Source organism: Schistocerca gregaria, chromosome 6, assembly GCF_023897955.1.
Source record: "Schistocerca gregaria isolate iqSchGreg1 chromosome 6, iqSchGreg1.2, whole genome shotgun sequence".
NCBI classification, from domain to species: domain Eukaryota; kingdom Metazoa; phylum Arthropoda; class Insecta; order Orthoptera; family Acrididae; genus Schistocerca; species Schistocerca gregaria.
This window is the reverse complement of record NC_064925.1, coordinates 591,471,842-591,543,930: the sequence shown is the minus strand read 5'-3', so window position 1 is coordinate 591,543,930 and position 72,089 is coordinate 591,471,842.

Below are 72,089 nucleotides of genomic sequence, written 5' to 3'. Positions count from 1 at the left end.
AATGTATTAGAATTGTGACATGAGGTTACGTATTTGTTGTTTACAGCAGGGTCATCTGGTTGTATGGCCACAAAGCAGATTCTCCATTAAATGTGTTTTTGGTGCAGATTGGATACCACATGCACCTTACTGAATAACGGCTGTTCAGAATTTGATAAATCTTCTTGTTTAGGTGTCCCCTTCATTTGCTTTATATTTTTAAAAATCTTATTCCAATGTTCACTAAAAATAATCAATGTGCTGCACAAATTGTGGTACATGTTTGTTCCCTCTCAACAGGGAGATTCCTTTTCATGACTGCTATGTTTGTTCAACCATCGAGTGTGATTTTTTTGGATGGGAACCACCACTCCGAGCATCTTGAGTGTTGGAATTATTAGGAATGACTTCATTGTTTTGCTAGGTGCTTCTTTTGATTGCTACCCTTATCACATATATTCATCAATTGCACAGTGGGTTAATATATTTGAATCATTAAATGTGGTTATGTGTTTGTTGTTTACAGCAGGGTCATCTGGTTGTATGGCCATAAAGCAGATTCTGCATTCAATGCATTTTTGGTGCACATTGGACAACACATGCACCTTACTGAACACCGAATGTTCAGAATTTGATAAATCTTCTTGTTTTGGTGCAGAGTGAGTACCACATGCACATTACTGACCACCGAATGTTAGGAATTTGATAAATCGCCTTATTTTGGTATCTCTTTCATGTGTGTTATGTTTTTAAAAATGTTACTCCATGGTCACGAAAAATAATCAATGTGCTGCACAAATTGTGGTACATGATTCTTCCCTCTCAGCAGGGAGATTCTGTTTCATGAGTGCTATGTTTGTTTAACCATTGAGTGTGATTTTGTTGGATGGGATCACCACTCCGATGATTTTGACTATTGGAGTTATAGGGAATTACTTAATTGTTATGCTAGTGCTTCTTTTGATTGTTACTTTATATTCATCAATTTCACAGTGGAGTAATGAATTTGAATAGTGAAATGTGGTTAAGAGTTTGTTGTTTACAGCATGGTCATCTGGTTGTATGGCCAGAAAGCAGTTTCTCCATTCAATGGGTTATTGCTGCATATTGGACACGACATACTCTTTACTGAATAACGATTGTTCAGAATATCACAATTGAGGTGGCTCCTTCGTTTGCTTTATATTTTTAAAAATGTTATTCGATGGTCACAAAAAATAATCAAGGTGCTGCACAAATTGTGGTACATGTTCCTTCCCTCTCAACAGGGAGATTCCGTTTAATGACTGCTATGTTTGTTCCACCATCGAGTGTGATTGTGTAGGATGGGAACCACAACTCCGAGCATTCTGACTATTGGAGTCATTAGAAAGACTTTTTTCTTTTGCTAGGTGCTTCCTTTGATACCTTTATCACTTATATTCATCAATTTCACAGTGGAGTGATGTATTTGGTTCTTTAAATGTTTGTTGTTTACAGCAGGGTCATCTGATTGTATGGCCAGAAAGCTGATTCTCTATTCAATGGTCTTTTGGTGCAGATTGGACACCACATGCACTTTACTGAAAAACGAATGTTCGGATTTTGATATATCTTCGTTTTTAGGTATCTCCTTCAATTGCTTTAAATTTTTAAAAATCTTATTTCAATGGTCACTAAAAATAGACAATGTGCTGCACAAATTGTAGTACATGTTTCGTACTTCTCATCAGGGAGATTCCATTTCATGACTGCTATGTTTGTTAGAACATCAAGTGTGATTTTGTTGGATGGGAATCACCACTCGTAGCGTTCTGACGATTGGAGTTATTAGAAAGACTTTTTTCTTTTGCTAGGTGCTTCCATAGATACCTTTATCACTTATATTCATCAGTTTCACAGTGGAGTAATGTATTTCTTTCGTGAAATGTTCGTAAATGTTTGTTGTTTACAGCAGGGTCATCTGGTTGTATGGCCAGAAAGCAGATTCTCTATTCAATGGTCTGTTGGTGCAGATTGGACACCACATGTACTTTACTGAATAACGAATGTTCGGATTTTGATATATCTTCGTTTTTAGGTATCTGCTTCATTTGCTTTATATTTTTAAAAATCTTGTTGCAATGGTCACTAAAAATTATCAATGTGCTGCACACATTGTGGTACATGTTTCTTCCCTCTCAACAGGGACATTCTGTTTCAGGACTGCTATGTTTGTTCAAACATCGAGTGTGATTTTGTTGGATTTGAGCCACCACTCCGAGCATCCTGAGTATTGGAGTTATTAAGAAAGATTTCATTGTTTTGCTAGGTGCTTGTTTTGATTGTTACCCTTATGACATATATTCATAAATTTCACAGTGGGTTAATATATTTGAATCTTGAAATGTGGTTATGTGTTTGTTGTTTACAGCAGCATCATCTGGTTGTATGGCCAGAAAGCAGATTTACCACTCAGTGGGTTTTTGTTGCAGATTGGAGACCACTTACACCTTACTGAATAATGGCTGTACGGAATTTGATAAATCTTCTTGTTTAGGTATCTCCTTCATTTGCTTTATATGTGTAAAAATGTTATTCCAATGGTCCCAAAAAGTAATCAATGTGCTGCACAAATTGTGGGACATGTTTATTCCCTCTCAGCAAGGAGATTCGTTTCGTGACTGCTATGCTTGTTCTTCCATCGAGTGTGATTTTGTTCGATGGGAAGTATCCCTCCAAGCATCCTGAGTATTAGTTTTTAGTAAGGCTTCATTGTTTTGCTAGGTGCTTATTTTTATTCTTCAACTTATCACATATATTCATCAATTTCACAGTGGAATAATATATTTGAATCGTGAAATGTGGGTAAATATTTGTCGATTACAGCAGGGTCATCTGGTCGTATGGCCAGAAAGCAGATTCTCCATTCAATGGGTTTTTGGTTCAGGTTGGACACCACATGCACTTTACTGAATATCTATTGTTAAGAATTTGATAAATCTTCTTGTTTAGGTATCTCCTTCATTTGCTTTATATTTTAAAAAATCTTATTCCAATGTTCACTAAAAATAATCAATGTGCTGCACAAATTGTGGTACATGTTTGTTCCCTCTCTACAGGGAGATTCCGTTTCATGACTGCTATGTTTGTTCAAACATCGAGTGTGATTTTGTTGAATGGGAACCTCCACTCCGAGCATCTTGAGTGTTGGAGTTATTACGAAAAACTTCATTGTTTTGCTGGGTGCTTCTTTTGATTGTTACCCTTATCACATACATTCATCAATTTCACAGTGGGTTAATATACTTGAATCATTAAATGTGGTTATGTGTTTGTTGTTTACCGCAGGGTCATCTGGTTGTATGGCCAGAAAGCAGATTCTACATTCAATGGATTTTTGGTGCAGATTGGACACCACATGCACCTTACTGAACACCGAATGTTCGGAATTTGATAAATGTTTTTGTTTAGCTAGCTCCTTCGTTTGCTTTATATTTTGAAATAACTTATTTCAATGGTGTTTAAAAATAATCAATGTGGTGCAGAAATTGTGGTACATGTTTCATACCACTCATCAGGGAGATTCTGTTTTAGTTAGTTATATTACGTGTTCCATGGGTCATGAACACGATTCTTTCGTAATGATGTGGAACGTGTCAAGGTACACAAGATTCATTTATCCCAAGTAATCATTGTTAGTCTTATATACGGTACAATTGTTAAAGCTTACTGTATTTCTTTGGCCTATGTCAAAAAATTCATCTATGGAGGAGAAGGAGTTGTCATTCAGGAATTCTCTTAACTTACTTTTGAATGCCGATTGTTTGTCTGTCAGACTTTTGATATTGTTTAGCAATTGACCAAAAATCTTTGTGGCAGTAGAATTGACCCCCTTTTGTGCCAATGTCAAATTCAATGAACGGTAGTGAAGGTCACCCTGTCTCCTAGTATTGTAGCTGTGGAGTGTGCTATTAATTCTGAAGTGATCTGGGTTACTAACAACAAATTTCATTAGGCTGTATATATATTGTGAAGCTACTGGCAATATCCCTAATTCTTTAAATAATTGTCTACGAGATGATCTTGGATGAGCCCCAGACATTATTCTGATAACACGTGTTTTTGTGCAATAAATACCTTCTTTCTTAGTGATGAATTGCCCCAAAAGATGATTCTGTAAGAAAGCAACGAATGAAAATATGCGTGGTAAGCTAACTTACTGATGTGCTTGTCTCCAAAATTTGCAATGATACTAATAGCATAGGTAGCTGAGCTCAATCGTTTCAGTAGATTGTCAATGTGTGTCTTCCACTTTAAATTCTGATCAATACAGACACCCAGAAATTTTGAACGATCTGCTTTAGCTAAAGATTTTCCCCCACACTCTATATTTATTTCCGGTGGTATGCCTTTCCCTGTACTGAACTGTATGTACAGTGTTTTTCCAAAGTTCAATGAAAGTCCATTTGCGGAAAACCACCTAATAACTCTTTGAAAAACATTATTTGAATTTTCCTCAGCTGATTCTTGCTTTTTAGGCTTGATTACAATACTTGTGTCATCTGCAAAGAGGACCAAGTTTGCATCTTCATGAATATAATTAGGCAAGTCATTAACATATATTAAAAACAATAAATTCCCCAAGACAGAACCCTGTGGTACCCCATTCTTGATACATCCCCAGTCTGAATAATCTGCTGCCCTTTGTGTACTATGTGGGTTTACTGTTTCAACCTTCTGCATTCTACCAGTTAAATATGAAGTGAACCGTCTGTGTACTGAACCATTCATTCCATAGTACTTCAGCTTATCTAAGAGGATTTCATGACCCACACAATCAAAAGCCTTAGAGAGATCACAGAAAATCCCAATTGGTGATGTTCTACTATCCAGAGCATTTAAAATTTGATCAGTGAAAGTGTGTATAGCACTATCTGTTGAAACACCTTTCTGAAAACCGAACTGACATTTTGTTGAAACGTTATTCCCACTAATGTGTAAAGTTACTCTTGAGTACATTACTTTTCCAAACACTTTTGAGAAGGATGTCAGAAGCGAAATAGGACGATAATTGTTGACGTCTGTCTTGTCACCTTTTTTATACAAGGGTTTAACTATGGCCTATTTCAATCTGTCAGGAAATATTCCCTGATTCAATGAGCTATTACATATGTGGCTAAGAACTCGACTTATCAGGTGTGGACAAGATTTTAGTATTCTATTGGAGATACCATCAGTTCTATGTGAGTTTTTATTCTTAAGTGAATTTATTTTTTTCTTAATTTCAGACGGTGAGGTGGGTAGGATTTCAATTTCATTTGTTTGCACCGGGAATGCCTCTTTCATATGGAGTTCTGCCCTATCTGGTGAGCAGCTGGTGCCCATATTTTCCACTACATTTATAAAATGATTATTAAAAATATTTTCAACCAGTGATTTTTCATTTATAAGCTTTTCATTGTGCTTAACAGTAATACTGTTGTCCTGTGACCTTGGTTGCTCTGTTTCCCTTTTAACTATAATCCATATTGTTTTGTCATCAGAGGTGCTAATCTCAGACTTGATACACATACTTCTGGATTTTTTTATAACTTTCCTTAATATATTACAATATTTCTTATAATGGTTGAGCTTTTCTTCATCTCGACTTATTCTAGTGTCTTGGTATAGTTCCCATTTCCGGCTACAAGAAATTTTAATCCCTTTAGTCAGCCATGGTTTTTTATCAAGTTTATTTGAATTATGATTCACTAATTTCTTAGGAAAACTGTTTTCAAATATGCCCACAAGTTTATCATGGAATAAGTTAAATTTAACATTTGCATCAGGTTCCCGATAAACATCCTCCCAGTCTACCCTTTTCAAGCTTTCCTTAAATTGTTGAATTGTTATATGGTTAATTGGGCATATTATTTTGTTTGTTTGTTTTCACATTACTGTATGGAGCAAAGTCATGAATTGAAAGTAGCTGTGCATCGTGATCAGAAAGCCCGTTCTTAATAGGATAGGTGCTTACTTCTTTTAATTTATCTTGGTCTATGAAAATGTTATCTATCAGGGTGCTACTGTCTTGTACAATACGAGTAGGAAGATCAATGACTGATGTCAGATTGTAAGAGCAAAGTAATAGTTCAAGGTCGTTCTTCTTGCTTGAGTGTTTAAGAAAATCTACGTTAAAATCTCCACAAATGATAATGTGTTTTCCCTTTTCTGACAGATAACACAGCAAGAGATCTAGGTTTTTAAGAAACATTTGAAAATTTCCAAGTGGGGACCTATACACAGTCACAATTATGAATTTACCACTGTCCAATTTAAGCTCACAAGCGCATACTTCAATGTGCTGTTCTACACAGAATTTTGCGGTTTCTCTGTTTTTAAAACTATGTTCCCCCTTAACATAAATGGCAGCTCCTCCTTTCTCCATATTGTCTCTACAAAAATAAGTTGCTAGTTTATACCCATTAATATTTCCATTTTCCATTTGTGTAGTTATATGATGTTCAGACAGGCACAGTACATCAACTTCTGTTGTATTTTTAATATTCTCAAAACAAATTATTAGTTCGTCTGTTTTGTTCCTTAATCCCCTGATATTTTGGTGAAATATATTAACATAACTGTTTCCTCTACCTTTATTCGAACCATTTATTTTTTTTACCTTTAAGAGCTGCCCGTCTGGACATTTTGTTCAACCTAAAAAAAGGTGCTCCTATGCCCTTTTGGGTCACAGGGGTTTTGCCTTGAGTGCTAGTGGCCCCCTTTAGACGACCTACAATTAAATCAGCTAATCTATCCTTCCCTAGACTATTTAGGTGCAGGCCATGTCGAGTGTATCCCCATCTCCCAATGCTACCAACAGGCACTGTATAAATGTGTGTTTTTGCACCGTCCAGCAGCTGCTCGCACAACTCTCTGTTAACTCGCCACACAGAAGGGTTAACCGAGTGCTGATCGTAACGCTGCAATACCTCAACAAAACCCACATTCGCACATCCTGTTGCAGCTCATATTTTATCCAGGTCACTCTTAATATCATAATTCCTATCCTTAGCCAGGCTGTTTCCTGCCCCACCTATTACTATCACCTCATCATTCTTGTCAAAGTCCCTACAGAGTGGTCCTATTTCTGCTATCACCTGGCTAAGCCTAGCACTTGGCTTAAACAAACTCGTGACCTGGTAATCTGCTCCTAATTTCTCCTGCACTAGTTGGCCTACACCCCTCCCATGACTGCTCCATGGCAGCAAGACTTTTCTTTTCCTATTACTAGATTTTCCCGACCTAATGCTGTTACCAATTTTAGTAGTCTGCTGCACCCTACTTTCAACTACTCCTGTTTTTGGCTCCTCCCTTCCTACTCCAGGTAACAAGGAGAATTTATTCATAACTGGAACTTCGACAACATCTACATGGCTGGTCCCTTTTTGCGATTTCCTTGTTACCAATTCCCATTTCCCGCAGGCTTTTTCCCCCTTTAACTTAGTTAATTCAGTTTTTACCGAATCTAGTTCAGCCTGAAGGGCACACATCTTTTCCTCCTGTTGTACGAATCTTTTTTCTATACTACAGAACCTACAGTTCCATGGAAGAGCCAAAAGCATAATCTCGTCAAATTTCCCGCTACATGAGCCCCAATGAAAAACACCCCCACATCCTCCACATACCACACCCGATTCCATCTCCTTACGGCAGCTTCCACACTTAGTACTCATGGCAATGTACAGTAATAAAATTTAAACAATGATCTCTTAATACAACAAACTATATTCTTAAATCAGTAAGATAATGAACCTACAATGGATGTAATCTAACGAGCTACGTGAATTTAAACAATCGTTACCTGAAAGTAAACAAATGCCAAATGGAAAGTCTATGAACAAATAAGTTTGAATAATCTACAATCCGACGATATGCTAATTGCTTCTTTTGATTGTTACCCTTCTCACTTACATTCATCAATTTCACAGTGGAGTAATGTATTTGAATCATGAAATGTGGTTAAGAGTTTGTTGTTTACAGCAGGGTCATCTGGTTGTATGGCCAGAATGCAGATTCTCCATTCAATGGGTTTTTGGTGCAAATTGGACACCACATGCTCTTTACTGAATAACTAATGTCTAGAATTTGATAAATCTTCTTGTTTAGGTATCTCCTTCATTTGCTTTATATTTTAAAAAATCTTATTCCAATGTTCACTAAAAATAATCAATGTGCTGCACAAATTGTGGTACATGTTTGTTCCCTCTCTACAGGGAGATTCCGTTTCATGACTGCTATGTTTGTTCAAACATCGAGTGTGATTTTGTTGAATGGGAACCTCCACTCCGAGCATCTTGAGTGTTGGAGTTATTACGAAAAACTTCATTGTTTTGCTAGGTGCTTCTTATGATTGTTACCCTTATCACATACATTCATCAATTTCACAGTGGGTTAATATACTTGAATCATTAAATGTGGTTATGTGTTTGTTGTTTACCGCAGGGTCATCTGGTTGTATGGCCAGAAAGCAGAGTCTACATTTAATTGATTTTTGCTGCAGATTGGACACCACATGCACCTTACTGAACATCGAATGTTCGGAATTTGATAAATGTTTTTGTTTTGGTATCTCCTTCATTTGCTGTATATTTAAAAAAAAAAATTATTCCATGGTCACTAAAAGTAATCGGAGTGCTGCACAACTTGTGGTACATGGTTCTTCCTTCTCTGCAGGGAGATTCCGTTTCAAGACTGCTATGTTTGTTCTAGCATCGAGTGTGATTTTGTTGGATGGGAACCACCACTCTGAGCATCCTGAGTATTGGAGTTATTAGGAATGACTTCATTGTTTTGCTAGGTGCTTCTTTGATTGTTACCCATATCACTTATATTCACCAATTCCACTATGGATTAATGTATTAGAATTGTGACATGAGGTTACGTATTTGTTGTTTACAGCAGGGTCATCTGGTTGTATGGCCACAAAGCAGATTCTCCATTAAATGTGTTTTTGGTGCAGATTGGATACCACATGCACCTTACTGAATAACGGCTGTTCAGAATTTGATAAATCTTCTTGTTTAGGTGTCCCCTTCATTTGCTTTATATTTTTAAAAATCTTATTCCAATGTTCACTAAAAATAATCAATGTGCTGCACAAATTGTGGTACATGTTTGTTCCCTCTCAACAGGGAGATTCCTTTTCATGACTGCTATGTTTGTTCAACCATCGAGTGTGATTTTTTTGGATGGGAACCACCACTCCGAGCATCTTGAGTGTTGGAATTATTAGGAATGACTTCATTGTTTTGCTAGGTGCTTCTTTTGATTGCTACCCTTATCACATATATTCATCAATTGCACAGTGGGTTAATATATTTGAATCATTAAATGTGGTTATGTGTTTGTTGTTTACAGCAGGGTCATCTGGTTGTATGGCCATAAAGCAGATTCTGCATTCAATGCATTTTTGGTGCACATTGGACAACACATGCACCTTACTGAACACCGAATGTTCAGAATTTGATAAATCTTCTTGTTTTGGTGCAGAGTGAGTACCACATGCACATTACTGACCACCGAATGTTAGGAATTTGATAAATCTTCTTATTTTGGTATCTCTTTCATGTGTGTTATGTTTTTAAAAATGTTACTCCATGGTCACGAAAAATAATCAATGTGCTGCACAAATTGTGGTACATGATTCTTCCCTCTCAGCAGGGAGATTCTGTTTCATGAGTGCTATGTTTGTTTAACCATTGAGTGTGATTTTGTTGGATGGGATCACCACTCCGATGATTTTGACTATTGGAGTTATAGGGAATTACTTAATTGTTATGCTAGTGCTTCTTTTGATTGTTACTTTATATTCATCAATTTCACAGTGGAGTAATGAATTTGAATAGTGAAATGTGGTTAAGAGTTTGTTGTTTACAGCATGGTCATCTGGTTGTATGGCCAGAAAGCAGTTTCTCCATTCAATGGGTTATTGCTGCATATTGGACACGACATACTCTTTACTGAATAACGATTGTTCAGAATATCACAATTGAGGTAGCTCCTTCGTTTGCTTTATATTTTTAAAAATGTTATTCGATGGTCACAAAAAATAATCAAGGTGCTGCACAAATTGTGGTACATGTTCCTTCCCTCTCAACAGGGAGATTCCGTTTAATGACTGCTATGTTTGTTCCACCATCGAGTGTGATTGTGTAGGATGGGAACCACAACTCCGAGCATTCTGACTATTGGAGTCATTAGAAAGACTTTTTTCTTTTGCTAGGTGCTTCCTTTGATACCTTTATCACTTATATTCATCAATTTCACAGTGGAGTGATGTATTTGGTTCTTTAAATGTTTGTTGTTTACAGCAGGGTCATCTGATTGTATGGCCAGAAAGCTGATTCTCTATTCAATGGTCTTTTGGTGCAGATTGGACACCACATGCACTTTACTGAAAAACGAATGTTCGGATTTTGATATATCTTCGTTTTTAGGTATCTCCTTCATTTGCTTTAAATTTTTAAAAATCTTATTTCAATGGTCACTAAAAATAGACAATGTGCTGCAGAAATTGTAGTACATGTTTCGTACTTCTCATCAGGGAGATTCCATTTCATGACTGCTAAGTTTGTTAGAACATCAAGTGTGATTTTGTTGGATGGGAATCACCACTCGTAGCGTTCTGACGATTGGAGTTATTAGAAAGACTGTTTTCTTTTGCTAGGTGCTTCCATAGATACCTTTATCACTTATATTCATCAGTTTCACAGTGGAGTAATGTATTTCTTTCGTGAAATGTTCTTAAATGTTTGTTGTTTACAGCAGGGTCATCTGGTTGTATGGCCAGAAAGCAGATTCTCTATTCAATGGTCTGTTGGTGCAGATTGGACACCACATGTACTTTACTGAATAACGAATGTTCGGATTTTGATATATCTTCATTTTTAGGTATCTGCTTCATTTGCTTTATATTTTTAAAAATCTTGTTGCAATGGTCACTAAAAATTATCAATGTGCTGCACACATTGTGGTACATGTTTCTTCCCTCTCAACAGGGACATTCTGTTTCAGGACTGCTATGTTTGTTCAAACATCGAGTGTGATTTTGTTGGATTTGAGCCACCACTCCGAGCATCCTGAGTATTGGAGTTATTAAGAAAGATTTCATTGTTTTGCTAGGTGCTTGTTTTGATTGTTACCCTTATGACATATATTCATAAATTTCACAGTGGGTTAATATATTTGAATCTTGAAATGTGGTTATGTGTTTGTTGTTTACAGCAGCATCATCTGGTTGTATGGCCAGAAAGCAGATTTACCACTCAGTGGGTTTTTGTTGCAGATTGGAGACCACTTACACCTTACTGAATAATGGCTGTACGGAATTTGATAAATCTTCTTGTTTAGGTATCTCCTTCATTTGCTTTATATGTGTAAAAATGTTATTCCAATGGTCCCAAAAAGTAATCAATGTGCTGCACAAATTGTGGGACATGTTTATTCCCTCTCAGCAAGGAGATTCGTTTCGTGACTGCTATGCTTGTTCTTCCATCGAGTGTGATTTTGTTCGATGGGAAGTATCCCTCCAAGCATCCTGAGTATTAGTTTTTAGTAAGGCTTCATTGTTTTGCTAGGTGCTTATTTTTATTCTTCAACTTATCACATATATTCATCAATTTCACAGTGGAATAATATATTTGAATCGTGAAATGTGGGTAAATATTTGTCGATTACAGCAGGGTCATCTGGTCGTATGGCCAGAAAGCAGATTCTCCATTCAATGGGTTTTTGGTTCAGGTTGGACACCACATGCACTTTACTGAATATCTATTGTTAAGAATTTGATAAATCTTCTTGTTTAGGTATCTCCTTCATTTGCTTTATATTTTAAAAAATCTTATTCCAATGTTCACTAAAAATAATCAATGTGCTGCACAAATTGTGGTACATGTTTGTTCCCTCTCTACAGGGAGATTCCGTTTCATGACTGCTATGTTTGTTCAAACATCGAGTGTGATTTTGTTGAATGGGAACCTCCACTCCGAGCATCTTGAGTGTTGGAGTTATTACGAAAAACTTCATTGTTTTGCTGGGTGCTTCTTTTGATTGTTACCCTTATCACATACATTCATCAATTTCACAGTGGGTTAATATACTTGAATCATTAAATGTGGTTATGTGTTTGTTGTTTACCGCAGGGTCATCTGGTTGTATGGCCAGAAAGCAGATTCTACATTCAATGGATTTTTGGTGCAGATTGGACACCACATGCACCTTACTGAACACCGAATGTTCGGAATTTGATAAATGTTTTTGTTTAGCTAGCTCCTTCGTTTGCTTTATATTTTGAAATAACTTATTTCAATGGTGTTTAAAAATAATCAATGTGGTGCAGAAATTGTGGTACATGTTTCATACCACTCATCAGGGAGATTCTGTTTTAGTTAGTTATATTACGTGTTCCATGGGTCATGAACACGATTCTTTCGTAATGATGTGGAACGTGTCAAGGTACACAAGATTCATTTATCCCAAGTAATCATTGTTAGTCTTATATACGGTACAATTGTTAAAGCTTACTGTATTTCTTTGGCCTATGTCAAAAAATTCATCTATGGAGGAGAAGGAGTTGTCATTCAGGAATTCTCTTAACTTACTTTTGAATGCCGATTGTTTGTCTGTCAGACTTTTGATATTGTTTAGCAATTGACCAAAAATCTTTGTGGCAGTAGAATTGACCCCCTTTTGTGCCAATGTCAAATTCAATGAACGGTAGTGAAGGTCACCCTGTCTCCTAGTATTGTAGCTGTGGAGTGTGCTATTAATTCTGAAGTGATCTGGGTTACTAACAACAAATTTCATTAGGCTGTATATATATTGTGAAGCTACTGGCAATATCCCTAATTCTTTAAATAATTGTCTACGAGATGATCTTGGATGAGCCCCAGACATTATTCTGATAACACGTGTTTTTGTGCAATAAATACCTTCTTTCTTAGTGATGAATTGCCCCAAAAGATGATTCTGTAAGAAAGCAACGAATGAAAATATGCGTGGTAAGCTAACTTACTGATGTGCTTGTCTCCAAAATTTGCAATGACACTAATAGCATAGGTAGCTGAGCTCAATCGTTTCAGTAGATTGTCAATGTGTGTCTTCCACTTTAAATTCTGATCAATACAGACACCCAGAAATTTTGAACGATCTGCTTTAGCTAAAGATTTTCCCCCACACTCTATATTTATTTCCGGTGGTATGCCTTTCCCTGTACTGAACTGTATGTACAGTGTTTTTCCAAAGTTCAATGAAAGTCCATTTGCGGAAAACCACCTAATAACTCTTTGAAAAACATTATTTGAATTTTCCTCAGCTGATTCTTGCTTTTTAGGCTTGATTACAATACTTGTGTCATCTGCAAAGAGGACCAAGTTTGCATCTTCATGAATATAATTAGGCAAGTCATTAACATATATTAAAAACAATAAATTCCCCAAGACAGAACCCTGTGGTACCCCATTCTTGATACATCCCCAGTCTGAATAATCTGCTGCCCTTTGTGTACTATGTGGGTTTACTGTTTCAACCTTCTGCATTCTACCAGTTAAATATGAAGTGAACCGTCTGTGTACTGAACCATTCATTCCATAGTACTTCAGCTTATCTAAGAGGATTTCATGACCCACACAATCAAAAGCCTTAGAGAGATCACAGAAAATCCCAATTGGTGATGTTCTACTATCCAGAGCATTTAAAATTTGATCAGTGAAAGCGTGTATAGCACTATCTGTTGAAACACCTTTCTGAAAACCGAACTGACATTTTGTTGAAACGTTATTCCCACTAATGTGTAAAGTTACTCTTGAGTACATTACTTTTCCGAACACTTTTGAGAAGGATGTCAGAAGCGAAATAGGACGATAATTGTTGACGTCTGTCTTGTCACCTTTTTTATACAAGGGTTTAACTATGGCCTATTTCAATCTGTCAGGAAATATTCCCTGATTCAATGAGCTATTACATATGTGGCTAAGAACTCGACTTATCAGGTGTGGACAAGATTTTAGTATTCTATTGGAGATACCATCAGTTCTATGTGAGTTTTTATTCTTAAGTGAATTTATTTTTTTCTTAATTTCAGACGGTGAGGTTGGTAGGATTTCAATTTCATTTGTTTGCACCGGGAATGCCTCTTTCATATGGAGTTCTGCCCTATCTGGTGAGCAGCTGGTGCCTATATTTTCCACTACATTTATAAAATGATTATTAAAAATATTTTCAACCAGTGATTTTTCATTTATAAGCTTTTCATTGTCCTTAACAGTAATACTGTTGTCCTGTGACCTTGGTTGCTCTGTTTCCCTTTTAACTATATTCCATATTGTTTTGTCATCAGAGGTGCTAATCTCAGACTTGATACACATACTTCTGGATTTTTTATAACTTTCCTTAATATATTACAATATTTCTTATAATGGTTGAGCTTTTCTTCATCTCGACTTATTCTAGTGTCTTGGTATAGTTCCCATTTCCGGCTACAAGAAATTTTAATCCCTTTAGTCAGCCATGGTTTTTTATCAAGTTTATTTGAATTATGATTCACTAATTTCTTAGGAAAACTGTTTTCAAATATGCCCACAAGTTTATCATGGAATAAGTTAAATTTAACATTTGCATCAGGTTCCCGATAAACATCCTCCCAGTCTACCCTTTTCAAGCTTTCCTTAAATTGTTGAATTGTTATATGGTTAATTGGGCATATTATTTTGTTTGTTTGTTTTCACATTACTGTATGGAGCAAAGTCATGAATTGAAAGTAGCTGTGCATCGTGATCAGAAAGCCCGTTCTTAATAGGATAGGTGCTTACTTCTTTTAATTTATCTTGGTCTATGAAAATGTTATCTATCAGGGTGCTACTGTCTTGTACAATACGAGTAGGAAGATCAATGACTGATGTCAGATTGTAAGAGCAAAGTAATAGTTCAAGGTCGTTCTTCTTGCTTGAGTGTTTAAGAAAATCTACGTTAAAATCTCCACAAATGATAATGTGTTTTCCCTTTTCTGACAGATAACACAGCAAGAGATCTAGGTTTTTAAGAAACATTTGAAAATTTCCAAGTGGGGACCTATACACAGTCACAATTATGAATTTACCACTGTCCAATTTAAGCTCACAAGCGCATACTTCAATGTGCTGTTCTACACAGAATTTTGCGGTTTCTCTGTTTTTAAAACTATGTTCCCCCTTAACATAAATGGCAGCTCCTCCTTTCTCCATATTGTCTCTACAAAAATAAGTTGCTAGTTTATACCCATTAATATTTCCATTTTCCATTTGTGTAGTTATATGATGTTCAGACAGGCACAGTACATCAACTTCTGTTGTATTTTTAATATTCTCAAAACAAATTATTAGTTCGTCTGTTTTGTTCCTTAATCCCCTGATATTTTGGTGAAATATATTAACATAACTGTTTCCTCTACCTTTATTCGAACCATTTATTTTTTTTACCTTTAAGAGCTGCCCGTCTGGACATTTTGTTCAACCTAAAAAAAGGTGCTCCTATGCCCTTTTGGGTCACAGGGGTTTTGCCTTGAGTGCTAGTGGCCCCCTTTAGACGACCTACAATTAAATCAGCTAATCTATCCTTCCCTAGACTATTTAGGTGCAGGCCATGTCGAGTGTATCCCCATCTCCCAATGCTACCAACAGGCACTGTATAAATGTGTGTTTTTGCACCGTCCAGCAGCTGCTCGCACAACTCTCTGTTAACTCGCCACACAGAAGGGTTAACCGAGTGCTGATCGTAACGCTGCAATACCTCAACAAAACCCACATTCGCACATCCTGTTGCAGCTCATATTTTATCCAGGTCACTCTTAATATCATAATTCCTATCCTTAGCCAGGCTGTTTCCTGCCCCACCTATTACTATCACCTCATCATTCTTGTCAAAGTCCCTACAGAGTGGTCCTATTTCTGCTATCACCTGGCTAAGCCTAGCACTTGGCTTAAACAAACTCGTGACCTGGTAATCTGCTCCTAATTTCTCCTGCACTAGTTGGCCTACACCCCTCCCTGGCAGCAAGACTTTTCTTTTCCTATTACTAGATTTTCCCGACCTAATGCTGTTACCAATTTTAGTAGTCTGCTGCACCCTACTTTCAACTACTCCTGTTTTTGGCTCCTCCCTTCCTACTCCAGGTAACAAGGAGAATTTATTCATAACTGGAACTTCGACAACATCTACATGGCTGGTCCCTTTTTGCGATTTCCTTGTTACCAATTCCCATTTCCCGCAGGCTTTTTCCCCCTTTAACTTAGTTAATTCAGTTTTTACCGAATCTAGTTCAGCCTGAAGGGCACACATCTTTTCCTCCTGTTGTACGAATCTTTTTTCTATACTACAGAACCTACAGTTCCATGGAAGAGCCAAAAGCATAATCTCGTCAAATTTCCCGCTACATGAGCCCCAATGAAAAACACCCCCACATCCTCCACATACCACACCCGATTCCATCTCCTTACGGCAGCTTCCACACTTAGTACTCATGGCAATGTACAGTAATAAAATTTAAACAATGATCTCTTAATACAACAAACTATATTCTTAAATCAGTAAGATAATGAACCTACAATGGATGTAATCTAACGAGCTACGTGAATTTAAACAATCGTTACCTGAAAGTAAACAAATGCCAAATGGAAAGTCTATGAACAAATAAGTTTGAATAATCTACAATCCGACGATATGCTAATTGCTTCTTTTGATTGTTACCCTTCTCACTTACATTCATCAATTTCACAGTGGAGTAATGTATTTGAATCATGAAATGTGGTTAAGAGTTTGTTGTTTACAGCAGGGTCATCTGGTTGTATGGCCAGAATGCAGATTCTCCATTCAATGGGTTTTTGGTGCAAATTGGACACCACATGCACTTTACTGAATAACTAATGTCTAGAATTTGATAAATCTTCTTGTTTAGGTATCTCCTTCATTTGCTTTATATTTTAAAAAATCTTATTCCAATGTTCACTAAAAATAATCAATGTGCTGCACAAATTGTGGTACATGTTTGTTCCCTCTCTACAGGGAGATTCCGTTTCATGACTGCTATGTTTGTTCAAACATCGAGTGTGATTTTGTTGAATGGGAACCTCCACTCCGAGCATCTTGAGTGTTGGAGTTATTACGAAAAACTTCATTGTTTTGCTAGGTGCTTCTTATGATTGTTACCCTTATCACATACATTCATCAATTTCACAGTGGGTTAATATACTTGAATCATTAAATGTGGTTATGTGTTTGTTGTTTACCGCAGGGTCATCTGGTTGTATGGCCAGAAAGCAGAGTCTACATTTAATTGATTTTTGCTGCAGATTGGACACCACATGCACCTTACTGAACATCGAATGTTCGGAATTTGATAAATGTTTTTGTTTTGGTATCTCCTTCATTTGCTGTATATTTAAAAAAAAAATTATTCCATGGTCACTAAAAGTAATCGGAGTGCTGCACAACTTGTGGTACATGGTTCTTCCTTCTCTGCAGGGAGATTCCGTTTCAAGACTGCTATGTTTGTTCTAGCATCGAGTGTGATTTTGTTGGATGGGAACCACCACTCTGAGCATCCTGAGTATTGGAGTTATTAGGAATGACTTCATTGTTTTGCTAGGTGCTTCTTTGATTGTTACCCATATCACTTATATTCACCAATTCCACTATGGATTAATGTATTAGAATTGTGACATGAGGTTACGTATTTGTTGTTTACAGCAGGGTCATCTGGTTGTATGGCCACAAAGCAGATTCTCCATTAAATGTGTTTTTGGTGCAGATTGGATACCACATGCACCTTACTGAATAACGGCTGTTCAGAATTTGATAAATCTTCTTGTTTAGGTGTCCCCTTCATTTGCTTTATATTTTTAAAAATCTTATTCCAATGATCACTAAAAATAATCAATGTGCTGCACAAATTGTGGTACATGTTTGTTCCCTCTCAACAGGGAGATTCCTTTTCATGACTGCTATGTTTGTTCAACCATCGAGTGTGATTTTTTTGGATGGGAACCACCACTCCGAGCATCTTGAGTGTTGGAATTATTAGGAATGACTTCATTGTTTTGCTAGGTGCTTCTTTTGATTGCTACCCTTATCACATATATTCATCAATTGCACAGTGGGTTAATATATTTGAATCATTAAATGTGGTTATGTGTTTGTTGTTTACAGCAGGGTCATCTGGTTGTATGGCCATAAAGCAGATTCTGCATTCAATGCAATTTTGGTGCACATTGGACAACACATGCACCTTACTGAACACCGAATGTTCAGAATTTGATAAATCTTCTTGTTTTGGTGCAGAGTGAGTACCACATGCACATTACTGACCACCGAATGTTAGGAATTTGATAAATCTTCTTATTTTGGTATCTCTTTCATGTGTGTTATGTTTTTAAAAATGTTACTCCATGGTCACGAAAAATAATCAATGTGCTGCACAAATTGTGGTACATGATTCTTCCCTCTCAGCAGGGAGATTCTGTTTCATGAGTGCTATGTTTGTTTAACCATTGAGTGTGATTTTGTTGGATGGGATCACCACTCCGATGATTTTGACTATTGGAGTTATAGGGAATTACTCAATTGTTATGCTAGTGCTTCTTTTGATTGTTACTTTATATTCATCAATTTCACAGTGGAGTAATGAATTTGAATTGTGAAATGTGGTTAAGAGTTTGTTGTTTACAGCATGGTCATCTGGTTGTATGGCCAGAAAGCAGTTTCTCCATTCAATGGGTTATTGCTGCATATTGGACACGACATACTCTTTACTGAATAACGATTGTTCAGAATATCACAATTGAGGTAGCTCCTTCGTTTGCTTTATATTTTTAAAAATGTTATTCGATGGTCACAAAAAATAATCAAGGTGCTGCACAAATTGTGGTACATGTTCCTTCCCTCTCAACAGGGAGATTCCGTTTAATGACTGCTATGTTTGTTCCACCATCGAGTGTGATTGTGTAGGATGGGAACCACAACTCCGAGCATTCTGACTATTGGAGTCATTAGAAGGACTTTTTTCTTTTGCTAGGTGCTTCCTTTGATACCTTTATCACTTATATTCATCAATTTCACAGTGGAGTGATGTATTTGGTTCTTTAAATGTTTGTTGTTTACAGCAGGGTCATCTGGTTGTATGGCCAGAAAGCAGATTCTCTATTCAATGGTCTGTTGGTGCAGATTGGACACCACATGCACTTTACTGAAAAACGAATGTTCGGATTTTGATATATCTTCGTTTTTAGGTATCTGCTTCATTTGCTTTATATTTTTAAAAATCTTGTTGCAATGGTCACTAAAAATTATCAATGTGCTGCACACATTGTGGTACATGTTTCTTCCCTCTCAACAGGGACATTCTGTTTCAGGACTGCTATGTTTGTTCAAACATCGAGTGTGATTTTGTTGGATTTGAACCACCACTCCGAGCTTTTTGAGTATTGGAGTTATTAAGAAAGATTTCAATGTTTTGCTAGGTGCTTGTTTTGATTGTTACCCTTATGACATATATTCATAAATTTCACAGTGGGTTAATATATTTGAATCTTGAAATGTGGTTATGTGTTTGTTGTTTACAGCAGCATCATCTGGTTGTATGGCCAGAAAGCAGATTTACCACTCAGTGGGTTTTTGTTGCAGATTGGAGACCACTTACGCCTTACTGAATAATGGCTGTACGGAATTTGATAAATCTTCTTGTTTAGGTATCTCCTTCATTTGCTTTATATTTGTAAAAATGTTATTCCAATGGTCCCAAAAAGTAATCAATGTGCTGCACAAATTGTGGGACATGTTTATTCCCTCTCAGCAAGGAGATTCGTTTCGTGACTGCTATGCTTGTTCTTCCATCGAGTGTGATTTTGTTCGATGGGAAGTATCACTCCAAGCATCCTGAGTATTAGTTTTTAGTAAGGCTTCATTGTTTTGCTAGGTGCTTATTTTTATTCTTCAACTTATCACATATATTCATCAATTTCACAGTGGAATAATATATTTGAATCGTGAAATGTGGGTAAATATTTGTCGATTACAGCAAGATCATCTGGTCGTATGGCCAGAAAGCAGATTCTCCATTCAATGGGTTTTTGGTTCAGGTTGGACACCACATGCACTTTACTGAATATCTATTGTTAAGAATTTGATAAATCTTCTTGTTTAGGTATCTCCTTCATTTGCTTTATATTTTAAAAAATCTTATTCCAATGTTCACTAAAAATAATCAGTGTGCTGCACAAATTGTGGTACATGTTTGTTCCCTCTCTACAGGGAGATTCCGTTTCATGACTGCTATGTTTGTTCAAACATCGAGTGTGATTTTGTTGAATGGGAACCTCCACTCCGAGCATCTTGAGTGTTGGAGTTATTACGAAAAACTTCATTGTTTTGCTGGGTGCTTCTTTTGATTGTTACCCTTATCACATACATTCATCAATTTCACAGTGGGTTAATATACTTGAATCATTAAATGTGGTTATGTGTTTGTTGTTTACCGCAGGGTCATCTGGTTGTATGGCCAGAAAGCAGATTCTACATTCAATGGATTTTTGGTGTAGATGGACACCACATGCACCTTACTGAACACCGAATGTTCGGAATTTGATAAATGTTTTTGTTTAGCTAGCTCCTTCGTTTGCTTTATGTTTTGAAATACCTTATTTCAATGGTGTTTAAAAATAATCAATGTGGTGCAGAAATTGTGGTACATGTTTCATACCACTCATCAGGGAGATACTATTTTAGTTAGTTATATTACGTGTTCCATGGGTCATGAACACGATTCTTTCGTAATGATGTGGAACGTGTCAAGGTACACAAGATTCATTTATCCCAAGTAATCATTGTTAGTCTTATATACGGTACAATTGTTAAAGCTTACTGTATTTCTTGGGCCTATGTCAAAAAATTCATCTATGGAGGAGAAGGAGTTGTCATTCAGGAATTCTCTTAACTTACTTTTGAATGCCGATTGTTTGTCTGTCAGACTTTTGATATTGTTTAGCAATTGACCAAAAATCTTTGTGGCAGTAGAATTGACCCCCTTTTGTGCCAATGTCAAATTCAATGAACGGTAGTGAAGGTCACCCTGTCTCCTAGTATTGTAGCTGTGGAGTGTGCTATTAATTCTGAAGTGATCTGGGTTACTAACAACAAATTTCATTAGGCTGTATATATATTGTGAAGCTACTGGCAATATCCCTAATTCTTTAAATAATTGTCTACGAGATGATCTTGGATGAGCCCCAGACATTATTCTGATAACACGTGTTTTTGTGCAATAAATACCTTCTTTCTTAGTGATGAATTGCCCCAAAAGATGATTCTGTAAGAAAGCAACGAATGAAAATATGCGTGGTAAGCTAACTTACTGATGTGCTTGTCTCCAAAATTTGCAATGACACTAATAGCATAGGTAGCTGAGCTCAATCGTTTCAGTAGATTGTCAATGTGTGTCTTCCACTTTAAATTCTGATCAATACAGACACCCAGAAATTTTGAACGATCTGCTTTAGCTAAAGATTTTCCCCCACACTCTATATTTATTTCCGGTGGTATGCCTTTCCCTGTACTGAACTGTATGTGCAGTGTTTTTCCAAAGTTCAATGAAAGTCCATTTGCGGAAAACCACCTAATAACTCTTTGAAAAACATTATTTGCATTTTCCTCAGCTGATTCTTGCTTTTTAGGCTTGATTACAATACTTGTGTCATCTGCAAAGAGGACCAAGTTTGCATCTTCATGAATATAATTAGGCAAGTCATTAACATATATTAAAAACAATAAATTCCCCAAGACAGAACCCTGTGGTACCCCATTCTTGATACATCCCCAGTCTGAATAATCTGCTGCCCTTTGTGTACTATGTGGGTTTACTGTTTCAACCTTCTGCATTCTACCAGTTAAATATGAAGTGAACCGTCTGTGTACTGAACCATTCATTCCATAGTACTTCAGCTTATCTAAGAGGATTTCATGACCCACACAATCAAAAGCCTTAGAGAGATCACAGAAAATCCCAATTGGTGATGTTCTACTATCCAGAGCATTTAAAATTTGATCAGTGAAAGTGTGTATAGCACTATCTGTTGAAACACCTTTCTGAAAACCGAACTGACATTTTGTTGAAACGTTATTCCCACTAATGTGTAAAGTTACTCTTGAGTACATTACTTTTCCAAACACTTTTGAGAAGGATGTCAGAAGCGAAATAGGACGATAATTGTTGACGTCTGTCTTGTCACCTTTTTTATACAAGGGTTTAACTATGGCCTATTTCAATCTGTCAGGAAATATTCCCTGATTCAATGAGCTATTACATATGTGGCTAAGAACTCGACTTATCAGGTGTGGACAAGATTTTAGTATTCTATTGGAGATACCATCAGTTCTATGTGAGTTTTTATTCTTAAGTGAATTTATTTTTTTCTTAATTTCAGACGGTGAGGTGGGTAGGATATCAATTTCATTTGTTTGCACCGGGAATGCCTCTTTCATATGGAGTTCTGCCCTATCTGGTGAGCAGCTGGTGCCTATATTTTCCACTACATTTATAAAATGATTATTAAAAATATTTTCAACCAGTGATTTTTCATTTATAAGCTTTTCATTGTGCTTAACAGTAATACTGTTGTCCTGTGACCTTGGTTGCTCTGTTTCCCTTTTAACTATATTCCATATTGTTTTGTCATCAGAGGTGCTAATCTCAGACTTGATACACATACTTCTGGATTTTTTTTATAACTTTCCTTAATATATTACAATATTTCTTATAATGGTTGAGCTTTTCTTCATCTCGACTTATTCTAGTGTCTTGGTATAGTTCCCATTTCCGGCTACAAGAAATTTTAATCCCTTTAGTCAGCCATGGTTTTTTATCAAGTTTATTTGAATTATGATTCACTAATTTCTTAGGAAAACTGTTTTCAAATATGCCCACAAGTTTATCATGGAATAAGTTAAATTTAACATTTGCATCAGGTTCCCGATAAACGTCCTCCCAGTCTACCCTTTTCAAGCTTTCCTTAAATTGTTGAATTGTTATATGGTTAATTGGGCGTATTATTTTGTTTGTTTGTTTTCACATTACTGTATGGAGCAAAGTCATGAATTGAAAGTAGCTGTGCATCGTGATCAGAAAGCCCGTTCTTAATAGGATAGGTGCTTACTTCTTTTAATTTATCTTGGTCTATGAAAATGTTATCTATCAGGGTGCTACTGTCTTGTACAATACGAGTAGGAAGATCAATGACTGATGTCAGATTGTAAGAGCAAAGTAATAGTTCAAGGTCGTTCTTCTTGCTTGAGTGTTTAAGAAAATCTACGTTAAAATCTCCACAAATGATAATGTGTTTTCCCTTTTCTGACAGATAACACAGCAAGAGATCTAGGTTTTTAAGAAACATTTGAAAATTTCCAAGTGGGGACCTATACACAGTCACAATTATGAATTTACCACTGTCCAATTTAAGCTCACAAGCGCATACTTCAATGTGCTGTTCTACACAGAATTTTGCGGTTTCTCTGTTTTTAAAACTATGTTCCCCCTTAACATAAATGGCAGCTCCTCCTTTCTCCATATTGTCTCTACAAAAATAAGTTGCTAGTTTATACCCATTAATATTTCCATTTTCCATTTGTGTAGTTATATGATGTTCAGACAGGCACAGTACATCAACTTCTGTTGTATTTTTAATATTCTCAAAACAAATTATTAGTTCGTCTGTTTTGTTCCTTAATCCCCTGATATTTTGGTGAAATATATTAACATAACTGTTTCCTCTACCTTTATTCGAACCATTTATTTTTTTTACCTTTAAGAGCTGCCCGTCTGGACATTTTGTTCAACCTAAAAAAAGGTGCTCCTATGCCCTTTTGGGTCACAGGGGTTTTGCCTTGAGTGCTAGTGGCCCCCTTTAGACGACCTACAATTAAATCAGCTAATCTATCCTTCCCTAGACTATTTAGGTGCAGGCCATGTCGAGTGCATCCCCATCTCCCAATGCTACCAACAGGCACTGTATAAATGTGTGTTTTTGCACCGTCCAGCAGCTGCTCGCACAACTCTCTGTTAACTCGCCACACAGAAGGGTTAACCGAGTGCTGATCGTAACGCTGCAATACCTCAACAAAACCCACATTCGCACATCCTGTTGCAGCTCATATTTTATCCAGGTCACTCTTAATATCATAATTCCTATCCTTAGCCAGGCTGTTTCCTGCCCCACCTATTACTATCACCTCATCATTCTTGTCAAAGTCCCTACAGAGTGGTCCTATTTCTGCTATCACCTGGCTAAGCCTAGCACTTGGCTTAAACAAACTCGTGACCTGGTAATCTGCTCCTAATTTCTCCTGCACTAGTTGGCCTACACCCCTCCCATGACTGCTCCATGGCAGCAAGACTTTTCTTTTCCTATTACTAGATTTTCCCGACCTAATGCTGTTACCAATTTTAGTAGTCTGCTGCACCCTACTTTCAACTACTCCTGTTTTTGGCTCCTCCCTTCCTACTCCAGGTAACAAGGAGAATTTATTCATAACTGGAACTTCGACAACATCTACATGGCTGGTCCCTTTTTGCGATTTCCTTGTTACCAATTCCCATTTCCCGCAGGCTTTTTCCCCCTTTAACTTAGTTAATTCAGTTTTTACCGAATCTAGTTCAGCCTGAAGGGCACACATCTTTTCCTCCTGTTGTACGAATCTTTTTTCTATACTACAGAACCTACAGTTCCATGGAAGAGCCAAAAGCATAATCTCGTCAAATTTCCCGCTACATGAGCCCCAATGAAAAACACCCCCACATCCTCCACATACCACACCCGATTCCATCTCCTTACGGCAGCTTCCACACTTAGTACTCATGGCAATGTACAGTAATAAAATTTAAACAATGATCTCTTAATACAACAAACTATATTCTTAAATCAGTAAGATAATGAACCTACAATGGATGTAATCTAACGAGCTACGTGAATTTAAACAATCGTTACCTGAAAGTAAACAAACGCCAAATGGAAAGTCTATGAACAAATAAGTTTGAATAATCTACAATCCGACGATATGCTAATTGCTTCTTTTGATTGTTACCCTTCTCACTTACATTCATCAATTTCACAGTGGAGTAATGTATTTGAATCGTGAAATGTGGTTAAGAGTTTGTTGTTTACAGCAGGGTCATCTGGTTGTATGGCCAGAATGCAGATTCTCCATTCAATGGGTTTTTGGTGCAAATTGGACACCACATGCTCTTTACTGAATAACTAATGTCTAGAATTTGATAAATCTTCTTGTTTAGGTATCTCCTTCATTTGCTTTATATTTTAAAAAATCTTATTCCAATGTTCACTAAAAATAATCAATGTGCTGCACAAATTGTGGTACATGTTTGTTCCCTCTCTACAGGGAGATTCCGTTTCATGACTGCTATGTTTGTTCAAACATCGAGTGTGATTTTGTTGAATGGGAACCTCCACTCCGAGCATCTTGAGTGTTGGAGTTATTACGAAAAACTTCATTGTTTTGCTAGGTGCTTCTTATGATTGTTACCCTTATCACATACATTCATCAATTTCACAGTGGGTTAATATACTTGAATCATTAAATGTGGTTATGTGTTTGTTGTTTACCGCAGGGTCATCTGGTTGTATGGCCAGAAAGCAGAGTCTACATTTAATTGATTTTTGCTGCAGATTGGACACCACATGCACCTTACTGAACATCGAATGTTCGGAATTTGATAAATGTTTTTGTTTTGGTATCTCCTTCATTTGCTGTATATTTAAAAAAAAAAAATTATTCCATGGTCACTAAAAGTAATCGGAGTGCTGCACAACTTGTGGTACATGGTTCTTCCTTCTCTGCAGGGAGATTCCGTTTCAAGACTGCTATGTTTGTTCTAGCATCGAGTGTGATTTTGTTGGATGGGAACCACCACTCTGAGCATCCTGAGTATTGGAGTTATTAGGAATGACTTCATTGTTTTGCTAGGTGCTTCTTTGATTGTTACCCATATCACTTATATTCACCAATTCCACTATGGATTAATGTATTAGAATTGTGACATGAGGTTACGTATTTGTTGTTTACAGCAGGGTCATCTGGTTGTATGGCCACAAAGCAGATTCTCCATTAAATGTGTTTTTGGTGCAGATTGGATACCACATGCACCTTACTGAATAACGGCTGTTCAGAATTTGATAAATCTTCTTGTTTAGGTGTCCCCTTCATTTGCTTTATATTTTTAAAAATCTTATTCCAATGTTCACTAAAAATAATCAATGTGCTGCACAAATTGTGGTACATGTTTGTTCCCTCTCAACAGGGAGATTCCTTTTCATGACTGCTATGTTTGTTCAACCATCGAGTGTGATTTTTTTGGATGGGAACCACCACTCCGAGCATCTTGAGTGTTGGAATTATTAGGAATGACTTCATTGTTTTGCTAGGTGCTTCTTTTGATTGCTACCCTTATCACATATATTCATCAATTGCACAGTGGGTTAATATATTTGAATCATTAAATGTGGTTATGTGTTTGTTGTTTACAGCAGGGTCATCTGGTTGTATGGCCATAAAGCAGATTCTGCATTCAATGCATTTTTGGTGCACATTGGACAACACATGCACCTTACTGAACACCGAATGTTCAGAATTTGATAAATCTTCTTGTTTTGGTGCAGAGTGAGTACCACATGCACATTACTGACCACCGAATGTTAGGAATTTGATAAATCGCCTTATTTTGGTATCTCTTTCATGTGTGTTATGTTTTTAAAAATGTTACTCCATGGTCACGAAAAATAATCAATGTGCTGCACAAATTGTGGTACATGATTCTTCCCTCTCAGCAGGGAGATTCTGTTTCATGAGTGCTATGTTTGTTTAACCATTGAGTGTGATTTTGTTGGATGGGATCACCACTCCGATGATTTTGACTATTGGAGTTATAGGGAATTACTTAATTGTTATGCTAGTGCTTCTTTTGATTGTTACTTTATATTCATCAATTTCACAGTGGAGTAATGAATTTGAATAGTGAAATGTGGTTAAGAGTTTGTTGTTTACAGCATGGTCATCTGGTTGTATGGCCAGAAAGCAGTTTCTCCATTCAATGGGTTATTGCTGCATATTGGACACGACATACTCTTTACTGAATAACGATTGTTCAGAATATCACAATTGAGGTGGCTCCTTCGTTTGCTTTATATTTTTAAAAATGTTATTCGATGGTCACAAAAAATAATCAAGGTGCTGCACAAATTGTGGTACATGTTCCTTCCCTCTCAACAGGGAGATTCCGTTTAATGACTGCTATGTTTGTTCCACCATCGAGTGTGATTGTGTAGGATGGGAACCACAACTCCGAGCATTCTGACTATTGGAGTCATTAGAAAGACTTTTTTCTTTTGCTAGGTGCTTCCTTTGATACCTTTATCACTTATATTCATCAATTTCACAGTGGAGTGATGTATTTGGTTCTTTAAATGTTTGTTGTTTACAGCAGGGTCATCTGATTGTATGGCCAGAAAGCTGATTCTCTATTCAATGGTCTTTTGGTGCAGATTGGACACCACATGCACTTTACTGAAAAACGAATGTTCGGATTTTGATATATCTTCGTTTTTAGGTATCTCCTTCATTTGCTTTAAATTTTTAAAAATCTTATTTCAATGGTCACTAAAAATAGACAATGTGCTGCACAAATTGTAGTACATGTTTCGTACTTCTCATCAGGGAGATTCCATTTCATGACTGCTAAGTTTGTTAGAACATCAAGTGTGATTTTGTTGGATGGGAATCACCACTCGTAGCGTTCTGACGATTGGAGTTATTAGAAAGACTGTTTTCTTTTGCTAGGTGCTTCCATAGATACCTTTATCACTTATATTCATCAGTTTCACAGTGGAGTAATGTATTTCTTTCGTGAAATGTTCTTAAATGTTTGTTGTTTACAGCAGGGTCATCTGGTTGTATGGCCAGAAAGCAGATTCTCTATTCAATGGTCTGTTGGTGCAGATTGGACACCACATGTACTTTACTGAATAACGAATGTTCGGATTTTGATATATCTTCGTTTTTAGGTATCTGCTTCATTTGCTTTATATTTTTAAAAATCTTGTTGCAGTGGTCACTAAAAATTATCAATGTGCTGCACACATTGTGGTACATGTTTCTTCCCTCTCAACAGGGACATTCTGTTTCAGGACTGCTATGTTTGTTCAAACATCGAGTGTGATTTTGTTGGATTTGAGCCACCACTCCGAGCATCCTGAGTATTGGAGTTATTAAGAAAGATTTCAATGTTTTGCTAGGTGCTTGTTTTGATTGTTACCCTTATGACATATATTCATAAATTTCACAGTGGGTTAATATATTTGAATCTTGAAATGTGGTTATGTGTTTGTTGTTTACAGCAGCATCATCTGGTTGTATGGCCAGAAAGCAGATTTACCACTCAGTGGGTTTTTGTTGCAGATTGGAGACCACTTACGCCTTACTGAATAATGGCTGTACGGAATTTGATAAATCTTCTTGTTTAGGTATCTCCTTCATTTGCTTTATATTTTAAAAAATCTTATTCCAATGTTCACTAAAAATAATCAATGTGCTGCACAAATTGTGGTACATGTTTGTTCCCTCTCTACAGGGAGATTCCGTTTCGTGACTGCTATGTTTGTTCAAACATCGAGTGTGATTTTGTTGAATGGGAACCTCCACTCCGAGCATCTTGAGTGTTGGAGTTATTACGAAAAACTTCATTGTTTTGCTGGGTGCTTCTTTTGATTGTTACCCTTATCACATACATTCATCAATTTCACAGTGGGTTAATATACTTGAATCATTAAATGTGGTTATGTGTTTGTTGTTTACCGCAGGGTCATCTGGTTGTATGGCCAGAAAGCAGATTCTACATTCAATGGATTTTTGGTGTAGATGGACACCACATGCACCTTACTGAACACCGAATGTTCGGAATTTGATAAATGTTTTTGTTTAGCTAGCTCCTTCGTTTGCTTTATGTTTTGAAATACCTTATTTCAATGGTGTTTAAAAATAATCAATGTGGTGCAGAAATTGTGGTACATGTTTCATACCACTCATCAGGGAGATACTATTTTATTTAGTTATATTACGTGTTCCATGGGTCATGAACACGATTCTTTCGTAATGATGTGGAACGTGTCAAGGTACACAAGATCATTTATCCCAAGTAGTCATTGTTAGTCTTATATACGGTACAATTGTTAAAGCTTACTGTATTTCTTGGGCCTATGTCAAAAAATTCATCTATGGAGGAGAAGGAGTTGTCATTCAGGAATTCTCTTAACTTACTTTTGAATGCTGATTGTTTGTCTGTCAGACTTTTGATATTGTTTAGCAATTGACCAAAAATCTTTGTGGCAGTAGAATTGACCCCCTTTTGTGCCAATGTCAAATTCAATGAACGGTAGTGAAGGTCACCCTGTCTCCTAGTATTGTAGCTGTGGAGTGTGCTATTAATTCTGAAGTGATCTGGGTTACTAACAACAAATTTCATTAGGCTGTATATATATTGTGAAGCTACTGGCAATATCCCTAATTCTTTAAATAATTGTCTACGAGATGATCTTGGATGAGCCCCAGACATTATTCTGATAACACGTGTTTTTGTGCAATAAATACCTTCTTTCTTAGTGATGAATTGCCCCAAAAGATGATTCTGTAAGAAAGCAACGAATGAAAATATGCGTGGTAAGCTAACTTACTGATGTGCTTGTCTCCAAAATTTGCAATGACACTAATAGCATAGGTAGCTGAGCTCAATCGTTTCAGTAGATTGTCAATGTGTGTCTTCCACTTTAAATTCTGATCAATACAGACACCCAGAAATTTTGAACGATCTGCTTTAGCTAAAGATTTTCCCCCACACTCTATATTTATTTCCGGTGGTATGCCTTTCCCTGTACTGAACTGTATGTACAGTGTTTTTCCAAAGTTCAATGAAAGTCCATTTGCGGAAAACCACCTAATGACTCTTTGAAAAACATTATTTGAATTTTCCTCAGCTGATTCTTGCTTTTTAGGCTTGATTACAATCCTTGTGTCATCTGCAAAGAGGACCAAGTTTGCATCTTCATGAATATAATTAGGCAAGTCATTAACATATATTAAAAACAATAAATTCCCCAAGACAGAACCCTGTGGTACCCCATTCTTGATACATCCCCAGTCTGAATAATCTGCTGCCCTTTGTGTACTATGTGGGTTTACTGTTTCAACCTTCTGCATTCTACCAGTTAAATATGAAGTGAACCGTCTGTGTACTGAACCATTCATTCCATAGTACTTCAGCTTATCTAAGAGGATTTCATGACCCACACAATCAAAAGCCTTAGAGAGATCACAGAAAATCCCAATTGGTGATGTTCTACTATCCAGAGCATTTAAAATTTGATCAGTGAAAGCGTGTATAGCACTATCTGTTGAAACACCTTTCTGAAAACCGAACTGACATTTTGTTGAAACGTTATTCCCACTAATGTGTAAAGTTACTCTTGAGTACATTACTTTTCCGAACACTTTTGAGAAGGATGTCAGAAGCGAAATAGGACGATAATTGTTGACGTCTGTCTTGTCACCTTTTTTATACAAGGGTTTAACTATGGCCTATTTCAATCTGTCAGGAAATATTCCCTGATTCAATGAGCTATTACATATGTGGCTAAGAACTCGACTTATCAGGTGTGGACAAGATTTTAGTATTCTATTGGAGATACCATCAGTTCTATGTGAGTTTTTATTCTTAAGTGAATTTATTTTTTTCTTAATTTCAGACGGTGAGGTGGGTAGGATTTCAATTTCATTTGTTTGCACCGGGAATGCCTCTTTCATATGGAGTTCTGCCCTATCTGGTGAGCAGCTGGTGCCTATATTTTCCACTACATTTATAAAATGATTATTAAAAATATTTTCAACCAGTGATTTTTCATTTATAAGCTTTTCATTGTGCTTAACAGTAATACTGTTGTCCTGTGACCTTGGTTGCTCTGTTTCCCTTTTAACTATATTCCATATTGTTTTGTCATCAGAGGTGCTAATCTCAGACTTGATACACATACTTCTGGATTTTTTTATAACTTTCCTTAATATATTACAATATTTCTTATAATGGTTGAGCTTTTCTTCATCTCGACTTATTCTAGTGTCTTGGTATAGTTCCCATTTCCGGCTACAAGAAATTTTAATCCCTTTAGTCAGCCATGGTTTTTTATCAAGTTTATTTGAATTATGATTCACTAATTTCTTAGGAAAACTGTTTTCAAATATGCCCACAAGTTTATCATGGAATAAGTTAAATTTAACATTTGCATCAGGTTCCCGATAAACATCCTCCCAGTCTACCCTTTTCAAGCTTTCCTTAAATTGTTGAATTGTTATATGGTTAATTGGGCGTATTATTTTGTTTGTTTGTTTTCACATTACTGTATGGAGCAAAGTCATGAATTGAAAGTAGCTGTGCATCGTGATCAGAAAGCCCGTTCTTAATAGGATAGGTGCTTACTTCTTTTAATTTATCTTGGTCTATGAAAATGTTATCTATCAGGGTGCTACTGTCTTGTACAATACGAGTAGGAAGATCAATGACTGATGTCAGATTGTAAGAGCAAAGTAATAGTTCAAGGTCGTTCTTCTTGCTTGAGTGTTTAAGAAAATCTACGTTAAAATCTCCACAAATGATAATGTGTTTTCCCTTTTCTGACAGATAACACAGCAAGAGATCTAGGTTTTTAAGAAACATTTGAAAATTTCCAAGTGGGGACCTATACACAGTCACAATTATGAATTTACCACTGTCCAATTTAAGCTCACAAGCGCATACTTCAATGTGCTGTTCTACACAGAATTTTGCGGTTTCTCTGTTTTTAAAACTATGTTCCCCCTTAACATAAATGGCAGCTCCTCCTTTCTCCATATTGTCTCTACAAAAATAAGTTGCTAGTTTATACCCATTAATATTTCCATTTTCCATTTGTGTAGTTATATGATGTTCAGACAGGCACAGTACATCAACTTCTGTTGTATTTTTAATATTCTCAAAACAAATTATTAGTTCGTCTGTTTTGTTCCTTAATCCCCTGATATTTTGGTGAAATATATTAACATAACTGTTTCCTCTACCTTTATTCGAACCATTTATTTTTTTTACCTTTAAGAGCTGCCCGTCTGGACATTTTGTTCAACCTAAAAAAAGGTGCTCCTATGCCCTTTTGGGTCACAGGGGTTTTGCCTTGAGTGCTAGTGGCCCCCTTTAGACGACCTACAATTAAATCAGCTAATCTATCCTTCCCTAGACTATTTAGGTGCAGGCCATGTCGAGTGTATCCCCATCTCCCAATGCTACCAACAGGCACTGTATAAATGTGTGTTTTTGCACCGTCCAGCAGCTGCTCGCACAACTCTCTGTTAACTCGCCACACAGAAGGGTTAACCGAGTGCTGATCGTAACGCTGCAATACCTCAACAAAACCCACATTCGCACATCCTGTTGCAGCTCATATTTTATCCAGGTCACTCTTAATATCATAATTCCTATCCTTAGCCAGGCTGTTTCCTGCCCCACCTATTACTATCACCTCATCATTCTTGTCAAAGTCCCTACAGAGTGGTCCTATTTCTGCTATCACCTGGCTAAGCCTAGCACTTGGCTTAAACAAACTCGTGACCTGGTAATCTGCTCCTAATTTCTCCTGCACTAGTTGGCCTACACCCCTCCCATGACTGCTCCATGGCAGCAAGACTTTTCTTTTCCTATTACTAGATTTTCCCGACCTAATGCTGTTACCAATTTTAGTAGTCTGCTGCACCCTACTTTCAACTACTCCTGTTTTTGGCTCCTCCCTTCCTACTCCAGGTAACAAGGAGAATTTATTCATAACTGGAACTTCGACAACATCTACATGGCTGGTCCCTTTTTGCGATTTCCTTGTTACCAATTCCCATTTCCCGCAGGCTTTTTCCCCCTTTAACTTAGTTAATTCAGTTTTTACCGAATCTAGTTCAGCCTGAAGGGCACACATCTTTTCCTCCTGTTGTACGAATCTTTTTTCTATACTACAGAACCTACAGTTCCATGGAAGAGCCAAAAGCATAATCTCGTCAAATTTCCCGCTACATGAGCCCCAATGAAAAACACCCCCACATCCTCCACATACCACACCCGATTCTATCTCCTTACGGCAGCTTCCACACTTAGTACTCATGGCAATGTACAGTAATAAAATTTAAACAATGATCTCTTAATACAACAAACTATATTCTTAAATCAGTAAGATAATGAACCTACAATGGATGTAATCTAACTAGCTACGTGAATTTAAACAATCGTTACCTGAAAGTAAACAAATGCCAAATGGAAAGTCTATGAACAAATAAGTTTGAATAATCTACAATCCGACGATATGCTAATTGCTTCTTTTGATTGTTACCCTTCTCACTTACATTCATCAATTTCACAGTGGAGTAATGTATTTGAATCATGAAATGTGGTTGAGAGTTTGTTGTTTACAGCAGGGTCATCTGGTTGTATGGCCAGAATGCAGATTCTCCATTCAATGGGTTTTTGGTGCAAATTGGACACCACATGCTCTTTACTGAATAACTAATGTCTAGAATTTGATAAATCTTCTTGTTTAGGTATCTCCTTCATTTGCTTTATATTTTAAAAAATCTTATTCTAATGTTCACTAAAAATAATCAATGTGCTGCACAAATTGTGGTACATGTTTGTTCCCTCTCTACAGGGAGATTCCGTTTCATGACTGCTATGTTTGTTCAAACATCGAGTGTGATTTTGTTGAATGGGAACCTCCACTCCGAGCATCTTGAGTGTTGGAGTTATTACGAAAAACTTCATTGTTTTGATAGGTGCTTCTTTTGATTGTTACCCTTATCACATACATTCATCAATTTCACAGTGGGTTAATATACTTGAATCATTAAATGTGGTTATGTGTTTGTTGTTTACCGCAGGGTCATCTGGTTGTATGGCCAGAAAGCAGATTCTACATTCAATGGATTTTTGGTGCAGATTGGACACCACATGCACCTTACTGAACACCGAATGTTCGGAATTTGATAAATGTTTTTGTTTAGCTAGCTCCTTCGTTTGCTTTATATTTTGAAATACCTTATTTCAATGGTGTTTAAAAATAATCAATGTGGTGCAGAAATTGTGGTACATGTTTCGTACCTCTCATCAGGGAGATTCTGTTTTAGTTAGTTATATTACTTGTTCCATGGGTCATGAACACGATTCTTTCGTAATGATGTGGAACGTGTCAAGGTACACAAGATTCATTTATCCCAAGTAATCATTGTTAGTCTTATATACGGTACAATTGTTAAAGCTTACTGTATTTCTTGGGCCTATGTCAAAAAATTCATCTATGGAGGAGAAGGAGTTGTCATTCAGGAATTCTCTTAACTTACTTTTGAATGCCGATTGTTTGTCTGTCAGACTTTTGATATTGTTTAGCAATTGACCAAAAATCTTTGTGGCAGTAGAATTGACCCCCTTTTGTGCCAATGTCAAATTCAATGAACTGTAGTGAAGGTCACCCTGTCTCCTAGTATTGTAGCTGTGGAGTGTGCTATTAATTCTGAAGTGATCTGGGTTACTAACAACAAATTTCATTAGGCTGTATATATATTGTGAAGCTACTGGCAATATCCCTAATTCTTTAAATAATTGTCTACGAGATGATCTTGGATGAGCCCCAGACATTATTCTGATAACACGTGTTTTTGTGCAATAAATACCTTCATTCTTAGTGATGAATTGCCCCAAAAGATGATTCTGTAAGAAAGCAACGAATGAAAATATGCGTGGTAAGCTAACTTACTGATGTGCTTGTCTCCAAAATTTGCAATGACACTAATAGCATAGGTAGCTGAGCTCAATCGTTTCAGTAGATTGTCAATGTGTGTCTTCCACTTTAAATTCTGATCAATACAGACACCCAGAAATTTTGAACGATCTGCTTTAGCTAAAGATTTTCCCCCACACTCTATATTTATTTCCGGTGGTATGCCTTTCCCTGTACTGAACTGTATGTACAGTGTTTTTCCAAAGTTCAATGAAAGTCCATTTGCGGAAAACCACCTAATAACTCTTTGAAAAACATTATTTGCATTTTCCTCAGCTGATTCTTGCTTTTTAGGCTTGATTACAATACTTGTGTCATCTGCAAAGAGGACCAAGTTTGCATCTTCATGAATATAATTAGGCAAGTCATTAACATATATTAAAAACAATAAATTCCCCAAGACAGAACCCTGTGGTACCCCGTTCTTGATACATCCCCAGTCTGAATAATCTGCTGCCCTTTGTGTACTATGTGGGTTTACTGTTTCAACCTTCTGCATTCTACCAGTTAAATATGAAGTGAACCGTCTGTGTACTGAACCATTCATTCCATAGTACTTCAGCTTATCTAAGAGGATTTCATGACCCACACAATCAAAAGCCTTAGAGAGATCACAGAAAATCCCAATTGGTGATGTTCTACTATCCAGAGCATTTAAAATTTGATCAGTGAAAGTGTGTATAGCACTATCTGTTGAAACACCTTTCTGAAAACCGAACTGACATTTTGTTGAAACGTTATTCCCACTAATGTGTAAAGTTACTCTTGAGTACATTACTTTTCCGAACACTTTTGAGAAGGATGTCAGAAGCGAAATAGGACGATAATTGTTGACGTCTGTCTTGTCACCTTTTTTATACAAGGGTTTAACTATGGCCTATTTCAATCTGTCAGGAAATATTCCCTGATTCAATGAGCTATTACATATGTGGCTAAGAACTCGACTTATCAGGTGTGGACAAGATTTTAGTATTCTATTGGAGATACCATCAGTTCTATGTGAGTTTTTATTCTTAAGTGAATTTATTTTTTTCTTAATTTCAGACGGTGAGGTGGGTAGGATTTCAATTTCATTTGTTTGCACCGGGAATGCCTCTTTCATATGGAGTTCTGCCCTATCTGGTGAGCAGCTGGTGCCTATATTTTCCACTACATTTATAAAATGATTATTAAAAATATTTTCAACCAGTGATTTTTCATTTATAAGCTTTTCATTGTGCTTAACAGTAATACTGTTGTCCTGTGACCTTGGTTGCTCTGTTTCCCTTTTAACTATATTCCATATTGTTTTGTCATCAGAGGTGCTAATCTCAGACTTGATACACATACTTCTGGATTTTTTTATAACTTTCCTTAATATATTACAATATTTCTTATAATGGTTGAGCTTTTCTTCATCTCGACTTATTCTAGTGTCTTGGTATAGTTCCCATTTCCGGCTACAAGAAATTTTAATCCCTTTAGTCAGCCATGGTTTTTTATCAAGTTTATTTGAATTATGATTCACTAATTTCTTAGGAAAACTGTTTTCAAATATGCCCACAAGTTTATCATGGAATAAGTTAAATTTAACATTTGCATCAGGTTCCCGATAAACATCCTCCCAGTCTACCCTTTTCAAGCTTTCCTTAAATTGTTGAATTGTTATATGGTTAATTGGGCGTATTATTTTGTTTGTTTGTTTTCACATTACTGTATGGAGCAAAGTCATGAATTGAAAGTAGCTGTGCATCGTGATCAGAAAGCCCGTTCTTAATAGGATAGGTGCTTACTTCTTTTAATTTATCTTGGTCTATGAAAATGTTATCTATCAGGGTGCTACTGTCTTGTACAATACGAGTAGGAAGATCAATGACTGATGTCAGATTGTAAGAGCAAAGTAATAGTTCAAGGTCGTTCTTCTTGCTTGAGTGTTTAAGAACATCTACGTTAAAATCTCCACAAATGATAATGTGTTTTCCCTTTTCTGACAGATAACACAGCAAGAGATCTAGGTTTTTAAGAAACATTTGAAAATTTCCAAGTGGGGACCTATACACAGTCACAATTATGAATTTACCACTGTCCAATTTAAGCTCACAAGCGCATACTTCAATGTGCTGTTCTACACAGAATTTTGCGGTTTCTCTGTTTTTAAAACTATGTTCCCCCTTAACATAAATGGCAGCTCCTCCTTTCTCCATATTGTCTCTACAAAAATAAGTTGCTAGTTTATACCCATTAATATTTCCATTTTCCATTTGTGTAGTTATATGATGTTCAGACAGGCACAGTACATCAACTTCTGTTGTATTTTTAATATTCTCAAAACAAATTATTAGTTCGTCTGTTTTGTTCCTTAATCCCCTGATATTTTGGTGAAATATATTAACATAACTGTTTCCTCTACCTTTATTCGAACCATTTATTTTTTTTACCTTTAAGAGCTGCCCGTCTGGACATTTTGTTCAACCTAAAAAAAGGTGCTCCTATGCCCTTTTGGGTCACAGGGGTTTTGCCTTGAGTGCTAGTGGCCCCCTTTAGACGACCTACAATTAAATCAGCTAATCTATCCTTCCCTAGACTATTTAGGTGCAGGCCATGTCGAGTGTATCCCCATCTCCCAATGCTACCAACAGGCACTGTATAAATGTGTGTTTTTGCACCGTCCAGCAGCTGCTCGCACAACTCTCTGTTAACTCGCCACACAGAAGGGTTAACCGAGTGCTGATCGTAACGCTGCAATACCTCAACAAAACCCACATTCGCACATCCTGTTGCAGCTCATATTTTATCCAGGTCACTCTTAATATCATAATTCCTATCCTTAGCCAGGCTGTTTCCTGCCCCACCTATTACTATCACCTCATCATTCTTGTCAAAGTCCCTACAGAGTGGTCCTATTTCTGCTATCACCTGGCTAAGCCTAGCACTTGGCTTAAACAAACTCGTGACCTGGTAATCTGCTCCTAATTTCTCCTGCACTAGTTGGCCTACACCCCTCCCATGACTGCTCCATGGCAGCAAGACTTTTCTTTTCCTATTACTAGATTTTCCCGACCTAATGCTGTTACCAATTTTAGTAGTCTGCTGCACCCTACTTTCAACTACTCCTGTTTTTGGCTCCTCCCTTCCTACTCCAGGTAACAAGGAGAATTTATTCATAACTGGAACTTCGACAACATCTACATGGCTGGTCCCTTTTTGCGATTTCCTTGTTACCAATTCCCATTTCCCGCAGGCTTTTTCCCCCTTTAACTTAGTTAATTCAGTTTTTACCGAATCTAGTTCAGCCTGAAGGGCACACATCTTTTCCTCCTGTTGTACGAATCTTTTTTCTATACTACAGAACCTACAGTTCCATGGAAGAGCCAAAAGCATAATCTCGTCAAATTTCCCGCTACATGAGCCCCAATGAAAAACACCCCCACATCCTCCACATACCACACCCGATTCTATCTCCTTACGGCAGCTTCCACACTTACTACTCATGGCAATGTACAGTAATAAAATTTAAACAATGATCTCTTAATACAACAAACTATATTCTTAAATCAGTAAGATAATGAACCTACAATGGATGTAATCTAACGAGCTACGTGAATTTAAACAATCGTTACCTGAAAGTAAACAAACGCCAAATGGAAAGTCTATGAACAAATAAGTTTGAATAATCTACAATCCGACGATATGCTAATTGCTTCTTTTGATTGTTACCCTTCTCACTTACATTCATCAATTTCACAGTGGAGTAATGTATTTGAATCGTGAAATGTGGTTAAGAGTTTGTTGTTTACAGCAGGGTCATCTGGTTGTATGGCCAGAATGCAGATTCTCCATTCAATGGGTTTTTGGTGCAAATTGGACACCACATGCTCTTTACTGAATAACTAATGTCTAGAATTTGATAAATCTTCTTGTTTAGGTATCTCCTTCATTTGCTTTATATTTTAAAAAATCTTATTCCAATGTTCACTAAAAATAATCAATGTGCTGCACAAATTGTGGTACATGTTTGTTCCCTCTCTACAGGGAGATTCCGTTTCATGACTGCTATGTTTGTTCAAACATCGAGTGTGATTTTGTTGAATGGGAACCTCCACTCCGAGCATCTTGAGTGTTGGAGTTATTACGAAAAACTTCATTGTTTTGCTAGGTGCTTCTTATGATTGTTACCCTTATCACATACATTCATCAATTTCACAGTGGGTTAATATACTTGAATCATTAAATGTGGTTATGTGTTTGTTGTTTACCGCAGGGTCATCTGGTTGTATGGCCAGAAAGCAGAGTCTACATTCAATTGATTTTTGCTGCAGATTGGACACCACATGCACCTTACTGAACATCGAATGTTCGGAATTTGATAAATGTTTTTGTTTTGGTATCTCCTTCATTTGCTGTATATTAAAAAAAAAAAATTATTCCATGGTCACTAAAAGTAATCGGAGTGCTGCACAACTTGTGGTACATGGTTCTTCCTTCTCTGCAGGGAGATTCCGTTTCAAGACTGCTATGTTTGTTCTAGCATCGAGTATGATTTTGTTGGATGGGAACCACCACTCTGAGCATCCTGAGTATTGGAGTTATTAGGAATGACTTCATTGTTTTGCTAGGTGCTTCTTTGATTGTTACCCATATCACTTATATTCACCAATTCCACTATGGATTAATGTATTAGAATTGTGACATGAGGTTACGTATTTGTTGTTTACAGCAGGGTCATCTGGTTGTATGGCCACAAAGCAGATTCTCCATTAAATGTGTTTTTGGTGCAGATTGGATACCACATGCACCTTACTGAATAACGGCTGTTCAGAATTTGATAAATCTTCTTGTTTAGGTGTCCCCTTCATTTGCTTTATATTTTTAAAAATCTTATTCCAATGTTCACTAAAAATAATCAATGTGCTGCACAAATTGTGGTACATGTTTGTTCCCTCTCAACAGGGAGATTACTTTTCATGACTGCTATGTTTGTTCAACCATCGAGTGTGATTTTTTTGGATGGGAACCACCACTCCGAGCATCTTGAGTGTTGGAATTATGAGGAATGACTTCATTGTTTTGCTAGGTGCTTCTTTTGATTGCTACCCTTATCACATATATTCATCAATTGCACAATGGGTTAATATATTTGAATCATTAAATGTGGTTATGTGTTTGTTGTTTACAGCAGGGTCATCTGGTTGTATGGCCATAAAGCAGATTCTGCATTCAATGCATTTTTGGTGCACATTGGACAACACATGCACCTTACTGAACACCGAATGTTCAGAATTTGATAAATCTTCTTGTTTTGGTGCAGAGTGAGTACCACATGCACATTACTGACCACCGAATGTTAGGAATTTGATAAATCTTCTTATTTTGGTATCTCTTTCATGTGTGTTATGTTTTTAAAAATGTTACTCCATGGTCACGAAAAATAATCAATGTGCTGCACAAATTGTGGTAAATGATTCTTCCCTCTCAGCAGGGAGATTCTGTTTCATGAGTGCTATGTTTGTTTAACCATTGAGTGTGATTTTGTTGGATGGGATCACCACTCCGATGATTTTGACTATTGGAGTTATAGGGAAATACTTAATTGTTATGCTAGTGCTTCTTTTGATTGTTACTTTATATTCATCAATTTCACAGTGGAGTAATGAATTTGAATAGTGAAATGTGGTTAAGAGTTTGTTGTTTACAGCATGGTCATCTGGTTGTATGGCCAGAAAGCAGTTTCTCCATTCAATGGGTTATTGCTGAATATTGGACACGACATACTCTTTACTGAATAACGATTGTTCAGAATATCACAATTGAGGTAGTTCCTTCGTTTGCTTTATATTTTTAAAAAAGTTATTCGATGGTCACAAAAAATAATCAAGGTGCTGCACAAATTGTGGTACAAGTTCCTTCCCTCTCAACAGGGAGATTCCGTTTAATGACTGCTATGTTTGTTCCACCATCGAGTGTGATTGTGTAGGATGGGAACCACAACTCCGAGCATTCTGACTATTGGAGTCATTAGAAAGACTTTTTTCTTTTGCTAGGTGCTTCCTTTGATACCTTTATCACTTATATTCATCAATTTCACAGTGGAGTGATGTATTTGGTTCTTTAAATGTTTGTTGTTTACAGCAGGGTCATCTGATTGTATGGCCAGAAAGCTGATTCTCTATTCAATGGTCTTTTGGTGCAGATTGGACACCACATGCACTTTACTGAAAAACGAATGTTCGGATTTTGATATATCTTCGTTTTTAGGTATCTCCTTCAATTGCTTTAAATTTTTAAAAATCTTATTTCAATGGTCACTAAAAATAGACAATGTGCTGCACAAATTGTAGTACATGTTTCGTACTTCTCATCAGGGAGATTCCATTTCATGACTGCTATGTTTGTTAGAACATCAAGTGTGATTTTGTTGGATGGGAATCACCACTCGTAGCGTTCTGACGATTGGAGTTATTAGAAAGACTGTTTTCTTTTGCTAGGTGCTTCCATAGATACCTTTATCACTTATATTCATCAGTTTCACAGTGGAGTAATGTATTTCTTTCGTGAAATGTTCTTAAATGTTTGTTGTTTACAGCAGGGTCATCTGGTTGTATGGCCAGAAAGCAGATTCTCTATTCAATGGTCTGTTGGTGCAGATTGGACACCACATGTACTTTACTGAATAACGAATGTTCGGATTTTGATATATCTTCGTTTTTAGGTATCTGCTTCATTTGCTTTATATTTTTAAAAATCTTGTTGCAATGGTCACTAAAAATTATCAATGTGCTGCACACATTGTGGTACATGTTTCTTCCCTCCCAACATGGAGATTCCGTTTCATGACTGCTAAGGTTGTTCTACCATCGAGTGTGATTTTGTTGGATGGGAACCACCACTCCGAGGATCCTGAGTATTGGAGTTTTATTAGGAAAGACTTCATTGTTTTGTTAGGTGCTTGTTTTTTTGTTACCCTTATCACATATATTCATCAATTTCACAGTGGAATAATATATTTGAATCGTGAAATGCGGTTATGGGTTATTTGTTTACAGCAGGGTTATCTGTTTGTATGGCCAGAAAGCAGATTCTGCATTCAATCGGTTTTTGGTGCAGATTGGACACCATATGCTCCTTACTGAACACCGGATGTTCACAATTTGATAAATCTTCTAGTTTAGCTAGCTCCTTGATTTGATTTATATTTTTAAAAATCTTATTTCAATCGTCACTAAAAATAGACAATGTGCTGCACAAATTGTAGTACATGTTTCTTCCCTCTCAAAAGAGAGATTCCGTTTCATGGCTGCTATGTTTGTTCAAACATCGAGTGTGATTTTGTTGGATGGGGATCACCACTCCGAGCGTTCTGTCGATGGGAGTTATTAGAAAATCTTTTTTCTTCTGCTAGGTGCTTCCTTTGATACCTTTATCACTTATATTCATCAAATTTACAGTGTTGTAATGTATTTGAATAGTTAAATGTGTGTAAATGTTTGTTTTTTGGAGCAGGGTCATCTGGTTGTATGGCCAGAAAGCAGAATCTCCATTCAGTGGGTTTTTGGTGCAGATTGGACACCACATGCATTTCACTGAATAACGAATCTTCGGAATTTGATAAATCTTCTTGTTTTCGTATCTCCTTCAATTACTTTAAATTTTTACAAATCTTCTTGCAATGGTCACAAAAAATAATGAATGTGCTGCACAAATTGTGGTACGTTTCCCCGCTCTCAATAGGGAGATTTCGTTTCATGACTACGTTTGTTCTACCATTGAGTGTCATTGTGTTGGATGGGAACTACCATTCTGAGCATTCTGACCATTCGAGTTATTGGGAAAGACTTCATTGTATTGCTAGGTGATTCCATTGATTGGTACCTTTATCCCTTATATTCATAAATTTCACAGTGGAGTTATGTATTTGAATCGTGAAATGTGTGTAAGTGTTTGTTGTTTACAGCAGGGTCATCTGGTTGTATGGCCAAAATGCAGATTCTGCATTCAATCGGTTTCTGGTGCAGATTGGACACTACATGCAGCTTACTGAATAACGGCCATACGGAATTTGATAAATCTTCTTGTTTAGGTATCTCCTTCATTTGCTTTATATTTTTAAAAATTTTATTCCAATGGTCCCAAAAGTTAATAAATGTGCTGCACAAATTGTGGGACATGTTTATTTCCTCTCAGCAGGGAGATTCCGTTTCATGACTGCTATGTTTATTCAAACATCGAGTGTGATTATGTTGAATGGAAATCACCACTCCCAGCGTTCTGGCGATTGGAGTTATTAGAAATTTTGTTTTCTTTTGCTAGGTGCTTCCTTTGATTGATACCTTTATCACTTATATTCATCAATTTCACAGTGGAGTAATGTATTTGATTCGTGAAATGTTCGTAAATGTTTGTTGTTTACAGCAGGGTCATCTGGTTGTATGGCCAGAAAGCAGATTCTCTATTCAATGGTCTGTTGGTGCAGATTGGACACCACATGTACTTTACTGAATAACGAATGTTCGGATTTTGATATATCTTCGTTTTTAGGTATCTGCTTCATTTGCTTTATATTTTTAAAAATCTTGTTGCAATGGTCACTAAAAATTATCAATGTGCTGCACACATTGTGGTACATGTTTCTTCCCTCTCAACAGGGACATTCTGTTTCAGGACTGCTATGTTTGTTCAAACATCGAGTGTGATTTTGTTGGATTTGAACCACCATTCCGAGCATCCTGAGTATTGGAGTTATTAAGAAAGATTTCATTGTTTTGCTAGGTGCTTGTTTTGATTGTTACCCTTATGACATATATTCATAAATTTCACAGTGGGTTAATATATTTGAATCTTGAAATGTGGTTATGTGTTTGTTGTTTACAGCAGCATCATCTGGTTGTATGGCCAGAAAGCAGATTTACCACTCAGTGGGTTTTTGTTGCAGATTGGAGACCACTTACACCTTACTGAATAATGGCTGTACGGAATTTGATAAATCTTCTTGTTTAGGTATCTCCTTCATTTGCTTTATATGTGTAAAAATGTTATTCCAATGGTCCCAAAAAGTAATCAATGTGCTGCACAAATTGTGGGACATGTTTATTCCCTCTCAGCAAGGAGATTCGTTTCGTGACTGCTATGCTTGTTCTTCCATCGAGTGTGATTTTGTTCGATGGGAAGTATCACTCCAAGCATCCTGAGTATTAGTTTTTAGTAAGGCTTCATTGTTTTGCTAGGTGCTTATTTTTATTCTTCAACTTATCACATATATTCATCAATTTCACAGTGGAATAATATATTTGAATCATGAAATGTGGGTAAATATTTGTCGATTATAGCAGGGTCATCTGGTCGTATGGCCAGAAAGCAGATTCTCCATTCAATGGGTTTTTGGTTCAGGTTGGACACCACATGCACTTTACTGAATATCTATTGTTAAGAATTTGATAAATCTTCTTGTTTAGGTATCTCCTTCATTTGCTTTATATTTTTAAAAATCTTATTCCGATGTTCACTAAAAATAATCAATGTGCTGCACAAATTGTGGTACATGTTTGTTCCCTCTCAACATGGAGATTCCGTTTCATGACTGCTAAGTTTGTTCAACCATCGAGTGTGATTTTTTTTGGATGAGAACCATCACTCTGAGCATCCTGAATATAGGAGTTTTTAGGAAAGAATTCAATGTTTTGCTAGGTGCTTATTTTGATTCTTCCCCTTTTCACTTTTATTCATCAATTTCTCAGTGGAATAATATATTTGAATCGTGAAATGTGGGTAAATATTTGTCGATTACAGCAGGGTCATCTGGTTGTATGGGCAGAAAGCAGATTCTCCATTGAATGGGTTTTTGGTTCAGGTTGGACACCACATGCACTTTACTGAATATCTATTGTTAAGAATTTGATAAATCTTCTTGTTTAGGCATCACCTTCATTTGCTTTATATTTTTAAATATCTTATTTCAATGGTCACTAAAAACAATCAATGTGCTGCACAAATTGTGGTATATGTTTCTTCCCTCCCAACATGGAGATTTCGTTTCATGACTGCTAAGGTTGTTCTACCATCGAGTGTGATTTTGTTGGATGGGAACCACCACTCCGAGGATCCTGAGTATTGGAGTTTTATTAGGAAAGACTTCATTGTTTTGTTAGGTGCTTGTTTTTTTGTTACCCTTATCACATATATTCATCAATTTCACAGTGGAATAATATATTTGAATCGTGAAATGCGGTTATGGGTTATTTGTTTACAGCAGGGTTATCTGTTTGTATGGCCAGAAAGCAGATTCTGCATTCAATCGGTTTTTGGTGCAGATTGGACACCATATGCTCCTTACTGAACACCGGATGTTCACAATTTGATAAATCTTCTAGTTTAGCTAGCTCCTTGATTTGATTTATATTTTTAAAAATCTTATTTCAATCGTCACTAAAAATAGACAATGTGCTGCACAAATTGTAGTACATGTTTCTTCCCTCTCAAAAGAGAGATTCCGTTTCATGGCTGCTATGTTTGTTCAAACATCGGGTGTGATTTTGTTGGATGGGGATCACCACTCCGAGCGTTCTGTCGATGGGAGTTATTAGAAAATCTTTTTTCTTCTGCTAGGTGCTTCCTTTGATACCTTTATCACTTATATTCATCAAATTTACAGTGGAGTAATGTATTTGAATAGTCAAATGTGTGTAAATGTTTGTTTTTTGGAGCAGGGTCATCTGGTTGTATGGCCAGAAAGCAGAATCTCCATTCAGTGGGTTTTTGGTGCAGATTGGACACCACATGCATTTCACTGAATAACGAATCTTCGGAATTTGATAAATCTTCTTGTTTTCGTATCTCCTTCAATTACTTTAAATTTTTACAAATCTTCTTGCAATGGTCACAAAAAATAATGAATGTGCTGCACAAATTGTGGTACGTTTCCCCGCTCTCAATAGGGAGATTTCGTTTCATGACTACGTTTGTTCTACCATTGAGTGTCATTGTGTTGGATGGGAACTACCATTCTGAGCATTCTGACCATTCGAGTTATTGGGAAAGACTTCATTGTATTGCTAGGTGATTCCATTGATTGATACCTTTATCCCTTATATTCATAAATTTCACAGTGGAGTTATGTATTTGAATCGTGAAATGTGTGTAAGTGTTTGTTGTTTACAGCAGGGTCATCTGGTTGTATGGCCAAAATGCAGATTCTGCATTCAATCGGTTTCTGGTGCAGATTGGACACCACATGCAGCTTACTGAATAACGGCTATACGGAATTTGATAAATCTTCTTGTTTAGGTATCTCCTTCATTTGCTTTATATTTTTAAAAATTTTATTCCAATGGTCCCAAAAGTTAATAAATGTGCTGCACAAATTGTGGGACATGTTTATTTCCTCTCAGCAGGGAGATTCCGTTTCATGACTGCTATGTTTATTCAAACATCGAGTGTGATTATGTTGAATGGAAATCACCACTCCCAGCGTTCTGACGATTGGAGTTATTAGAAATTTTGTTTTCTTTTGCTAGGTGCTTCCTTTGATTGATACCTTTATCACTTATATTCATCAATTTCACAGTGGAGTAATGTATTTGATTCGTGAAATGTGGGTAAATGTTGGTTGCTTACAGCAGGGTCATCTGGTTGTATGGCCAGAAGGCAGATTCCCCATTCAATCGTCTTTTGGTGGATATTTGACTCCACATGCACAAATTGTGGTACATGTTCCTTCCCTCTCAACAGGGAGTTTCCGTTTAATGCCTGCTATGTTTGTTCTACTTTTGAGTGTGATTTTGTTGGATGGCGAGCACTACTCCGAGCATTCTGAAAATTGGAGTTATTAGGAAAGACCTCTTTCTTTTGCTGAATCCTTGTTTTGATTGTTACCCTCATCACATATATTCAATAATTTCGCAGTGGAATAATATATTTGAATTGTGAAATGTGGGTAAATGTTTGTTGATTACAGCAGGGTCATCTGGTTGTATGGCTAGAAAGCAGATTCCCGATTCAGTCGTCTTTTGATGCATATTTGACACCACATGCACAAATTGTGGTACATCTTTCTTGCCTCTCAACTGGGAGGTTCTGTTTCATGACTGCTATGTTTGTTCAAACATCGAGTGTGATTTTGTCTGATGGCAACTACCACTCCAAGCATCCTGAGTATTGGAGTTATTAGGAAGGACCTGTTTCTTTTCCTAGCTGCTTCTTTTGATTGTTACCCTTATAACTTATATTCATCTGTTTCGCAGTGGAGTAATGTATTTGAACCGTTAAATGTGTGTAAATGTTTTTTGTTTATAGCAGGGTCATCTGGTTGTATGACCAGAAACAGATTCTCCATTCAAAGGGTTTTTAGTGCAGATTGGACACCACTTGCATTTTACTGAAATTTTTAAAAATCTTATTGCAATGGTCACTAAAAATAATCAATGTGCTGCACAAATTGTGGTACATGGTTCTTCTCTCTCAACAGGGAGATTCCGTTTCATGACTCCTATGTTTATTCAAACATCGAGTGTGATTATGTTGGATGGAATTCACCACTCCGAGCGTTCTGACGATCGGAGTTATTAGAAATACTGCTTTCATTTGCTAGGTGTTTCCTTTGATTCGTACCTTATCTTTTATATTCGTCAATTTCACAGTGGAGTAATGTATTTGATTCGTGAAATGTGGGTAAATGTTTGTTGTTTACAGCAGGGTCATCTGGTTGTATGGCCAAAAAGCAGATTCGCTATTCAATGGTCCTTTGGTGCAGATTGGACACCACATGCACTTTACTGAATAACGAATGTTCGGAATTTGATAAATCTTCTTGTTTTGGTATCTCCTTCATTTGCTTTGTATTTTTTAAAATATTATTGCAATGGTCACTAAAAATAATAAATGTGCTGCACAAATTGTGGTACATGTTTCTTCCCTCTCAACAGTGAGATTCCGTTTAATGCCTGCTATGTTCTAATTTCGAGTGTGATTTTGGATGGGAAGCACTACTCCGAGCATTCTGACAATTGTAGTTATTAGGAAAGACATATTTCTTTTGCTAAGTCCTTGTTTTGATTGTTACCCTCATCACATATAATCATCAATTTCATAGTGGAATAATATATTTGAATCGTGAAATGTTTGTAAATGTTTGTTAATTACAGCAGGGTCATCTGGTTGTATGGCCAGAAAGCAGATTCCCCATTCAATCGTCTTTTGGTGCATATTTGACACCACATGCACAGATTGTGGTACATGTTTCTTGCCTCTCAACAGGGAAATTCATTTTCATGACTGCTATGTTTGTTCAAACATGGAGTGTGATTTTGTTGGATGGGAACTACCACTCCAAGCATCCTGAGTATATGTGTTATTGGGAAAGACCTCCTTCTTTTCCTAGGTGCTTCTTTTGATTTTTACCCTTATAACTTATATTCATCTGTTTCGCTGTGGAGTAATGTATTTGAATCGTTAAATGTGTGTAAATGATTTTTGTTTAGAGCAGGGTCATCTGGTTGTATGACCAGAAAGCAGATTCTCCATTGAATGGGTTTTTAGTGCAGATTGGACACCACTTGCATTTTACTGAATAACAAATGTTAGGAATTTGATAATTATTCTTATTTTCGTATCTCCTTCAATTGCTTTAAATTTTTAAAAATCTTATTGCAATGGTCACTAAAAATTATCAATGTGCTGCACAAATTGTGGTACATGTTTCTTCTCTCTCTACAGGGAGATTCCGTTTCATGACTGAAATGTTTATCCAAACATCAAGTGTGATTATGTTGGATGGAAGTCACCACTCCGTGCGTTCTGACGATTGGAGTTATTAGAAATACTGTTTTCTTTTTCTAGGTGTTTCCTTTGATTGATACCTTCATCACTTATATTATTCAATTTCACAGTGGAGTAATGTATTTGATTCGTGAAATGTGGGTAAATGTTTGTTGTTTACAGCAGGGTCATCTGGTTGTATGGCCAGAAAGCAGATTCTCTATTCAATGGTCTTTTGGTGCAGGTTGGACACCACATGCACTTTACTGAATAACGAATGTTTGGAATATGATATATCTTCTTGTTGAGGTATGTCCTTCATTTGCTTTATATTTTAAAAAATATTATTTCAATGATTACTAAAAATAATAAATGTGCTGCATAAATTGTGGTACATGTTTCTTCCCTCTCAACAGGTAGATTCCGTTTAATGCCTGCTATGTTCTACTTTCGAGTGTAATTTTCTTGGATGGAAGCACTAATCCGAGCATTCTGACAATTATAGTTATTAGGAAAGACTTCTTTCTTTTGCTGTGTCCTGGTTTTGATTGTTACCCTCATCACATATATTCATCAATTTCACAGTGGAATAATATATTTGAATCGTGAAATGTGGGTAAATGATTGTTGATTACAGCAAGGTCATCTGGTTGTATGGGCATAAAGCAGATTCCCCATTGTATCGTCTTTTGGTGCATATTTGACACCACATGCACAAATTGTGGTACATGTTTCTTGCCTCTCAACAGGGAGATTCTGTTTCATGACTGCTATGTTTGTTCAAACATGGAGTGTGATTTTGTTGGATGGGAACTACAACTCCAAGCATCCTGAGTATTGGAGTTATTGGGAAAGACCTCATTCTTTTCCTAGGTGCTTCTTTTGATTGTTACCCTTATAACTTATACTCATCTGTTTCGCAGTGGAGTAATGATTTTGAATCGTTAAGTGTGTGTAAATATTTTTTGTTTAGAGCAGGGTCATCTGGTTGTATGACCAGAAAGCAGATTCTCCATTGAATGGGTTTTTAGTGCAGATTGGACACCACTTGCATTTTACTGAATAACAAATGTTAGGAATTTGATAATTATTCTTGTTTTCATATCTCGTTCAATTGCTTTAAATTATTAAGAATAATATTCCAATGGACATTAAAAATAATCAATGTGCTGCACAAATTGTGGTACATGTTTCTTCCCCCTCAACAGGGAAATTCTGTTTCATGCCTGCTATGTTCTACTTTCGAGTGTAATTTTGTTGGATGGAAGCACTACTCCGAGCATTCTGACAATTGGAGTTATTAGGAAAGACATCTTTCTTTTGCTAAGTCCTAGTTTTGATTGTTACCCTCGTCACATATATTCATCAGTTTCACAGTGGAATAATATCTTTGAATCGTGAAATGTGTGTAAATGATTGTTGATTACAGCAAGCTCATCTGGTTGTATGGCCAGAAAGCAGATTCTCTATTCAATGGTCTTTTGTCCAGATTGGACACCACATGCACGTTACTGAATAACGAATGTTCGGAATTTGATAAATCTTCTTGTTTAGGTATCTCCTTCATTTGCTTTATATTTTTAAAAATATTATTGCAATGGTCACTAAAAATAATAAATGTGCTGCACAAATTGTGGTACATGTTTGTTGCCTCTCAACAGGGAGATTCTGTTTTATGACTGCTATGTTTGTTCAAACATCGAGTGTGATTTTGTAGGATGGGTACTACCACTCCAAGCATCCTGAGTATTGGAGTTATTAGGAAAGACCTCTTTCTTTTCCTAGGTGCTTCTTTTGATTGTTATTCTTATAACTTATATTCATCTGTTTCGCACTAGAGTAATGTATGTGAATCGTTAAATGTGTGTAAATGTTTTTGGTTTAGAGCAGGGTCATCTGATTGTATGACCAGAAAGCAAATTCTCCATTCAATGGGTTTTTAGTGCAGATTGGACACCACTTCCATTTTACTGAATAACAAAACTTAGGAATTTGATAAATATTCTTGTTTTCGTATCTCCTTCAATTGCTTTACATTTTTAAAAATCTTATTTCAATGGTCACTAAAAATAATCAATGTGCTGCACAAATTGTGGTATATGGTTCTTCTCTCTCAACAGGGAGATTCCGTTTCATGACTCCTATGTTTATTCAAACATCGAGTGTGATTATGTTGGATGGAAATCACCACTCCGAGCGTTCTGACGATTGGAGTTATTAGAAATGCTGCTTTCATTTGCTAGGTGCTTCCTTTGATTGATACCTTTATCTTTTATATTCGTGAATTTCACAGTGGAGTAATGTATTTGATTCGTGAAATGTGGGTAAATGTTTGTTGTTTACAGCAGGGTCATCTGGTTGTATGGCCAAAAAGCAGATTCTCTATTCAATGGTCTTTTGGTGCAGATTGGACATCACATGCACTTTACTGAATAACGAATGTTCGGAATTTGATAAATCTTCCTGTTTAAGTATCTCCTTCATTTGCTTTTTATTTTTAAATATCTTATTGCAATGGTCACTAAAAATAATCAATGTCTGCACAAATTGTGGAACATATTTCTTCCCTCTCAACAGGGAGATTCCGTTTAATGCCTGCTATGTTTGTTCTACTTTTGAGTGTGATTTTGTTTAATGGGAAGCACTACTCCAAGCATCCTGAGTATTGGAGTTATTAGGAAAGACCTCTTTCTTTTCCTAGGTGCTTCTTTTGATTGTTACCCTTATAACTTATATTCATCTGTTTCGCAGGTAATGTATTGGAATCGTTAAATATGTGTAAATGTTTTTTGTTTACAGCAGGTTCATCTGGTTGTATGGCCAGAAAGCAGATTCTCTATTCAATGGTCTTTTGGTGGAGATTGGACACCACATGCACTTGACTGAATAACGAATGTTCGGAATCTGATATGGTCTTGGCGTGTATCCGTGCGTCGCTGCGGTCCGGTCCCAGGTTGACGGGCACGTGCACCTTCCGCCGACCACTGACGACAACTTCGATGTACTGTGGAGACGTCACGCCCCACGTGTTGAGCAATTCTTCGGTACGTGCACCCAGCCTCCCGCATGCCCACTATACGCCCTCGCTCAAAGTCCGTCAACTGCACATACGGTTCACGTCCAAGCTGTCGCGGCATACTACCAGTGTTAAAGACTGCGATGGAGCTCCGTATGCCACTGCAAACTGGCTGACACTGACGGCGGCGGTGCACAAATGCTACGCAGCTAGCGCCATTCAACGGCCAACACCGCGGTTCGTGGTGTGTCCGGTGTGCCGTGCGTGTGATCATTGCTTGTACAGCCCTCTCGCAGTGTCCGGACCAAGTATGGTGGGTCTGACACACAGGTGTCAATGTGTTCTTTTTTCCATTTCCAGGAGTGTACTTTCGAGTGTGATTTTGTTGGATGGGAAGCACTACTCCGAGCATTCTGACAATTGGAGTTATTAGGAAATACTTCTTTCTTTTGATGAGTCCTTGTTTTGATTGTTACCCTCATCACATATATTCATCAATTTCACAGTGGAATAATATATTTGAATCCTAATGTGTGGGTAATTGTTTATTGATTACAGCAGGGTCATCTGGTTGTATGGCCAGAATGCAGATTCCCCATTCAATCGTCTTTTGGTGCATATTTGACACCACATGCAGAAATTGTGGTACATGTTTCTTGCCTCTCAACAGGGAGATTCTGTTTCATGTTTGCTATGTTTGCTCAAACATGGAGTGTGATTTTGTTGGATGGGAACTACCACTTCAAGCACCCTGGGTATTTGAGTTATTAGGAAAGACCTCTTTCTCTTCCTAGGTGCTTCTTTTGATTGTTACCCTTATAACTTATATTCATCTCTTTCGCAGTGGAGTAATGTATTTGAATCGTTAAATGTGTGTAAATGTTTTTTGTTTAGAGCAGGGTCATCTGGTTTTATGACCAGAAACAGATTCTTAATTCAAAGGGTTTGTTAGTGCATATTGGGCACCACTTACATTTTACTGAATAACAAATGTTAGGAATTTGATAAATATTCATTTTTCCGTATCTCCTTCAATTGCTTTAAATTATTAAGAATAATATTCCAATGGACACTAAAAATAATCAATGTGCTGCACAAATTGTGGTACATGTTTCTTCTCTCTCAACAGGGAGATTCCGTTTCATGACTGCTATGTTTATTCAAACATCAAGTGTGATTATGTTGGATGGAAATCACCACTCCGAGCGTTCTGACGTTTGGAGTTATTAGAAATACTGTTTTCTTTTGCTAGGTGCTTCCTTTGATTGATACCTTTATCACTTATATTCGTCAATTTCACAGCGGAGTAATGTATTTGATTCGTGAAATGTGGGTAAATGTTTGTTGTTTACAGCAGGGTCATTTGGTTGTATGGCCAGAAAGCAGATTCTCTATTCATTGGTCTTTGGTGCAGATTGGACACCACATGCACTTTACTGAATAACGAATGTTCGGAATTTGATAAATCTTCTTGTTTAGGTATCTCCTTCATTTGTTTTTTATTTTTAAAACTCTTACTGCAATGGTCACTAAAAATAATAAATGTGCTGCACAAATTGTGGAACATGTTTCCTCCCGCTCAACAGGGAGATTCTGTTTAATGCCAGCTATGTTAGTTCTACTTTTGAGTGTGATTTTTTTGAATGGGAAGCACTACTCGAGCCTTCTGACAATTGGAGTTATTAATAAAGACTTCTTTCTTTTGATGAGTCCTTGTTTTGATTGTTACCCTCATCACATATATTCACCAATTTCACAGTGGAATAATATATTTGAATCGTGAAATGTGGGTAAATGTTTGTTGATTACAGCAGGGTCATCTGGTTGTATGGCCAGAAAGCTGATTCCCCATTCAATTGTCTTTTGGTGCATATTTGACACCACATGCACAGATTGTGGTACATGTTTCTTGCCTCTCAACAGGGAGATTCTGTTTCATGACTGCTATGTTTGTTCAAACATGGATTGTGATTTTGTTGGATGGGAACTACCACTCCAAGCACCCTGAGTATTGGAGTTATTAGGAAAGACCTCTTTCTCTTCCTAGGTGCTTCTTTTGATTGTTACCCTTATAACTTATATTCATCTGTTTCGCAGGGCAGTAATGTATTTAAATTGTTAAATGTGTGTAAATGTTTTTTGTTTAGAGCAGGGTCATCTGGTTGTATAACCAGAAAGCAGATTCTCCATTCAATGAGTTTTTCGTGCAGATTGGACACCACTTGAATTTTACCGAATAACAAATGTTAGGAATTTGATAAATAGTCTTGTTTTCGTATCTACTTCAATTGCTTTAAATTTTTGAAAATCTTATTGCAGTGGTCACTAAAAATAATCAATGTGCTGCACAAATTGTGGTACATGTTTCTTCCCTCTTCAACAGGGAAATACTGTTTAATGCCTGCTATGTTTGTTCTACTTTTGAGTGTGATTTTGTTGGATGGGAAGTACTACCTCGAGCATTCTGACAATTGGAGTTATTAGCAATGACTTCTTTCTTTTGCTGAGTCCTTGTTTTGATTGTTACCCTCATCACATATATTCATCAATTTCACAGTGGAATAATATATTTGAATATTGAAATGTGTTTAAATGTTTGTTGATTACAGCAGGGCCATCTGGTTGTATGGCCAGAAAGCAGATTCCCTATTCGATCGTCTTTTGGTGGATATTTGACACCACATGCAGAAATTGTGGTACATGTTTCTTGCCTCTCAACAGGGAGATTCTGTTTCATGACTGCTATGTTTGTTCAAACATGGAGTGTGATTTTGTTGGATGGGAACTACCGCTCCAAGCACCCTGAGTATTGGAGTTATTAGGAAAGACCTCTTTCTCTTCCTAGGTGCTTCTTTTGATTGTTACCCTTATAACTTATATTCATCTCTTTCGCAGTGGAGTAATGTATTTGAATCTTTAAATGTGTGTAAATGTTTTTTGTTTAGAGCAGGGTCATCTGGTTGTATGACCAGAAACCGATTCTTAATTCAAAGGGTTTGTTAGTGCATATTGGGCACCACTTGCATTTTACTGAATAACAAATGTTAGGAATTTGATAAATATTCTTTTTTCCGTATCTCCTTCAATTGCTTTAAATTTTTTAAAATCTTATTGCAATGGTCACTAAAAATAATCAATGTGCTGCACAAATTGTGGTCCATGTTTTTTCTCTCTCAACAGGGAGATTCCGTTTCATGACTGCTATGTTTATTAGAACATCGAGTGTGATTATGTTGGATGGAAATCTCCACTCCGAGCGTTCTGACGATTGGAGTTATTAGAAATACTGCTTTCTTTTGCTAGGTGCTTCCTTTGATTGATACCTTTATCTTTTATATTCGTCAATTTCACAGTGGAGTAATGTATTTGGTACGTGAAATGTGGGTATATGTTTGTTGTTTACTGCAGGGTCATGTGGTTGTATGGCCAGAAAGCAGATTCTCTATTCAATGGTCTTTTGGTGCAGATTGGACACCACATGCACCTTACTGAATAACAAATGTTCGGAATTTGATAAATCTTCTTGTGGAGGTATCTCCTTCATTTGCGGTATATGTTTTAAAATATTATTGCAATGGTCACTAAAAATAATAAATGTGCTGCACAAATTGTGGTACATGTTTCTTCCCTCTCAACAGGGAGATTCCGTTTAATGCCTGCTATGTTCTACTTTCGAGTGTAATTTTGTTGGATGAAAGCACTACTCCGAGCATTCTGACAATTGGAGTTATTAGGAAAGACTTCTTTGATTTGCAAAGTCCTAGTTTTGATTGTTACCCTCATCACATATATTCATCAGTTTGACAGTGGAATAATGTATTTGAATCCCGAAATATGGGTAAATGATTGTTGATTACAGCAAGGTCATCTGGTTGTATGCCCAGAAAGCAGATTCCCCATTCAATCGTCTTTTGATGCATATTTGTCACCACATGCACAAATTGTGGTACATGTTTCTTGCCTCTCAACAGGGAGATTCTGTTTCATGACTGCTATGTTTGTTCAAACATGGAGTGTGATTTTGTTGGATGGGAACTACCACTCCAAGCATCCTGAGTATTGGAGTTATTAGGAAAGATCTCTTTCTTTTCCTAGGTGGATTTTTTTTTATTGTTACCCTTATAACTTATATTCATCTGTTTCTCAGTGGAGTAATGTATTTGAATCGTTAAATGTGTGTAAATGTTTTTTGTTTAGAGCAGGGTCATCTGGTTGTATGACCAGAAAGCAGATTATCCATTCAATGGGTTTTTGGTGCAGTTTGGACACCACTTGCATTTTACTGAATAACAAATGTTAGGAATTTGATAATTATTCTTGTTTTCGTATCTCCTTCAATTGCTTTAAATTTTTAAAAATCCTTTTGCAATGGTCACTAAAAATAATCAATGTGCTGCACAAATTGTGGTACTTGTTTCTTCTCTCTCAACCGGGAGATTCCGTTTCATGACTGCTATGTTTATTCAAACATCGAGTGTGATTATGTTGGATGGAAATCACCTCTCCGAGCGTTCTGACGATTGGAGTTATTAGATATGCTGTTTTCTTTTGCTAGGTGCTTCCTTTGATTGATACCTTTATCACTTATATTCGTCAATTTCACAGTGGAGTAAGGTATTTGATTCGTGAAATGTGGGTAAATGTTTGTTGTTTACAGCAGGGTCATTTTTTTTTGTATGGCCAGAAAGCAGATTCTCTATTCAATGGTCTTTGGTGCAGATTGGACACCACATGCACTTTACTGAATAACGAATGTTCAGAATTTGATAAATCTTCTTGTTTAGGTATCTCTTTCATTTGCTTTTTATTTTTAAAAATTTTATTGCAATGGTCACTAAAAAAATCAATGTGCTGCACAAATTGTGGAACATGTTTCTTCCCTCTCAACAGGGAAATTCTGTTTAATGCCTGCTATGTTTGTTCTACTTTTGAGTGTGATTTTGTTGGATGGGAAGTACTACTTCGAGCATTCTGACAATTGGAGTTATTAGCAATGACTTCTTTCTTTTGCTGAGTCCTTGTTTTGATTGTTACCCTCATCACATATATTCATCAATTTCACAGTGGAATAATACACTCCTGGAAATTGAAATAAGAACACCGTGAATTCATTGTCCCAGGAAGGGGAAATTTTATTGACACATTCCTGGGATCAGATACATCACATGATCACACTGACAGAACCACAGGCACATAAACACAGGCAACAGAGCATGCACAATGTCGGCACTAGTACAGTGTATATCCACCTTTCGCAGCAATGCAGGCTGCTATTCTCCCATGGAGACGATCGTAGTGATGCTGGATGTAGTCCTGTGGAACGGCTTGCCATGCCATTTCCACCTGGCACCTCAGTTGGACCAGCGTTCGTGCTGGACGTGCAGACCGCGTGAGACGACGCTTCATCCAGTCCCAAACATGCTCAATGGGGAACAGATCCGGAGATCTTGCTGGCCAGGGTAGTTGACTTACACCTTCTAGAGCACGTTGGGTGGCACGGGATACATGCGGACGTGCATTGTCCTGTTGGAACAGCAAGTTCCCTTGCCGGTCTAGGAATGGTAGAACGATGTGTTCGATGACGTTTTGGATGTACCGTGCACTATTCAGTGTCCCCTCGACGATCACCAGAGGTGTACGGCCAGTGTAGGAGATCGCTCCCCACACCATGATGCCGGGTGTTGGCCCTGTGTGCCTCGGTCGTATGCAGTCCTGATTGTGGCGCTCACCTGCACGGCGCCAAACACGCATACGACCATCATTGGCACCAAGGCAGAAGCGACTCGCATCGCTGAAGACGACACGTCTCCATTCGTCCCTCCATTCACGCCTGTCGCGACACCACTGGAGGCGGGCTGCACGATGTTGGGGCGTGAGCGGAAGACGGCCTAACGGTGTGCGGGACCGTAGCCCAGCTTCATGGAGACGGTTGCGAATGGTCCTCGCCGATACCCCAGGAGCAACAGTGTCCCTAATTTGCTGGGAAGTGGCAGTGCGGTCCCCTACGGCACTGCGTAGGATCCTACGGTCTTGGTGTGCATCCGTGCGTCGCTGCGGTCCGGTCCCAGGTCGACGGGCACGTGCACCTTCCGCCGACCACTGGCGACAACATCGATGTACTGTGGAGACCTCAAGCCCCACGTGTTGAGCAATTCGGCGGTACGTCCACCCGGCCTCCCACATGCCCACTATACGCCCTCGCTCCAAGTCCGTCAACTGCACATACGGTTCACGTCCACGCTGTCACGGCATGCTACCTGTGTTAAAGACTGCGATGGAGCTCCGTATGCCACGGCAAACTGGCTGACACTGACGGCGGCGGTGCACAAATGCTGTGCAGCTAGCGCCATTCGACGGCCAACACCGCGGTTCCTGGTGTGTCCGCTGTGCGGTGCGTGTGATCATTGCTTGTACAGCCCTCTCGCAGTGTCCGGAGCAAGTATGGTGGGTCTGACACACCGGTGTCAATGTGTTCTTTTTTCCATTTCCAGGAGTGTATATTTGAATCGTGAAATGTGGGTAAATATTTGTTGATTACAGCATGGTCGTCTGGTTGTATGGCCAGAAAGCAGATTCCCCATTCACTTGTCTTTTAGTGCATATTTGACACCACATGCACAAATTGTGGTACATGTTTCTTGCCTCTCAAGAGGGAGATTCTCTTTCATGTTTGCTATGTTTGCTCAAACATAGAGTGTGATTTTGTTGGATGGGAACTACCACTCCAAGCACCCTGAGTATTGGAGTTATTAGGAAAGACCTCTTTCTCTTCCTAGGTGCTTCTTTTGATTGTTACCCTTAGAACTTATATTCATCTGTTTTGCAGTGGAGTAATGTATTTGAATCGTTAAATGTGTGTAAATGTTTTTTGTTTAGAGCAGGTTCATCTGCTTGTATGACCTGAGAGCAGATTCTCCATTGACTGGGTTTTTAGTGCAGATTGGACACCACTTGCATTTTACTGAATATCAAATGTTAGGAATTTGATAATTATTCTTGTTTCCGTATCTCCTTCAATTGCTTTAAATTATTAAGAATAATATTCCAATGGACACTAAAAATAATCAATGTGCTGCACAAATTGTGGTACATGTTTCTTCTCTCTCAACCGGGAGATTCCGTTTCATGACTGCTATGTTTATTCAAACATCAAGTGTGATTATGTTGAATGGAAATCACCACTCCGAGCGTTCTGACGATTGGAGTTATTAGAAATTTTGTTTTCTGTTGCTAGGTGCTTCCTTTGATTGATACCTTTATCAGTTATATTCGTCAATTTCACAGTGGAGTAATGTATTTGATTAGTGAAATGTGGGTAAATGTTTGTTGTTTACAACAGGGTCATCTGGTTGTATGGCCAGAAAGCAGAATCTCTATTCAATGGTCTTTTGGTGCAGATAGGACACCACATGCACCTTACTGAATAACAAATGTTTGGAATTTGATAAATCTTCTTGTGGAGGTATCTCCTTCATTTGCTTTATATTTTTTAAAATATTATTGCAATGGTCACTAAAAATAATAAATGTGCTGCACAAATTGTGGTACATGTTTCTGGCCACTCAACAGGGAGATTCTATTTCATGACTGCTATGTTTCTTCAAACATGGAGTGTGATTTTGTTGGATGGGAACCACCACTCCAAGCATCCTGAGTATTGGAGTTATTAGGAAAGACCTCTTTCTTTTCCTAGGTGCTTCTTTTGATTGTTACCCTTATAACTTATATTCATCTGTTTCGCGGTGGAGTAATGTATTTGAATCGTTAAATGTGTGTAAATGTTTTTTGTTTAGAGCACGGTCATTTGATTGTATGACCAGAAAGCAGATTCTCCATTGAATGGGTTTTTAGTGCAGATTGGACACCACTTGCATTTCACTGAAGAACAAGTGTTAGGAATTTGATAATTATTCTTGTTTTCGTATCTCCTTCAATTACTTTAAACTATTAAGAATAATATTCCAATGGACACTAAAAATAATCAATGTGCTGCACAAATTGTGGTACATGTTTCTTCTCTGTCAACAGGGAGATTCCGTTTCATGACTGCTATGTTTATTCAAACATCAAGTGTGATTATGTTGGATGGAAATCACCACTCCGAGCGTTCCGACGATTGGAGTTATTAGAAGTACTGTTTTCTTTTGCTTGGTGCTTCCTTTGATTGATACCTTTATCACTTATATTCGTCAATTTCACAGTGGAGTAATGTATTTGATTCGTGAAATGTGGGTAAATGTTTGTTGTTTAGAGCAGGGTCATCTGGTTGTATGGCCAGAAAGCAGAGTCTGTATTCAATGGTCTTTTGGTGCAGATTGGACACCACATGCACCTTACTGAATAACAAATGTTCGGAATTTGATAAATCTTCTTGTTGAGGTATCTCCTTCATTTGCTTTATATTTTTTAAAATATTATTGCAATGGTCACTAAAAATAATAAATGTGCTGCACAAATTGTGGTACATGTTACTTCCCTCTCAACAGGGAGATTCCGTTTAATGCCTGCTATGTTCTACTTTCGAGTGTAATTTTGTTGGATGGAAGCACTACTCCGAGCATTCTGACAATTGGAGTTATTAGGAAAGACTTCTTTGTTTTGCAAAGTCCTAGTTTTGATTGTTACCCTCATCACATATATTCATCAGTTTGACAGTGGAATAATATATTTGAATCCCGAAATATGGGTAAATGATTGTTGATTACAGCAAGGTCATCTGGTTGTATGCCCAGAAAGCAGATTCCCCATTCAATCGTCTTTTGATGCATATTTGTCACCACATGCACAAATTGTGGTACATGTTTCTTGCCTCTCAACAGGGAGATTCTGTTTCATGACTGCTATGTTTGTTCAAACATGGAGTGTGATTTTGTTGGATGGGAACTACCACTCCAAGCATCCTGAGTATAGGAGTTATTGGGAAAGACCTCCTTCTTTTCCTAGGTGCTTCTTTTAATTTTTACCCTTATAACTTATACTCATCTGTTTCGCAGTGGAGTAATGTATTTGAATCGTTAAATGTGTGTAAATGTTTTTTGTTTAGAGGAGGGTCATCTGGTTGTATGACCAGAAAGCAGATTCTCCATTGAATGGGTTTTTAGTGCAGATTGGACACCACTTGCATTTTACTGAATAACAAATGTTAGGAATTTGATAATTATACTTGTTTTCGTATCTCGTTCAATTGCTTTAAATTATTAAGAATAATATTCCAATGGACACTAAAAATAATCAATGTGCTGCACAAATTGTGGTACATGTTTCTTCTCTCTCAACAGGGAGATTCCGTTTCATGACTGCTATGTTTATTCAAACATCAAGTGTGACTATGTTGGATGGAAATCACCACTCCGAGGGTTCTGACGATTGCAGTTATTGAAATACTGTTTTCTTTTGCTAGGTGCTTCCTTTGATTGATACCTTTATCACTTATATTCGTCAATTTCACAGTGGAGTAATGTATTTGATTAGTGAAATGTGGGTAAATGTTTGTTGTTTAGAGCAGGGTCATCTGGTTGTGTGGCCAGAAAGCAGATTCTCTATTCAATGGTCTTTTGGTTCAGATTGGACACCACATGCACCTAACTGAATAACAAATGTTCGGAATTTGATAAATCTTCTTGTGGACTTATCTCCTTCATTTGCTTTATATTTTTTAAAATATTATTGCAATGGTCACTAAAAATAATCAATGTGCTGCGCAAATTGTGGTACATGTTTCTTCCCTCTCAACAGGGAGATTCCGTTTAATGCCTGCTATGTTCTACTTTCGAGTGTAACTTTGTTGGATGGAAGCACTACTCCGAGCATTCTGACAATTGGAGTTATTAGGAAAGACTTCTTTCTTTTGCTAAGTCCTAGTTTTGATTGTTACCCTCGTCACATATATTCATCAGTTTCACAGTGGAATAATATATTTGAATCGTGAAATATGGGTAAATGATTGTTGATTACAGCAAGGTCATCTGGTTGTATGGCCAGAAAGCAGATTCCCCAATCAGTCGTCTTTTGATGCATATTTGTCACCACATGCAGAAATTGTGGTACATGTTTCTTGCCTCTCAACAGGGAGATTCTGTTTCATGACTGCTATGTTTGTTCAAACAAGGATTGTGATTTTGTTGGATGGGAACTACCACTCCAAGCACCCTGAGTATTGGAGTTATTAGGAAAGACCTCTTTCTCTTCCTAGGTGCTTCTTTTGATTGTTACCCTTATAACTTATATTCATCTGTTTCGCAGGGCAGTAATGTATTTAAATTGTTAAATGTGTGTAAATGTTTTTTGTTTAGAGCAGGGTCATCTGGTTGTATGACCAGAAAGCAGATTCTCCGTTCAATGAGTTTTTAGTGCAGATTGGACACCACTTGAATTTTACCGAATAACAAATGTTAGGAATTTGATGAATAGTCTTGTTTTCGTATCTACTTCAATTGCTTTAAATTTTTAAAAATCTTATTGCAGTGGTCACTAAAAATAATCAATGTGCTGCACAAATTGTGGTCCATGTTTTTTCTCTCTCGACAGGGAGATTCCGTTTCATGACTGCTATGTTTATTAGAACATTGAGTGTGATTATGTTGGATGGAAATCACCACTCCGAGCGTTCTGACGATTGGAGTTATTAGAAATACTGCTTTCTTTTGCTAGGTGCTTCCTTTGATTGATACCTTTATCTTTTATATTCGTCAATTTCACAGTGGAGTAATGTATTTGGTACGTGAAATGTGGGTATATGTTTGTTGTTTACTGCACGGGCATGTGGTTGTATGGCCAGAAAGCAGATTCTCTATTCAATGGTCTTTTCGTGCAGATTGGACACGACATGCACCTTACTGAATAACGAATGTTCGGAATTTGATAAATCTTCTTGTTGAGGTATCTCCTTCATTTGCTTTATATTTTTTAAAATATTATTGCAATGGGCACTAAAAATAATCAATGTGCTGCACAAATTGTGGTACATGTTTCTTCCCTCTCAACAGGGAGATTCCGTTTAATGCCTGCTATGTTCTACTTTCGAGTGTAATTTTGTTGGATGGAGGCACTACTCCGAGCATTCTGACAATTGGAGTTATTAGGAAAGACTTCTTTCTTTTGCTGAGTCCTTCTTTTGATTGTTACCCTCATCACATATATTCATCAATTTCACAGTGGAATAATATATTTGAATCGTGAAATGTGTTTAAATATTTGTTGATTACAGCTGGGTCATCTGGTTGTATGGCCAGAAAGCAGATTCCCCATTCAATCGTCTTTTGGTGCATATTTGACACCACATGCACAAATTGTGGTACATGTTTCTTGCCTCTCAACAGGGAGATTTTGTTTCATGACTGCTATGTTTGTTCAAACATGGAGTGTGATTTTGTTGGATGGGAACTACCACTCCAAGCATCCTGAGTATTGGAGTTATTAGGAAAGACCTCTTTCTTTTCCTAGGTGGTTCTTTTGATTGTTACCCTTATAACTTATATTCATCTGTTTCGCAGTGGAGTAATGTATTTGAATCGTTAAATGTGTGTAAATGTTTTTTGTTTAGAGCAGGGTCATCTGGTTGTATGACCAGAAAGCAGATTCTCCATTGAATGGGTTTTTAGAGCAGATTGGACACCACTTGCCTTTTACTGAATAACAAATGTTAGGAATTTGATAATTATTCTTGTTTTCGTATCTCCTTCATTGCTTTAAATTTTTAAAAATCTTATTGCAATGGTCACTAAAAATAATCAATGTGCTGCACAAATTGTGGTACATGTTTCTTCTCTCTCAACAGGGAGATTCCGTTTCATGACTGCTATGTTTATTCAAACATCAAGTGTGATTATGTTGGATGGAAATCACCACTCCGAGCGTTCTGACGATTATAGTTATTAGAAATCCTGTTTTCTTTTGCTAGGTGCTTCCTTTGATTGATACCTTTATCACTTATATTTGTCAATTTCACAGTGGAGTAATGTATTTGTTTCGTGAAATGTGGGTATATGTTTGTTGTTTACAGCAGGGTCATCTGGTTGTATGGACAGAAATAAGATTCTCTATTCAATGGTCTTTTGGTGCAGATTGGACACCACATGCACTTTACTGAATAACAAATGTTAGGAATTTGATAATTAATCTTGTTTTCGTATCTCCTTCAATTGCTTTAAATTTTTAAAAATCTTATTGCAATGGTCACTAAAACAATAAATGTGCTGCACAAATTGTGGTACATGTTTCTTCCCTCTCAACAGGGAGATTCCGTTTAATGACTGCTTGTTCTAATTTCGAGTGTGATTTTGTTGGATGGGAAGCACTACTCCGAGCATTCTGACAATTGTAGTTATTAGGAAAGACATCTTTCTTTTGCTGAGTCCTTGTTTTGATTGTTACCCTCATCACATATATTTATCAATTTCACAGTGGAATAATATATTTGAATCGTGAAATGTGGGTAAATGTTTGTTGATTACAGCAGGGTCATCTGGTTGTATGGCCAGAAATCAGATTCCCCATTCAATCGTCTTATGGTGCATATTTGACAGCACATGCACAAATTGTGGTACATGTTTCTTGCCTCTCAACAGGGAGATTCTCTTTCATGACTGCTATGTTTGTTCAAACATGGAGTGTGATTTTGTTGGATGGGAACTACCACTCCAAGCAACCTGAGTATAGGAGTTATTGGTAAAGACCTCCTTCTTTTCCTAGGTGCTTCTTTGATTTTTACCCTTATAACTTATACTCATCTATTTCCCAGTGGAGTAATGTGTTAGAATCGTTAAATGTGTGTAAATGTTTTTTGTTTAGAGCAGGGTCATCTGGTAGTACGACCATCAATCAGATTCTCCATTGAATGGGTTTTTAGTGCAGATTGGACACCACTTGCATTTTACTGAATAACAAATGTTAGGAATTGGATAATTATTCTTGTTTTCGTATCTCCTTCAATTGCTTTAAGTTATTAAGAATAATATTCCAATGGACACTAAGAATAATCAATGTGCTGCACAAATTGTCGTACATGTTTCTTCTCTCTCAACCGGGAGATTCCGTTTCATGACTGCTATGTTTATTCAAACATCAAGTGTGATTATGTTGGATGGAAATCACCACTCCGAGCGTTCTGACGATTGGAGTTATTAGAAATTTTGTTTTCTGTTGCTAGGTGCTTCCTTTGATTGATACCTTTATCACTTATATTCGTCAATTTCACAGTGGAGTAATGTATTTGATTTGTGAAATGTGGGTAAATGTTTGTTGTTTACAGCAGGGTCATCTGGTTGTATGGCCAGAAAGCAGATTCTCTATTCAATGGTCTTTCGGTGCAGATTGGACACCACATGCACCTTACTGAATAACAAATGTTCGGAATTTGATAAATCTTCTTGTGGAGGTATCTCCTTCATTTGTTTTATATTTTTAAAAATATTATTGCAATGGTCACTAAAAATAATAAATGTGCTGCACAAATTGTGGTACATGTTTCTTCCCTCTCAACAGGGAGATTCCGTTTAATGCCTGCTATGTTCTACTTTCGAGTGGAATTTTGTTGGATGGAAGCACTACTCCGAGCATTCTGACAATTGGAGTTATTAAAAAAGACTTCTTTCTTTTGCTGAGTCCTTGTTTTGATTGTTACCCTCATCACATATATTCATCAATTTCACAGTGGAATAATACAGTTGAATAATGAAATGTGTTTAAATATTTGTTGATTACAGCGGGGTCATCTGGTTGTATGGCCAGAAAGCAGATTCCCCATTCAATCGTCTTTTGGTGCATATTTGACACCACATTCACAAATTGTGGTACATGTTTCTTGCCTCTCAACAGGGAGATTCTATATCATGACTGCTATGTTTGTTCAAACATGGAGTGTGATTTTGTTGGGTGGGAACTACCACTCCAAGCATCCTGAGTATTGGAGTTATTAGGAAAGAACTCTTTCTTTTCCTAGGTGGTTCTTTTGATTGTTACCCTTATAACTTATATTCATCTGTTTCGCAGTGGAGTAATGTATTTGAATCGTTAAATGTGTGTAAATGTTTTTTGTTTAGAGCACGGTCATTTGGTTGTATGACCAGAAAGCAGATTCTCCATTGAATGGGTTTTTACTGCAGATTGGACTCCACTTGCATTTTACTGAATAACAAGTGTTAGGAATTTGATAATTATTCTTGTTTTCGTATCTCTTTCAATTGCTTTAAATGTTTAAAAATCTTATTGCAATGGTCACTAAAAATAATCAGTGTGCTGCACAAATTGTGGTCCATGTTTCTTCTCTCTCTACTAGGAGATTCCGTTTCATGACTGCTATGTTTATTCAAACATCGAGGGTGATTATGTTGGATGGAAATCACCACTCCGAGCGTTCTGACGATTGGAGTTATTAGAAATAGTGTTTTCTTTTGCTAAGTGCTTCCTTTGATTGATACCTTTATCAGTTATATTCGTCAATTTCACAGTGGAGTGATGTATTTGATTCGTGAAATGTGGGAAAATGTTTGTTGTTTACAGCAGGGTCATGTGGTTGTATGGCCAGAAAGCAGGTTCTCTATTCAATGGTCTTTTGATGCAGATTGGACCCCACATGCACATTACTGAATAACGAATGTTCGGAATTTGATAAATCTTCTTGTTTAGGTATCTCTTTCATTTGCTTTTTATTTTCAAAAATTTTATTGCAATGGTCACTAAAAATAATAAATGTGCTGCACAAATTGTGGTACATGTTACTGGCCACTCAACAGGGAGATTCTATTTCATGACTGCTATGTTTGTTCAAACATGGAGTGTGATTTTGTTGGATGGGAACCACCACTCCAAGCATCCTGAGTATTGGAGTTATTAGGAAAGACCTCTTTCTTTTCCTAGGTGCTTCTTTTGATTGTTACCCTTATAACTTATATTCATCTGTTTCGCGGTGGAGTAATGTATTTGAATCGTTAAATGTGTGTAAATGTTTTTTGTTTAGAGCACGGTCATTTGATTGTATGACCAGAAAGCAGATTCTCCATTGAATGGGTTTTTAGTGCAGATTGGACACCACTTGCATTTCACTGAATAACAAGTGTTAGGAATTTGATAATTATTCTTGTTTTCGTATCTCCTTCAATTACTTTAAATTATTAAGAATAATATTCCAATGGACACTAAAAATAATCAATGTGCTGCACAAATTGTGGTACATGTTTCTTCTCTGTCAACAGGGAGATTCCGTTTCATGACTGCTATGTTTATTCAAACATCAAGTGTGACTATGTTGGATGGAAATCACCACTCCGAGCGTTCCGACGATTGGAGTTATTAGAAGTACTGTTTTCTTTTGCTTGGTGCTTCCTTTGATTGATACCTTTATCACTTATATTCGTCAATTTCACAGTGGAGTAAAGTATTTGATTCGTGAAATGTGGGTAAATGTTTGTTGTTTAGAGCAGGGTCATCTGGTTGTATGGCCAGAAAGCAGATTCTGTATTCAATGGTCTTTTGGTGCAGATTGGACACCACATGCACCTTACTGAATAACAAATGTTCGGAATTTGATAAATCTTCTTGTTGAGGTATCTCCTTCATTTGCTTTATATTTTTTAAAATATTATTGCAATGGTCACTAAAAATAATAAATGTGCTGCACAAATTGTGGTACATGTTACTTCCCTCTCAACAGGGAGATTCCGTTTAATGCCTGCTATGTTCTACTTTCGAGTGTAATTTTGTTGGATGGAAGCACTACTCCGAGCATTCTGACAATTGGAGTTATTAGGAAAGACTTCTGTCTTTTGCTGAGTCCTTGTTTTGATTGTTACCCTCATCACATATATTCATCAATTTCACAGTGGAATAATATAGTTGAATAATGAAATGTGTTTAAATGTTTGTTGATTACTGCAGGGTCATCTGGTTGTATGGCCAGAAAGCAGATTCCCCATTCAATCGTCTTTTGGTGCATATTTGACACCACATGCACAAATTGTGGTACATGTTTCTTCTCTCTCAACAAGGAGATTCCCTTTCATGACTGCTATGTTTGTTCAAACATGGAGAGTGATTTTGTTGGATGGGAACTACCACTCCATTCGTCCTGAGTATTGGTGTTATTAGGAAAGACCTCTTTCTTTTCCTAGGTGGTTCTTTTGATTGTTACCGTTATAACTTATATTCATCTGTTTTGCAGTGGAGTAACGTTTATGAATCGTTAAATGTGTGTAAAAGTTTTTTGTTTAGAGCAGGGTCATCTGGTTGTATGACCTGAAAGCAGATTCTCCATTCAATGGGTTTTTGGTGCAGATTGGACACCACCTGCATTTTACTGAATAACAAATGTTAGGAATTTGATAATTATTCTTGTTTTCGTATCTCCTTCAATTGCTTTAAATTTTTAAAAATCTTATTGCAATGGTCACTAAAAATAATCAATGTGCTGCACAAATTGTGGTACATGTTTCTTCTCTCTCAACAGGGAGATTCCGTTTCATTACTGCTATGTTTATTCAAACATCGAGTGTGATTATGTTGGATGGAAATCACCACTCCGAGCATTCTGTCGATTGGAGTTATTAGAAATACTGTTTTCTTTTGCTAGGTGCTTCCTTTGATTGATACCTTTATCACTTATATTCGTCAATTTCACAGTGGAGCAATGTATTTGATTCGTGAAATGTGGGTAAATGTTTGTTGTTTACAGCAGGGTCATCTGGTTTTATGGCAAGAATGCAGATTCTCTATTCAATGGTGTTTTGATGCAGATTGGACACCACATGCACATTAATGAATAACGAATGTTCGGAATTTGATAAGTCTTCTTGTTGAGGTATCCCCTTCATTTGCTTTTTATTTTTAAAAATATTAATGCAATGGTCACTAAAAATAATCAATGTGCTGCACAAATTGTGGAACATGTTTCTTCCCTCTCAACAGGGAAATTCTGTTTAATGCCTGCTAAGTTTGTTCTACCTTTGAGTGTGATTTTGTTGGATAGGAAGTACTACTTCGAGCATTCTGACAATTGGAGTTATTAGCAATGACTTCTTTCTTTTGCTGAGTCCTTGTTTTGATTGTTACCCTCATCACATATATTCATCAATTTCACAGTGGAATAATATATTTGAATCGTGAAATGTGGGTAAATATTTGTTGATTACAGCAATGTCATCTGGTTGTATGGCCAGAAAGCAGATTCCCCATTCAGTCATCTTTTGGTGCATATTTGACACCACATGCACAAATTGTGGTACATATTTCATGCCTCTCAACAGGGAGATTCTGTTTCATGACTGCTATGTTTGTTCAAACATGGAGTGTGATTTTGTTGGATGGGAACTACCACTCCAAGCATCCTGAGTATAGGAGTTATTGGGAAAGACCTCCTTCTTTTCCTAGGTGCTTCTTTTGATTTTTACCCTTATAACTTATACTCATCTGTTTTGCAGTGGAGTAATGTATTTGAATCGTTAAATGTGTGTAAATGTTTTTTGTTTAGAGCAGGGTCATCTGGTTGTATGACCAGAAAGCAGATTCTCCATTGAATGGGTTTTTAGTGCAGGTTGGACACCACTTGCATTTTACTGAATAACAAATGTTAGGAATTTGATAATTATTCTTGTCTTCGTATCTCATTCAATTGCTTTAAATTATTAAGAATAATATTCCAATGGACACTAAAAATAATCAATGTGCTGCACAAATTGTGGAACATGTTTCTTCTCTCTCAACAGGGAGATTCCGTTTCATGACTGCTATGTTTATTCAAACATCAAGTGTGATTATGTTGGATGGAAATCACCACTCCGAGCGTTCTGACGATTGGAGTTATTAGAAGTACTGTTTTCCTTTGCTTGGTGCTTCCTTTGATTGATACCTTTATCTTTTATATTCGTCAATTTCACAGTGGAGTAATGTATTTGATACGTGAAATGTGGGTATATGTTTGTTGTTTACAACAGGGTCATGTGGTTGTATGGCCAGAAAGCAGATTCTCTATTCAATGGTCTTTTGGTGCAGATTGGACACGACATGCACCTTACTGAATTACGAATGTTCGGAATTTGATGAATCTTCCTGTTGAGGTATCTCCTTCATTTGCTTTATATTTTTTAAAATATTATTGCAATGGTCACTAAAAATAATCAATGTGCTGCACAAATTGTGGTACATGTTTCTTCCCTCTCAACAGGGAGATTCCGTTTAATGCCTGCTATGTTCTACTTTCGAGTGTAATTTTGTTTGATGGAAGCACTACTCCGAGCATTCTGACAATTGGAGTTATTAGGAAAGACTTCTTTCTTATGCTAAGTCCTAGTTTTGATTGTTACCCTCATCACATATATTCATCAATTTCACAGTGGAATAATATATTTGAATCGTGAAATGTGGGTAAATGATTGTTGATTACAGCAAGGTCATCTGGTTGTATGGCCAGAAAGCAGATTCTCTATTCAATGGTCTTTTGGTGCAGATAGGACACCACATGCACTTTACTGAATAACGAATGTTCGGAATTTGATAAATCTTCTTGTTTAGGTATCTCCTTTATTTGTTTTTTATTTTTAAAACCCTTATTGCAATGGTCACTAAAAATAATCAATGTGCTGCACAAATTGTGGTACATGTTTCTTCTCTCTGAACAGGGAGATTCCGTTTCATGACTGCTATGTTTATTCAAACATCAAGTGTGATTATGTTGGATGGAAATCACCACTCCGAGCGTTCTGACGATTGGAGTTATTAGAAATACTGTTTTCTTTTGCTAGGTGCTTCCTTTGATTGATACCTTTATCACTTATATTCGTCAATTTCACATGGGGTAATGTATTTGATTCGTGAAATGTAGGTAAATGTTTGTTGTTTAGAGCAGGGTCATCTGGTTGTACGACCAGAAAGGAGATTCTCCATTGAATGGGTTTTTAGTGCAGATTGGACACCACTTGCATTTTACTGAATAACAAATGTTAGGAATTGGATAATTATTCTTGATTTCGTATCTCCTTCAATTGCTTTAAATTATTAAGAATAATATTCCAATAGACACTAAAAATAATAAATGTGCTGCACAAATTGTGGTACATGTTTCTTCTCTCTCAACAGGGAGATTCCGTTTCATGACTGCTATGTTTATTCAAACATCAAGTGTGATTATGTTGGATGGAAATCACCACTCCGAGCGTTCTGACGATTGGAGTTATTAGAAATACTGTTTTCTTTTGCTAGGTGCTTCCTTTGATTGATACCTTTATCACTTATATTTGTCAATTTCACAGTGGAGTAATGTATTTGATTCGTGAAATGTGGGTAAATGTTTGTTGTTTACAGCAGGGTCATCTGGTTGTATGGCCAGAAAGCAGATTCTCTATTCAATGGTCTTTTGGTGCAGATTGTACACCACATGCACCTTACTGAATAACAAATGTTCGGAATTTGATAAATCTTCTTGTTGAGGTATCTCCTTCATTTGCTTTATATTTTTTAAAATATTATTGCAATGGTCACTAAAAATAATAAATGGGCTGCACAAATTGTGGTATGTGTTTCTTCCCTCTCAACAGGGAGATTCTGTTTAATGCCTGCTATGTTCTACTTTCGAGTGTAATTTTGTTGGATGGAAGCACTACTCCGAGCATTCTGACAATTCGAGTTATTAGGAAAGACTTCTTTCTTTTGCTGAGCCCTTGTTTTGATTGTTACCCTCATCACATATATTCATCAATTTCACAGTGGAATAATATAGTTGAATAATGAAATGTGTTTAAATATTTGTTGATTACAGCAGGGTCATCTGGTTGTACGGCCAGAAAGCAGATTCCCCATTCAGTCGTCTTTTAGTGCATATTTGACACCACATGCACAAATTGTGGTACATGTTTCTTGCCTCTCAACAGGGAGATTCTCTTTCATGTTTGCTATGTTTGCTCAAACATGGAGTGTGATTTTGTTGGATGGGAACTACCACTCCAAGTATCCTGAGCATTGGAGTTATTAGTAAAGACCTCTTTCTTTTCCTAGGTGCTTCTTTTGATTGTTACCCTTATAACTTATATTCATCTTTTTTGCAGTGGAGTAATGTATTTGAATCGTTAAATGTGTGTAAATGTTTTTTGTTTAGAGCAGGGTCATCTGGTTGTATGACGAGAAAGCAGATTCTCCATTGAATGGGTTTTTACTGCAGATTGGACACCACTTGCATTTTACTGAATAACAAATGTTAGGAATTTGATAATTATTCTTGTTTTCGTAACTCCTTCGATTGCTTTAAATTATTAAGAATAATATTCCAGTGGACACTAAAAATAATCAATGTGCTGCACAAATTGTGGTACATGTTTCTTCTCTCTCAACAGGGAGATTCCGTTTCATGACTGCTATGTTTATTCAAACATCAAGTGTGACTATGTTGGATGGAAATCACCACTCCGAGCGTTCTGACGATTGGAGTTATTAGAAATACTGTTTTCTTTTGCTAGGTGCTTCCTTTG